Raw genomic sequence first — 72,089 nt, forward strand, 5'->3', positions numbered from 1 at the left:
TGCTTGTGTCCAACTCTACACCGACGTCATTGGCTTTTTTACCACTCATCATGTGACACATGGCAGGTGCACCATGTGGCTTGCCATGTCAGCCACCCGCCACGTGGCGTCCACACGGCACTGCCATGTGGCCTCTTTTTTGTGGTGACTGCCACATGGTCATCAATTTTTTTGCAGTGAACTGCTGACATCATCATGACATCAACATGATGTCATTAGCCTTGCTTGCACGTCTCCTCTAGGGTCATTTTGGACCTACCTTTTTTTTTTGGCCATAACTTAAGCATTCAGAGGTATTTTTTCGATCCGAAAGAAGCACTAGAAAGCTGGTTCTAAGACGGAGACATTAGTGTAGGTATTTTTAAGTTTTGATACATTTTTTTGCCCTTTTTTTTAGTTAAAGTCTAAAGTTGTATTTTTGATTTTGACAAGTATATCTTCTGCGTCCGATGCCCTTTTTTTGAAAACTTTATATTTTTGGAAAGCTGGTTTTATCACCTTTTCAGAAATGTAGTCCTTTTTCTTTGTTTTTGGCCCATGCTCTTTCTATCATAGTTTTGGCATTTTTTTCTATATGGTGGATATTTTGAGTGTTTTAGGCCTGAGGATCATTTTCCTAGCATGGATTCTCTTGTTTTCGACTGTACTTTCCTTTGTTGCAGCTCTTTTTTAGTTTTGATCATTGTAGCTATCATTTTGAAGCATTTTTATGTATTGCACTGAGATAAAGTGCCACTTTTGCATTTTGGGAGTCATGAATGTTGTTTTGAGTCAGTTGTACATGCACTATTTTCATAAAACACCATGGGGGGGGATAGTTGTTTGCTGTTTTAGGCATTCTCCCTTTGTCAAGTGAGTGTCCCTTCTACGACATTAGCCCCATGTAGAGTCTGTTTGATCGTGTCTTTATAGGTGTCTGTACCTCTTTTCCTCTCTCGTCATTCTTGGTTCATCTATAGGAGACTTTGGCCCACCTTCTTAGTTGCCTATCATCACACCCCATTTGCATTAAGGGGGGGTTATGCTATTGTTTTTATGCATCTGTGGTTTGATCGTTCGATAGTGTGAACTATGTATTTAGTGGTTGATCCTATATACAAGGCGATTGCAGTGGCTGGCTACCTATGCATTTTGGTGAGATGGATCATCTACCATATAGACATGCTTGGTTCATGCCTTCTTCTTCCATGGAGGTTCTTTAGATCAACAGTTTGGCAAATTTGTGGCTTCTTCATGCTTCAGTGTTGCTCTTCATGATCACTCCTTGTTCCTAATTTAGGGGACTTTTCCCTAGTTGGAGGCTTCTTTAGTTCTTCACTAGGTTCTTACCTCTTTTTGGGGGAGGGTTTTTTCCACATGGTTTTCTCTCTTTCCTCATTTTACAAAGGTTGCATTTTATTGCATTGTACTTGGGTACCTAACATGGCCTTGTTGCCGGAACTCATTATGCATTCATCTTAGTTTTGTGAGCTTAAGGCATTTCCCTAAGTTGCACTTAAGCGGGGGTGTTAGAGTAAATAATTAATTATTAATTATTTATTTTATTACTTAAGCTTACTTAGGTAAATGCATTTATTTAATATTTTTTATTTAATGCATGTAGTGGTTAGTTGTTGACAACACGGGAGTTTGTTCCCTTCTAGCATGTTCCACCTTTTGTGAATATGTGCTGAGTTGTCATCCTTATCTTCTACCACCTTTCAGCTTGTTCTACAAGCTTCCATGAGGTCTTTATAAGTGACCTCTCTCTCATTGTATTATCATATCACATCACTTCTCATTGTAAATACATTTTCTTCTTGTGTTTGCACATATTGTCTCTCATGTCCGTTTAGGGTTTTTCCCTTGCTCCATGCTCTTCTTCTCTTTGGCTTCTCTTTGACAAGTTTTCGCATGTAGGTGATCTTGGGCGTCTTTGGAGTTGGCTTTCCTCAACTCCAACATGAACAGAGTAGCTAAACCCAAAAAAAGAGAAAAAATGAGGTGAGCCAAAATAATCGCAAAAGTTAACAAGGATTTCATTAATCTTCCTTTGTACTACACCTAGATAATAATAGCAATGAAGTACATTCTAGGGATTGTAACACACCCCTTCATAGACCATCTTTCAAATTATCATTAAATTATTGATCTTCGAGGATCTTCCCTCCATCACATATGTACCATCATACTTAATGAGCAATTTTAAATCCACATTTTTCCTAAGGTCATTATGCTACCTCAGTGTTTTATCTCCTTGCACATCCCTACTAGCAAGCTAGGTAGCAATGGCATCACCTTCTCGATAAGAATGGGAAAAGGTGACTTTTTCAAAATTAGTTGTTAGGGATTTAATTTCCATTATACTATCCTCTATAGTCCATGTACTTGAGGTTTTTTCATTTAAAATATTTATAATGTTTAGGGAATCACCTTCCATCCAAAGGTACCTATTTCTAGTTTCCACAGTCAGTCTCATGGTATAAAGGGTAGTAGTGGCTTCAATTCTATGGATAGTTGATATGCCAATAGGAATTGCAATAGCATCAATAGTGTTACCTGTATGATCCCTTATAATTCCTCCACACCCTTCTTTTCCAAGGTTTCTCTTAGCAGCCCCCATCAAAATTTCATTTTATCCATCCCCTTGGAGGAGCCTTCCATTTTAGACTTAATCTTTGATCCTCCACCTTTTTGGGTCCTATATTATGCATAGGATTTTCAATCAAGAAATCATTAGGAACCATTTTCTAAGATTTGAAAGTTTCCTTTATTTCTTTGATGATGTTATGACCTACAACCCATTCAGGCATTTCTTTCTCTCTAAAAACTCTATTATTTCTTTTTTTCTAGATTCCCCACCACAAGTGAGGAAGGGTGATTTTCCACAAATATTCCACATTACTATCCCTATTCAGGTAGGTCCAACTCTAAAAATAGTGCTCAATTTTAATATGATGAACCCAAGCAATATTCTAGAAGATGAAGATATAGCTCCACACATTTTGGCTATAATTATAGTTTGAAAACAAGTGATCCCTATTCTCCAAGTCTTTCTTGCGTAGACAACAATGGTTGACCACATTTATCCCTCTTTTTTGCAAGTTTTCCTTGGTTAGAATTTTATTCTACAATAGAGTCCAATAAAGGATATTGATTTTGGGAATTAAACCTTTAATCCAAGCTTTAGACCATAATGGACTAGGTCCTTTTTCTTTAGATCTAAATATAGAAGAGTCTTTGAAACTCCCATTAGCATCATTGCTCCATAGTATTCTATCCTCCTTATAGGTATATAAGTAGTAAGCACTCAACATTATCTAGATATTATTGAAGTCTTGGCTAATGTTAGTAAGACTAACTCAAAAATTATTGGCCCAATAATTTTCCACATGAATACCATATAATTGCTTACATTTTCCAATGTAGGTCCTGTCCTCAAAATCTTCTATCAACAAATGGTCCAAAATCCAGGAATCTTCCCAAAACCAAATCTTCTACCCATTTCTAGCTTTCCATGAGCACCCTTCACTTTATATATTCCTTGCACCTTGCATAGCCCTCCAAATAGTAGAAAAGGAAATAACATTGGGATACAAGAAGAAATCAGAAAGAGAAGGGGCATTATATAAATATTTATGTTTCCATATATAACTCCACTCCTTATCATCATGGCATCATGGTACACTCTCCATTCTTTCTTAGCAAGAAGAGCCTTGTTCATACTTCGGGTAGTCCTTAATCCCAAGCCTCCATCTCTAATTAGTTTACAAATATGGTCCCAAGTAATTAGAACCATTCTCTTCTTCTCCTTAGTACCAAACCAAATAAAGTTACTTTGGATTTTGTCAAGGGAATCAACATATTTAGAGGGAATTTTGAAAAGGCTCAAAGCATAAATAGGTATACTTTGAAGGCAAGCTTTTAGAAGAGTGACTTTACTATCTTGGCTCAACAAGTTTCCCTTCCATCCAAAAAGTTTCTTAGAAATTTTTTTGATAATATCTTCCTAGAAGGAATCTAGGGCATTAAGCCCCAAGGGGAGGCCCAGGTAAGTACAAGGAAAGGATCCTATGGAGCATCCTAGGAATTTAGCAATTTTGGTTTGTCTAGAAACTAGGGTATTCACAAAGAACAAAGGAATTTTATTCTAGTTAATCAGCTAACTTGAGGCCGAGGAGTAGAGGCTTAGAGCTTTTTTTCATATTTCTAGCTTCCCTAGCATTAGCTTTTCCCATAAAAATAGTGTCATCAAAAAATTGACCATGGGAGTAGATAAGGGGCTGAGAAGAGGGTTGCAAGCCTTTAATTTCACCATCCTAAACCAATTTCCCAATATGCCTACCCAAGAAATCAGCCATAATGGTGAAATGAATAGGAGATAAAGGGTCTCCCTATCTTAGACCTCTAGAGGGATTAAAGAAAGTAGATGAATGCCCATTAACCAAAACAACAATCAAAGATGTAGAGATGAGTTAAAGAACAATCCTCACAATATTATTATTAAAACCAAAAGCCAATAACACCTTTCCAAGGAAAGTCCACTCCACTCTATCACATGCTTTAGCAATATCAATTTCCATAAGGAATCCTTGATTGTTAGAACAAGATAAAGAGTGGATATTCTCATGTACAACTATGACATAGTTCAAAATTTGTCTACCTAGAACGAAGCCATTCTGTTGTTCAAAAATAATATCTAGAAGCACCAAGAGTACCCTAGAAGTGAGGACCTTAAAATGATCTTATAAAAAGAATTGCATAAACTTATAGGCCTGAATTGGTCTAGGGAATCACCACCCACCTTTTTTGGAATTAGGTAGAGAAAGATAGAATTAATCTCTTTCAACATTCTTTTAGTGCCAAAGAATTCTTTGATAGCACACCAAACATCTTTCCAACTAGATTCCACTCTTTCTAAAAAAAGAACATAGGAAATCCATCTGAGCCAAAAGATTTATCTCCACCTAAGGAGCAAATAGCTTGATAAATTTCCTTATCATTAGGAATGGATCTTAGCATCTTGTTTTGATCTTTAGTAACCAAAGGGAGAATGATGCTAAGGATTTCCTCTTGATTAAGAAGATCAATATTAGGATCAACTATCATAAGGGAAGCAAAGAAAGAAACTAGTTCTTTCAAAATATCCTTTTCCTCAATAATATCCATATCACCTATCATAAGATTAGAGATGTGAGTTTTGGCCCTATGCTTCATTGTAGAAAGGTGAAAAAACGTAGTGTTTTTATCCCCTTCCTTCTACCAAGCATGTCTTGACCTTTGCTTCCAATAGATTTCCTCCTTATTGACAATAGCATGATACTCAGTCAGTTTACCATTTTCTTCTCTAACCAGATCAGGAGTATACCCTTTCTTTCATATCCTATCCTGGATAATTTTCAACTCTTCCTTAATTTTAGGTTTTATCTCAAAAATGTTCCCAAAACATCTTTTATTCTAGATTTTAGCCTCTTTTTTAACATTTCTGAGTTTAGTAGCCACTTTATAAAGAGTAGTCCCTTCAACTTCAATGTTCTACCATTCCTCTAATTTACTTTTAAACTATGGGTGCTGCATCCACATTTCTTCAAATTTGAATGGATAGCTTTTCTTAGAATATGCCTTTAGTAACAATAAAAATCAAAGGAAAATGATTCCAACCCACTTTCTGAAAAGCTTCTAGTTTACAAACGAAGTCATTGGTCTAGTCTAGTGATATCAAGGCCCTATCCAGATGAGCTTGAATACATTCATTGCCAATCCTTTTATTAGTCCAAATAAGATCTATACCATGGAGATCCATATCCATAAACCCTTCATTATTAATAAATTCCATTAAATCCAACCTCCCATCAAGCTGACTAACATTTCCTCCTTTTTGCTCTTGAACATAAAGGGGAACATTAAAATCACCCATAAAGATCCATCTACCATTTTGTTCTTTACTCTTTATATTAAATAGAGTTTTCCAAACTTTTTTCCTAGAATTCCTAGTATTAGGGGCATACATGTTGACTAAGAAACATTCAGAGTTTTGGTATAAGCTAGTTATTTTGACCAGCATAAAGTGCTTACTTTCATTTATAAATAGACCAAGAAATAGGGATTTTTTCCAAAGTATTAGAGTTCCTCCTGAAGCCCCTTCTATACTACTTGTCTTTAAACAACATTCCTTGAAAGAATTGATCTTTTCAGGTATTTCCTTTGCCATCTTCATTTCTTGAAGAAGAAAGATATCTGGTTTATGCTCCCTAATAAAGTAACAAATAATATCCAATTTATGATTACTTTTCATCCCCCTAATATTCCAAGTAATGATTTTCATGATTATTTTTTAGGGGTAAAATTCAGAATAGTTGCCTATCTTCCATCAGAATTATTTTGTAAGCTTTTGATTTGTCTTGTTTTCCTTGAAGATTTTATTCTTGATTTTTTTGGTTTCCCCACATTTGGTTTACCCTTAATCTGTTGCTCCACCTTAGAGTTCTACTCCATTTTAATGCTTTGGGTCTCAATTCTCTTAGGAATTGAGGAGTTTTTCTTCCCAATCTTTTTCTTTTGGCTTTGTTTCTATTTTAGGTCCAGCTCTTCCAGGCTTTTTTGCTTTGGTACTAATTCATTCCAAAGAGGAATTGAGTCATTACACAAAGATATTTCAAGAGACTAGGATTTGACATTCTAAATCTCAGTAGCATGGACTTCCCCATTTTGTTGAATCTCAGAAGTATGATCCTCCCCATTTTGCACTTCCCCCAACAACAAATAATGGTATTCCCCATTTTGCATTTCCTCCAAAATCAAATATCTACTTCTCACCTCCATAATTTCTCCTTCCTCTATTTCCTCCTATTTAGCAAAATCCTCCCATTTAATATCATTCTTTTGGTATATAACAATTTGTTTCATAGAATAAGGAAAGTGGGCTTCTTGCCTAGACAAAACAAGACCGTCATCTTTCTTTTTAGAATTCAAAGAATTCTTTTTTTAATTCTCAAAACTAGTTCTAGGATTAAAATTATTTTCTTTTTAATTCCAACCATTATATTTTGGTCTACATACTTTCTTCTGAGTCTTTTCCTCCTTCTTCTTGTCCTCTTTAACAACCTTAGTTTGATTTCTGTTTTTGGTAGGATAGTTCTTAACCTAATGACCCTATTTTTTACAAGAAAAACAAGTATTTGAGAGATCCTCATAAGTTACTTTTTGAGCCCTTTTCCCTAGTTTTGAAAACAATTCCACCTTATCGAGGAGGTTGTTTAGGTTAGCCACTTTCACATATAACCTAGCACTATTCAGTTTTGATTTCACTACCATAGCCTAATCAACAACAATAAGTTCCCCAAAAGATCCTACTATTCCCTTGAAAATATCTTCATGCTAGTATTCTAAAGGGAGGCCCAACAATCTCACTCAAATTAGAGTAGTTAAGAAAAAAAATTAGATAAATTCATATTAGGCTCCCATTTCTTAACCATGAGGGTTCTTTTTCCAAACATCCATGGTCCTCCACATAGAACCATATACATATCCTCTTTACAATTGAAAAAAAAATATAGGAATCCATTTTCCATAGGGGCTATATCAACTTGACTGCAAATTACCCACTTCCATTTCAACATATTTTTCAAGGTATCAATATTTGGTCTAGCTCCCAAGAATTTTTGAACTAGATTATAATCCATAGAAGTAACAGAAAAATCAATAATCTAATTGGGAATATAGATTTGAAAATGCACCTCTTTCCCAATAGGATTTTGACATTACTGGAGGGAAAGGAGATTTTCCTCTAGGTTTCCTTCCAAATAATGAGACCCACTCCCTTTGATCTTCCACTCCATTCTACCAATTTTTTGCTTTACTATCTTGAGAAGTCTCTGCATATAAAAAATTAGCTTGACCAAGAGCCTGGCAAGCTACGTGAAGTCTAGGTGAAAGACTCGAAAGGGAGTTTCGGACCCCACAAGTCCCCAAATCATCCATCTCTACATACTTTTCCTAGGAATCTACCATGCAATTACTTGTCCCACTTGGGTCCATTCCCCCTACAAGATTCTCCCCTTCTAGATTCTCACCCATCCACATGCCAGCCAATTAAAAAATGCTAAGCTTCATCACCAAGTTTCTCCACCAAGTTTTAGCATGAGAGGTTTGTTGCTTTGAAAGCAATTATGCATGAAGCCACAAATGCAACTAGTTACTAAGTATGTTATATGTTATTAGCAATTTAAGTTAATTAATTAATTTTTTAATAGGATATTATAGGGTGATCATTTTATGAAATTTATTTTATCTTTTAATATTGTTAAATAATTACTTGTTAATTATTTATTAACTATTATTTTAAATTAATGATCCTTATAGAGATGTCAGTTTTGTGAGTTAATGGTAATGATATGTTCATATTTAAATGTGGAGAATAGGTTAAGTTGTAAGGGGAAAATAGTAAACTCTATCAAACCAAAAATGTACAATGAAATGGAAACTTAAACCTTATTGTAAACTCAAATTGCATGTTTTTAAAATCAAACACAACTATGGAACTACATTGTTTGTTGAAAGCTTTCTTGTAAGCCAAGTTTGGGGTTGACTTAGAGTGTTGACTGATTCTTGGATGTTTACCAAAGGTCAGGAATTACTATTTTGATGATTACATATGATGTTATGATTTGGTTTATGTGTACTTTCTTGGATTAGTCTTATTAGGATGATCATTTTAGTGATCCTTTTACTTTGACAAAGTGATTTTGGTAATTGTCAGTTACTTGTTTAGAGAACTAATGTATGGTATTTGGTCTTTTGAGATATTTTTCTTTGCTGAGCTTAGGGTAGGTTATCTATATGTTATTTTGGGAAGTGGTCTATAATGGAGGTTGAGGCCCTGAAGAGGCTATTGGGTAACCCATTGTAGGTTATTTTAATAAGTGAAAACACTATAGTAAATGAGAGTAAAATAAACTAATAAAAGTCTTTCTCTTTCCTTACCCATGCCTCGAGTGCTAGTACAAGCTAGGATGGGAGTAGAGAGGATGCTTGGGTGCAACCATGCATCATTAGTATACCTTGTCAATACAAAAGGATAGTAGTGTTACGTAGAGTCATTAGGGGGCCGAAGGATTAAAAGACTAGCTAGGTAATCTTAGAGTTGGCTCGTGTGATGAAACTTGTACACTAGCATTATAGATTCCCTAAGCATAGTTGTATCCTTCCGGTTTAGATCTCATTTTATCTTGGTACCATTGAGTTATATTGCTTTTAAGTTTTTCTTGACTTAAATGTTGGATTTGAATTTTGAGTTTCTTATCCTATTTGGGACTTGAGACTATCTCCTCAGTGTGGTGGGAGTGGACCTTTTTGGCTTACCATAAGGTTGGGTGGTAGTGCTTTTTACTTTTACCATTGAGATCCATCAATTGATGTCATGGCCAATGTTCCTTGTTTTGTAATTCCTTTCATTCTATCTTTGTGTACTATGATGGATGGTTAATTTTATTGTATTGTATTTTAATTTTATGGATCTTGAAGAGATGATGTAATCTATTTTATGATGTATATTCTTTTAGCCTTTCATACCCTGTGACATGTATAGTGGACGATTGTGTATTTTGATTATTGCCAAGTGACATTCAAGAAAGTTGTATATTATTTAAATGGATTTGAACTTGTAGTTAATCTTTAATGTGGATGTGTTATATATTGGATTTAGCATTAATTAAATTTAACTATGATTCAACATCATGAGATCCTTAAGGAATGTAATCTATTTATGTGTTTCTTATGTATGAATGTATGTTATTGCTTCCACTATTTTATAATTGTTGTTATATGATATCTTTAAAAAAATGTTTGGAATACTTAGTGAAACTTTAGGTTAGTTCTTTTGGATCCCTTGGTGGGGCATTACATCTAGTATCAGAGCCAGAGTTTCTACATTGGGAGCTCCAGGTATATTGGAATGCCACTAGTTATTAACTAGTTGAAGTGAAATAAAACTTAAATTATTATATGTATCTATTATAAATTTGAAAACTTGATCTAGTTGAACTAAAACTTAAACTACAATTTGTGTTGGTGTAAATAAGTATTTACTTATTACACTTACTTAAGTTTACTTAGGTTAATGCATTATTATATTATTTTGCATTATTTTATTATTTTTATTTGTGAGACACTTAGGAGTTTACACACCTTTTTGAGTTGCCATGTTGACAACATAGGAGTATGAAACTCTATTTAAGCACATGATGTCTACAACACTATTTTTCTGTTGAAAAATGAAGATGGGGTAACTGAGAGGGGAGGGGTGAATCAGTTACCACAAAAACAAATTCAACAGTCCCAAAGATGCCTTAAACTTAGTTGCTGCTGCTACTCGGTAAACACATAAATTACTGCTTAAAACTTGATAGATGTTTAGTTAATTTATTAAGCATTTACTGAAATAAGCGACCATGCAAAAGAAAGTAATCATGAACACAGTAGACACCAGATTTACGTGGAAACCCAATATGGGAAAAACCACCAGCAACTAGTCACCAATTTTCACTCTTCTGAAGTGAGCCCTGTTAGGAGCCAACCCTGTTAAAGGTTACAAAACACACTGTTAGGTGTGACCCTATTAGAGGATTTAATCACCCTGTTAGGAGTGGCCTTGTAAGAGGTCTTTAGAACAATTCAACTAAATTGCCACCCTGTTAAAGGATTTATGGAATGGCTGTTAAACCAACTCTGTTAGGAGATTTTGGAATCACTGTTACAATGGTTAGAAAGCAACAATGAATGATCTGAAAATATATGCAACTTATCTTGCTGAATACAGATCTCAGTTTAGCTCCACAAGATCCTTACTGATTAAATATATCTTTGCAGCTCCAAGATTTCCCTCTGCTCAACTTTGCTTAGGCACACACAAGTCTCTTCCTTGCACTTCCTTGCACTATCCGTATACACTCTCTATTCCACACTTTTCCGCATCTTGAGCACCTCTTTATATACTATACATAATACCAGGTCAGCCCAACCAACTTGACAAAACATATTCCAAAGTCGGCTTGAACTAACAATCAAAACAAAATTCTTCACTGGCCGACGCTGCTCGGTCAATACAAAACAAAAAAAAATTGCTTCCTGTGTTAACCGGCAGAACTCGATAAAAACTACAATTACCGAGGAATTCGGTAAACTTGCCACTTCCTTTGGAAACCGACTAGACTCGGTAAAAGCTGTCTTTGACTACCGAATGAGCTCGATGAAAACTAAGCTTTCCTTAGCTTACCGTGCGAACTTGGTTAACACTAACCGTCTGCTACAAAATCCTTTGATACCCGAGTGATCTCGGTAAGAACTAAACTTTCCTTAGCTTACCGTGCGAACTCGGTTAACACTAACTCACCGTGTGACATACAGGAATGCTCGGTATACACTGCAAAAGGCTTTACTGACCGACTGAGCTCGGTAGACTCTGTAAACTATTTTCCTGACTGACAGAACTCGGTAGACTCTATCTGATAACTGATATGGCATTTGTGTAACATCAAAGACAATACACAATTACTTAATTGTATACAACATTTTCGTGTCACACCCTTGTAGGCTTATCCTCTCATCACCACACTTACTTTCGTGCTTAATGGAGGACAACCCATATCTGGTGGACATGTGCTTGGTTGTATGACACATCATGGTGTTGATTATGAGGCATTCTAGATGTATCTCAGAGGCCTTTATATACAGGCACTCCTAGTGTACTTTTACATTGCATTAATGATGGCATATTGAATACATTGTCATTCTGATCATACTCTCTCTCTCTTTGGTCTACTGTGTGCTTGTGTTTGAGTTCTTAGTTCTTGAGTGAATTTTTCCCTTAGGAAAATTCTTACATGGTATTAGAGTAACTTGGAGATTTTCTCATCACATAGCCGTTCGAGACCACACTTGCTTCATCACCTCAGCCCGAATTTGGAGTACTGCAAAAATTAGGAGTGTCTAGAACCAAATCTGACCTCCCATTATGTCCAAAATTCTGAACTAGTGAAAATCAACTATAAACTCGGCTACCTTGGCCTAAAGTCAACCATGAGGAAATTTTTTTTTGCAAATCAGAACCCAAAGGCCTCGATTTGCAATATGGGTATGGTCTTTTTTCGCAGATTCAATTGATTTATTTTGGATCTAAATTTCTCTATTATTTTTAGAATTATTTTCTTTCCAGTTGTAGAAGTAGAGAAATTTTTTTGGCTGAACTGAGCAGTGACACCTCGGCTTGGCTCTGTATTGGTGTGACAGAATTTTGGTATTATTGTAGGGTTTAATTTATTAATCAAACAGATCATTATAAGCGACGACTGTACTAAAGAGCCAACCCCATCAAATCTAGATATCAAACAATGGTAAAGTGCACACCTTATCCATTTCTTGGCGGCCCTAACCACTACACTGGTGGCCTCTTTGTTTACATATCCATGAAAACTTCAATTTAAAAAGTGCTTCAAGCGCACACCCACTCAATGTGGGACTATATCCACCAAATGTTGGGCATTTAAAAGTTTTTCTAGCCACGCGAAAGGAGCTTCCCGGCTTGTAACCCCATGCGCATATCAGTTTCTACCAGGTCTTTAAATCTCTATCACATGTCCATTTCTTTCAAGCATCGGCAGTAGACTTACTAGCCATACTTCTCGCCTGTGTGTCCGAAGTCTCCTCTAGTAGCGAACTGTTAGCATTTTCACGTAGATCATCCTTTCCCAGCAATGACGAATGTTTAAACTTTCTTGGACACTATTGTTTCAAAACTCCTACCCATGATTGTTAAGCCACCATGTGGCCCAGTGGGAAGGCACCATTTGGTTGACTGTCTAGTTGCACTAATCTTTGATTCAGTGACACGTGGAGTACTTATCATCTTCTACGTAGGACCTTGCCACCTGTCTTTTGACATGTGTACAAAAAACTTGCCAACTTGGATAACCATGTTAGCTGCCACCTATCCTTTTTCCATGTCTAATTCTATACCAAACACATGTTTTGACCTAACCATACAGACAGACAACTCAGCTTTCCATGTCACCACCGGGCGCAGATTTTTTGCTGACATCATGTTTTCTTGAGTTTAAACTTGACAGCCATTTGATCGTCATTCTCAGGTGTTTTAAAAATATAGTGATGGCCATTTGACCATCAAATTTAAACTATCATTTTTTGATCTAGACCCCTCTCCAGATTGCTTTTCAATTTGGCAGCCTAATTTTGTGAGCCCATAATTTGGACATCCGGACTTCGATTCAGGTGCAATTTTTTTTGAAATTGGGTAAAATTTCTTGAATTTTCTAGTGATGGTGTTTTTTTTTGGTTTTGGTGCACAAATTTTGCAAAAATTGCATTTTTTGGTGATTGCACCTATATAATCCTGCATTTTGCAACTTTAGAAGCTCCATACGAGCACATTTGTTCACCTTTTTAGGTTCTATTTTTTTTGAAAGTGTGTATTTTTTTGTCTACTTTCCAGATCTGAAGTCGAATTCTCAGGTTGTGTGGACCAATTTCTCACTTTCAGAATTAGGCCTTCTTTGGCATTGTAAAGCTTTGGTTTTTTTTTAGAATTATTGTAAATCTAAGCTATAGTGCTTAAGTGACAGATTTTAGCCTCATAAGGCAGTTGTAAAACCAAAATTAGAAAGTCTAGTTTGTTCATTTTGACAAGTGGCACATTGTAAACACACTACTTATAAAGTGCCAAAGCATCTTTTTTGGGGGGGCCTTTTGATTGAGTGAAAAGGAAGGGGTGTGTACTATGTTTCTTGTGTCTCTCTATTGTGTTCTTTTCATTTTCTGCATCATAGGTTTTAAATGTCCTCCTCTAACTTCATGCAACTATTCTACATGAAAAGATATTGCATGGAGTAGATTAATGGAAAAAGGATATAGTCTTTATGTTGATGGTACAATTACCAAATACTAATGCTAAAGAACTCATTGATTGGAAAAAATAAGACTGACATGCCTTAGGTGTTATCAGGAGTTGTGTACATGGGGATCTTCTCTTTCACATTAAAAATTGTTCAAACTCTAAAGAAGCTTGGGATAAACTTGAACAGTTGCATGGTAAAGTGGATGAAGAAAAGGGATTTCAAATTGAAGATGATCTACTTCTCTTGGATCCTAAGAATTATGACACAATTCAAGATTACATCATTAAAGTCAATGAGTATAGGTTACTTCTTAAGGATTGTGGAAATCCCATGAAGGATGACAGGTTAATTCATCACATCCTGAAGAGGCTACCTTCTGAGTATGCTAACTTTGTTTCAAGTTTTAATACTCATAGGTTGACCATGGGATTTGCTTACCAGAAGCCTTTCTTTGATGGATTTGTAGACATGTTGATTGTTAAACAAACTAACTTCGTGGATTTTGGACTTCTCAAGTCATTTAAGACCAAAGCCTTGGTTGCTAGTGGTAATCACAAATCAAGTCAAGGGGGGAAAAGAAACAACAACAAGAAGCAGTTGAAGTAGAAAACACAATCCGAGACACAAAAATCCTCCTCTCAACAAGGTGATTCTTCTTCAAACAAAAAGGGAAGTAATGAAAAGAAGGACAAGCTCTTTTGTGCATATTGTAAAAAGCCAAATCATGATGAGCATCATTGCAAGACAAAAAGAATCAATGAGTTAGAAAATCTACTCAAGAAGAACAAGATTCAAGTGCCAGGTACTTCCAAGGATTCAACTCCAACCTCTTCAAAAGGTAAAGGTCAAGCACTTATGGCAAACACAATTTCTTCAAAATGGATACTTGACTCAGGTGCCTCCTACCACATGGGTTCTTCAAAGGAAGACTTTTCTTCATTGAAGTAGTCAAAGATACCACACATCTTCATGGGAGATGATACTAAAATGGAAGTTGAAGGGAAAGGACATGTAGAAATGGAAAATGGGGAATTCAAAGATGTTCTCTACATTCCAAATCTAAGCTCCAATCTCCTATCAATTTACCAAATCACTCACCTTGGAGATAGTTATAAGGTTGAGTTCCTTCCAGATTCAGTGATGGTGTGAAGTCTTAAAGATAATTCATTGGTAGTAGTGGGGAAAGTCAATGATGACAAGAGGCTTTAATCCTTCTCCCACTTTGTGCCTAAGAGTCCTTCCCAAGCCTTGTTGACTCACTCACATTCAAACATCAACTTATGGCATGAGCGGTTTGGTCACCTTGACTTCTACTCTCTTCAACAACTTTTCTCAAAACACATGGTCAAATGTCTACCTAATATCAGCTTTTCTAAGGGAGAATGTTCATCTTGTTTAGTGGATATGAATCTCAAGGAGAAGTATGATAAAGGGAAGTCTTCTCAAGGTCTAGTTGTTCTTTAGCTAGTTCACGTGGTATTAGTAGGACCCTTTGTCGTGACTTCAGTCAGCCAAGGCTACTACATACTCGTATTTGTTGATGAATTTTCAAGATTCACTTAGGTCTTCTTCCTTCATCATAAGAATGAATTGGTTCATAAGCTTCAAGACTTCAAGACTCATGTTGAACACAAGTCAAGGAAATCCATCAAAGTACTAAGGGTGGACAATGAGAATAGATATGTAGACAAAATACTTAAGAACTTTTGCAGAATTGAGGGAATTGACCCTTAGAACTCAACAGCATTCAGTTTGCACAAGACAGATGTTGCAATTATGAGGATTAGGACTCTCAATACCATGGCAAGTTGCATGATAAAGGCCAAGTCTCTCAATCCTACATTAGAAGTTGAAGCCATTAGCAGTGCTACTCATGTACTTAACAGGTCTCCTCATCTAGCCTTAGATGGAAAGACTCCTTTTGAGGCATGGTGCGACAAAAAACTAGTTGTGAGTCACCTTAGAGTCTTCAATTGTCCAGCATGGGCAAACCTTTCTTCCAGGAGTTGCAAGGCACCGACACCTAGGCCTTGTACCTTTATCAGTTATGAAGACAATGTGAAGGCTTATAGACTTATGGATCCAGAGACTCATGAGATTTTTTTGGAGAAGGATGTTCACTTTGAGGAAACTTCTCCTAGCTTATCCTCTACTCCTCTCCACACATCATACATAGTGGAAAATGATAGTGACACCAGTGATAGTACTTCAACAGGTTCAGATACATGGGGTTCTATCAACACTTACAGTGAGAGGTCGCATCAGTTCAATCCACATGCTTATATTGCCACAGTGAAAGGTCCATCACAACATGGTACATCTCATCTTCCACCTACAGCTTCAATTGACTTGGCAGATAGACTTGAGGACTTACATCTTCTCATTGATGAAGGTGATCCTTCTACAGTTGTTGCGAGGGCTCACTCTAACCCTCATGTCCATTCTCTACATGATCAATCTTCACAGGTTGGCATGATTGTGGATCCATATGAACAAAAATTAGTGGAGGTCTCTTTGTTAGTTGAGGAAACAAATGGTTTAGTGGAATAGGTTCAATAGACATCCTTTCCAGATCTGCATTCATTCTTTTTAGGACAGTTGGAAGGGGTGAACTTTAGCATCAGTATAGGGATACTTGAGCAGGTTTCAGGGCCACCATACATCTTTAGGAGTGTACCTTTTCCATTGTTTCTTCCTAAGGGGAGGAACACCATTCTACATTCATGGACCAGCTTCTTCATTGGAGCAGCTTTGAGTTGTCGACATTCTTCTTTTGGGGGGGAGCCTATTCTATCTCTCTTCCTTCTCTCATTCTCTCATGTATATACTAGATGTATGTTATAATGGGGGGGTCTTGATTACTCCATCCATCGATGCATCCTTATTTATCTCTCTTTTTGGGGGAGGGTTTTTCCCATGAGGCTTTCCCTCTTTCCCCGATTTATGAGAGATTTGCATTTTCATTATGTACATGGGTACCTAACATGGTCTAGTAGCCAGGACCCATTCTGCATCTTCATCCTAGTCTCATAAGCTATAGGGCATTCCCCTAAGTTGCACTTAAGGGGGGGTGTTGGTGTAAATAAGTATTTATTTATTACACTTACTTAAGTTTACTTAGGTTAATGCATTATTATATTATTTTGCATTATTTTATTATTTTTATTTGTGAGACACTTAGGAGTTTGCACACCTTTTTGAGTTGTCATGTTGACAACACAGTAGTATGCAACTCTATTTAAGCACATGGTGTCTACAACACTATTTTGTGTGTCACACCCTTGTAGGCTTATCCTCTCATCACCGTACTTACTTTCATGCTTAATGGAGGATAACCCATATCTAGTGGACATGTGCTTGGTTGTATGACACATCATGGTGTTGATTACAAGGCATTCTAGATGTATCTCATAGGCCTTTATATATAGGCACTCCTAGTGTACTTTTACATTGCATTAATTATGGCATATTGAATACATTGTCATTTTGATCATACTCTCTCTCTCTTTGGTCTACTATGTACTTGTGTTTGAGTTCTTAGTTCTTGGGTGAATTTTTCTCTTAAGCAAATTCTTACAATTTGTATATTCTCAAACTTGAACACTTAAATGTCAAAACTAAAATATACTTATACCTAATATAAGCAAAACTAAAAATTGAACTTTTAATATTTTCAAAACATGTTTCTTATGTGTATGCTTTGCAATAGTATGTTTTATGGTTATTATAGAATCTTTTTATCTTGGATATTATTGTAGGATGTTATCTAGAATGAGATCTTTAGTTAGAGGTCATAGCTTAAGCCAATGTAGAGCCTGTAGATGAGGTGAAGACATCAATGTACATGAGTTTGTCCATGAAGGTCCTATTCAGGAAGAGCATAGGGAAGATCATATCAATGAGCATCAGGAAGAGAACCATAGAGAGCAGCAGACCGACTTAGAGGAGGTTGACCTAAGGCAAATGATGATGACCATTATGGATCATCTACCTCCTCTTCTAGGTATTGGTTAGGAAGGAGCACACCAGGTAGGGAATGAGACGAGACCTAGGTCTAGGTGCCTTTGGAGGGATTGACAAAGATTAGTTTTGCTACTTAGATGAATGACCTTTAGAGGTCCAAGTTCAAACCCTTTAATAGGTTGGGCTTAGGTTATGTGGCCAAGTAGTGGCTTGTTTCTCTAGACATGGTTTTTTTCCATACATCAAAGTGAGGTTTGCTATTACCAACCTAGAACTCTTTGGAGCCACATGGTGGGCTATCGAAGAGAAGAAATTGGGTATAAACTTGAACAATGTCACATGGGAGTTATTTTTGGAGAACTTCCATGACTAATTCCTCCCATAGGAATAAAATCAGCAAAGAACAAATGAATTCCACAACTTGAAATAGTTCACTATGATCATAGTAGAGTATGAGTGTAAATTCTATGAGCCCATGCCATATGTGGGAACTAGAGATAACCCAATGACTTTGACTCTAACATAAAAGTGAGGTTTTCTATCACAAACCTAGAACTCTTTGGAGCTACATGGTGGGCTATCAAAGAGAAGAAACTGGGTATAAACTTGAACAATGTCACAAGGGAGTTATTTTTGGAGAACTTCCATGACTGATTCCTACGAGAGGAATGGAATCATAAAAGAGAAGATGAATTCCACAACCTGAGATAGTTCACTATGATCATGGTAGAGTATGAGCATAAATTCTATGAGCTCATGCCCTATGTAGGAATTAGTGATAACCTACCACAATTGGCACAACATTTTATCAGAGGTTTAAACAATTGTCTAGTTTAAGGTGTTAAGGTATTTGAACCTAAAACCCTCAAAGATGAAATACATTGAGCCATACTTGTAGAGAAGAGTGTTAATCTAGGACATGGTGGCTTTGTGGGAGCACCCACAATATTATGATCCAAGGGTAACCAAAACTTAGGTGGGAATAAGAAATGTCTTTTTCCTGAGGGAAATCAGAATCAATAGCAACCTTAGCAACAATAGAAATAGCAGAGATCATTGCCTCTAGCATAGAGTGGTGGTGATAGTTCTAATGCTAAGAACTACCATAAATCTTAGCACAACAAGAAAAATTAGAATGCTTGGCCTATGTAGAGAAACTAATATTTTTCTAGTAAGGGTAGTCACTGGTAGTTGAGTGCACCTCTAACAAGGAGGGGATTTGGCATAGGCACAAGATATTATTATTGTGGATAGTTTGGACACATTACAACCAACTTCCCACATCATGCATCTCACTATTTAGGTTCTAGGATAGCAACATCTGAGCCTAAAGTTGTTGATTTAAGTAGAGCTCATAGAGTATTTGCAGTGGTGGACCACTATTAGATAGATCATTAGGGGACCATGGTTGAGAATATGTGATCTATTTGAGGTACGCCTTTCTCTATCTTGTTTGATTCAAGTGCTACAAGATCTTTTATTTCATAATCTATAGTTGCTAAATGTAAGTTGGAGGTAGTAAAGTAGGAATTTATTTAGCAAGTGGAACCAACCTCAGGTGCTAGGGTTTCCATAGATTTCATAGTGCAATAGTATGAGCTGATCCTAGGAGGGTTTGTTATATCAGTTGAACTTTGAGTGGCTATTATGATGTGGTCTTAGGTATGGAATGGCTTGGCTCTCATAGAGCTAGTATAAATTGCAGGAAGAAGACCATTTTGTGTAAAGATGATTAAGGGAAGGACTCGGAGTTTATGGGTATCTAGAGAACTATATCTCTACAAATGATATCAATTATGAAATTAAAGTAGAGCTTTCATAAGGGATGTTAGGTGTTTTCCATTACAATGAGCAAACTAGAAGAAGAAGATCCTATTCTACAAAAATATGTAGATGACTTCCCTAGTGATATTTTGAGTATGCCTCCAAAGAGTGATATTGATTTCAACACTGATCTTATTCTAGGAGTAGAGCCTATTTCTAGAGCTCCTTATCATATGGCCACTGAAGAATTGTGTGAGTTGCACCTAGAGCTTGACAAGTTTTTGGTCAATGGTAGTATTTGACAAAGTGTATCTCCATGGGGAGCACATATGCTCTTTGTAAAGAAAAAGGATGGTTCATTGCACTTGTGTATTAACTATAGACAATTGAACAAGGTGATGATAAAGAATAGGTATCCTTTACCAAGGATTGATGATTTATTTGATTAGATCAAGGGAGCTATAGTATTCTCCAAGATTGATCTAAAGTCAGGATACCATCAACTTCACATTCAGGATGCTAACATTCATAAAACGACCTTCCAAACTTGCTATGTGCACTACAAGGTCATAGTAGTTCCTTTTGGGCTGATGAATGCTCCATCAATTTTCATGTGTCTAATGATGTAATTTCGTGATTATAACCCTTTTGTTTGATTTAGTATGTGTTTTTCTATGATATGTTTTCGTATGTTGCTTTATGAGTCCTTGATGTACTTTCTATTAATTAAGTCTAATTAAAAAGATTAATTAATGATTTAAATTAATGGAGAATTAATATGATAATCTTTAATATTTAATTAATTGAGAAATTAATTAAATAAGAAGAATTAAATTGGAGATTAAAATTGTAAGGATAAATTTAGAACATGATAATATTTATTTAATTTAATAATAATATATTTAGAGTTATTTTTTAAATAAATGCTAAATAATATTTTTATTTAACTTAATTAAATATTTTATCAATTAAGTTTCTAAAATAAATTAAAAGTTGAAAGATATTAAATTATTAAAGTTTCTAGATCGCATGATGTGAGCTTGAGTTGAAAATAAAAGAAACAAATTAAAAGATAAAATAAGTGGAAATAATAATGTTGTTTTAATTTCATAAAGTGCGCATGGGATTAAGAGTAATAAAGATTAAAATAGAAGTCAAGTGGAATATTAAATAAAGTTATTTAATAATTCATTGAAGGTGCATTAAAAGATAAAGCAAAGATTAATACAAGATAATTTTAGAGTTAACTCAGTTGAGCAAAGAGTCCTCTCGGGTGAACGCACAATTAGTGCCCTGATTTGAGGAGAAAACTCCTTATCACAACTTTGGGGTTCATTTTTGGGGGACACGAATTTGGACAGGAATTTTTGGAGACAACTTTTGGAAGCAAATTTCAGAAGGCGAATTCTAAGAAAGATTTTTAGAAGAAGGTTATTGAAGAGGAGCGAAATTCTCTTACAGTTTTTGGGGATCGCATAATCGCATCAAGCTCAGGTAGAGTCTTGTGTTTTGATCATCGATTAATTACGCAATTATCCTTTCTTGTCTTCTTTGTGCCTGTTGATTGTATATCTAAATTCTCTGTGATGAAAGCTTAAGTATTTCAATATTGTAAATTATTAAATGCTTGCCAATATATTCGGCATACGTAAAAATTAGAAGAGTGATCAGGAATTCTTATTTGATAGATTAAAGAAATCTGGATTTAATCGAGGAAGGGTTAAATTTTAAACTTAAAAAAAGAAAATTGTAGATTGAAAGTCGAATGGTTAATATTACTTTCTCTATCAGACTATATTTGTGAATGTTTTTAAATTTATTTTTTTTTTTTAAAAATTTATAAAATAATTATAAATAATTATTTATAAAATATATATTTAATAATAATAAACATATATTATTAAATTTTAATATTAATTGAGGAAGTGATTTTAATTAAATTGAAAAGTTGCATATAATATATATATATATATATATATATATATATATATATATATATATATATATATATATATATATATATATATATATATATATATATATATATATATATATATATATATATATATATATATATATATATATATATATATATATATATATATATATATATATATATATATATGTACAATATTATGTATGGGGAGGGGTCTTACCTTTTTGGCCCCCCCCCCACCCAACGATTCGAAATCGCCGGCAGTGACCTGCGTCAGCAGGGGACCGCATGGCCTTTAAATCCTGTGGTACCGTGTGACGAGGGCCGCACGGCTCTTCTTAAAGAGAGGCATCTATTATTAAAGTTAACTTTTTCTTTTTTTTTTGTTTATTTTATCAATGTTTTAAAATTATAAATTTGTTCATAGATAACAATAATGTTAAAGTTTGTTTTAATAAATTTTTAATTTATTAAAAATTGTTAATAATTTTATTATAATAAATGTTTTATATTTAAAATATTAATTTATTTAATTAAATATGGTTAGAGTAATATCTGTTAATAGTAAAGGAGTTATTATTAAATGAAGATTAAATAATTGATTTTAATAAAATCATAGTGATTTTATTTAAAATCATTATTGATTATTTTTATAACTTAATAAAATAAAGATTATTCTAGATTGAATTATTTTAGGGGATTTGACTTTAAATTTGAGAATACTTGTATATTCATGAATAAATAATTGGGTTAAATTATAAGGATAATAGTGAGAAACCTTTACATTAAAAACGTTTATTAAAAACTCAAACTAAAAATTTCAACTTAAACCTTAGTGTGTTTTATGGAAACAACCCCAAACTATGAACTGTACTGTACTGTTCTATTTTCTTTATGCTATTATGGTTGGGGTTTTGGGGTTGATTAGGTTGACCAGTTTAGGTTGTTACCAGAGGCTCGAGGATTATGCGATTGTGGTATTATGATGATTTGTTCTTGATCTTTTAAACCCAACCATGATGATGTGATTAGAGTTCTCTATGATGGATGTTTTTACTGTTTGTTATTGCTTTCCAATTTCCTTGTGTGAAGCTAAGGTGTTTTAAAGTGATTTGTTCTTGATGATGTCATGTTGTGACATGTTTTGACTTGACCATTTTGGAGTCTTCAATTAGTATTGTGGTCTATTATTGGGATACTTGTTGGTTGCTCATTGGAGTACCATTGGATATTGTGACTTATCATTAATGCCTTCAGTTGCTGATAGAGAATTTTTGTGATCATTATGATTATTATTTGATGCTTTCTAGTTTCTTGTGGAGAACTGATGTGACTATTGTGGTTTATCTTTTGATGCTTTCCAGTCGCTTGTATAGGACTGAGGTGATTTTGTGTTTTGTGATTTCATGAGCCTAGGGTAGATTATCTATGTGTAGTGTCAGGAAGTGGCTTACAATGAGGGACGGGAGACTCGAAGTGGCTCTGGGGATGACTCATTGTAAGTTTTTTGTTTTAATAAGTGAAAAAATCTCACCTAAATACTGACTTAAATGAAACTAATAAGATAACTGTATGTTCTCCCATGCCTTGAGTGCTAGTATAGACTAGGATGGGGTAGAGAGAACGCTTGGTTGTGACCTTGCATTCCATAGTATGCCTCGTCAGTATGAGAGGATACTAATGGTTGCAAGATTCCTAAGGGATTGTTCGGGTAACTTCCAATGTGATTCATGTGATAACACTTTCCCGCTTGCATGGTAGATTTTCTACATGTCTTGTGTGCCTCTAGGTCTAGATGTCTATCTATGTTGGAACATTTGAGTTAGTATACTTTTAGGTTTTCTCAAACTTAGAGAGTACTCTTGTTTTGTGTTTTGATATCCTGTTTGGGACTTGAGACTGTCTCCTCAGCGTGGTGGGAGTGGACCATTTAGGTTCCACGCAGTCGGGTGGTAGTGCTTTTTACTATTACAATTGAGATCCGTCTGTGGTCACTGTGGCTGGAGCTTTCTTGGTTGGCATTTACCATCATTCTATTCATGGATTATTATGATGGATGGTTAGATTTTATGATGGATGTTTTATCATTATGGATGTATGGATGTATCATGTATGGTGAATGATTTCATTTATTTTACTATACCTTGTATATATGGATTTGAGGATGATGTATATCTATTTTTACATATGTATATTCTTTTAAGCCTTTCATACCCTATGACATGTACAATGGATGATTGAGCATTCCGAATTAATTTTCCAAGAGGCATTTGGAACAAATGTATATTATATGGACATTGGACTTTCTTATTATTCTTTCATGCACATGTGGTAGTTGTTAGACTTGGAATTAATTAAATTTAAAAGTGACTGAATGTCTTGGGATCCTTAAGGAATGTAACCTATTATGTATGTTTGTTGATGATTACATGTTATTGCTTTTGCTACTATGTGTTTGATGTGTATGTTATACATTCTTACTTTAAAAAAAAAAAGTTTAGAAAACCTAGTAAAACTTTAGGTTAATTTTTTTGGATCCCTTGGCGGGGTGTTACATATGGTATCAGAGCTCGAGTTTCTACATTGGGAGCTCTGGGTATATTGGAATGCCACTAGTGTTAACTAGTTGAACAAGAACGAAAACTTTAAACATTTATGTGTATCTCTTTCAAACTGAAACTTGAAACTAGTTGAACTGAAACATGATGTAAAATATTAGTTGCATATTTTTCATACTTCAACACTTAGACTTCAAAACTGAAATTATACTTAAACTGAAATTATAGGCAAACTAAAAATTGAAAACTATCTTGTTTGCAAAACATGTGTCTTTTATCTATGTTTTTTAGTAGTATGTTTCATGGTTATTATAGCATCTTGTGTCTTGGATATTATTGTAGGATGGTATCTGGGATGAGGTCTTCCATTAGAGTTCATGGTAGGGGCCGTGGACAAGGTAGAGCTATCAGTGTCCATGAGTCTGCCCTCGAAGACCTTAATCAGGAAGAGAATAGGGAAGAGCATGTCAGTGAACATCAAGAAGAGAACCATAGAGAGGAGCATGCTGACTCAGAGGAGATTGGTCTGAGGAAAATGATGTGAACCATCATTGATCACCTACCTCCTATTCATGATCAGGATAGAGCACATCGGGCAAGACATGAGCATAGGCCTAGGTCTAGGAGCCCTCTGAGGGATCAACATAGATCCATTGTATCTTTACAGATGAAGGACCTTCAGAGATCCAAGGTCAAGCTCCTTAATGGGAAGGGTTCTAGATATGTAGCTAAGCAGTGGCTTATTGCCCTTGACAGGATTTTTGCTATGCAGGACTTTGACATCAATGTCAAAGCAAGGTTTGCTATCACTGACCTAGAGTTCTTTGGGGCCACTTGGTGGACAATCGAGGAAAAGAAGTTGGGCTTAACCATGAATAGTGTCACATGGAAGTTATTCTTAGAGAGCTTTCGTGAGTGATTCCTAAAAGAGGAATGGAAGTAGCATAGAGTAGATGAGTTCCATAACCTAAGACAATACACTATGACCGTTATAGAGTATGAGCGCAAGTTCTTTGAGCTCATGCCCTTTTCAAGATTTAGTGACAACCCAAAACAGTTGGCACAACATTTCATTAGAGGCTTGAACAACCATCTAATTGGGGGTGTTAAGGTGTTTGAACCTAAAACCGTCAAGGATGCAGTACATCGAGCCATCCTTGTAGAGCAGAGTGTGAACTTAGGACATGGCAGTTTTGTAGGAGCACCTTCAGCATTAGGATCGAAGGGTGGTTAGGGAGCAGGTGGCAATAGGAAACCTCCTTCTGGGGGTAATTAGTGGTAGGAAGGTACTTATCCTCCAACACAAAATGGTGGTGATGGTTCCAATGCTAGGAACTATCACAAGGCTCATCGCAACAAGCCCAACCAGTATGATCGGCCATCTCAGAGTGTTCAATCTTATCCTAGTGGGGGTAGTTTTCAGCAGTCTAGTGCACCTAGAGTTCAGAGGAGTTTCAAAGGAGAGTGTTTCACATGTGGACAACATGGACACAAATAATCTCATTGCGCTCAAAGGAAACCACAGTTCTCAGGCTAGGGACCCGCAGCTTCAGAACCTATAGTTGGTGACATGGGTAGAGCCCAGAGAGTGTACTCAATGGAGTCTTATCCTCCTACAGGGGGAAAGGGTCCAATGGAACCCACACAGTGAGTCCTTAGCTTTTTGTTCTTGTAGGCTTCCAAGAGTAAGCCTAAGTCTAGTGGGGGTGGATGTAGTGCCTGCCCCTAAGTTGCATTTCAATCATCCTTGCCAAACTCTTTTAGGCCAATTTTATGTTTGATGATTAGTATTATTATTTTAGAGATTATCTAATGTTGTTTTACACTCAGTTTATTATATGATGAGATTACTTGGTACTCTATATTTCATGCATGTATCATGATTATTCAGTGTTTTCAGTTATCGATGATGATTAGTTAGATGGTTTAGTATCACATGTGCTTTCTTATGCATACTTACCCCATACTGCATGTGTATGGTGTGCATGTTTATTTTCTTTATGTATGGTGTTTCTGATGTGGTTAAGGAAGGGAGTCGTAGTCACCTGCTAGTCGGGATCTACACGATGCACCACTTTCTGCCATTGTCTATTTAGCTTAGAATATTGTGTTTGTACATGCGTGGATTTTCTGTAGGTTGTAGGTACTAGGTATTGACTTCCCTGAATTGCCAGGATGAGTGTACCCTATCGCATTATCTCAATAGTAAGAGAGGGGAGATAAACTCTTAAGTCCAAATCCTAAATCCTTTAGCCAATTGTCCTAATTGATAATTAAGACAAGTATCAGAGTTAAGTACCCTCTGACTACATCAAATGATGTAATTTCGTGATTATAACCCTTTTGTTTGATTTAGTATGTGTTTTTCTATGATGTGTTTTCGTATGTTGCTTTATGAGTCCTTGATGTACTTTCTATTAATTAAGTCTAATTAAAAAGATTAATTAATGATTTAAATTAATGGAGAATTAATATGATAATCTTTAATATTTAATTAATTGAGAAATTAATTAAATAAGAAGAATTAAATTGGAGATTAAAATTGTAAGGATAAATTTAGAACGTGATAATATTAATTTAATTTAATAATAATATATTTAGAGTTCTTTTTTAAATAAATGCTAAATAGTATTGTTATTTAACTTAACTAAATATTTTATCAATTAAGTTTCTAAAATAAATTAAAAGTTGAAAGATATTAAATTATTAAAGTTTCTAGATCGCATGATGTGAGCTTGAGTTGAAAATAAAAGAAACAAATTAAAAGATAAAATAAGTGGAAATAATAATGTTGTTTTAATTTCATAAAGTGCGCATGGGATTAAGAGTAATAAAGATTAAAATAGAATTCAAGTGGAATATTAAATAAAGTTATTTAATAATTCATTGAAGGTGCATTAAAAGATAAAGCAAAGATTAATACAAGATAATTTTAGAGTTAACTCAGCTGAGCAAAAAGTCCTCTCGGGTGAACACACAATTAGTGCCCTGATTTGAGGAGAAAAGTCCTTATCACAACTTTGGGGTTCATTTTTGGGGGACACGAATTTGGGTAGGAATTTTTGGAGACAGAAATTTTGGGAGACAACTTTTGGAAGCGAATTTCAGAAGGCAAATTCTAAGAAAGATTTTTAGAAGAAGGTTATTGAAGAGGAGCGAAATTCTCTTACAGTTTTTGGAGATCGCATAATAGCATTAGGCTCAGGTAGAGTCTTGTGTTTTGATCATCGATTAATTACGCAATTATCCTTTCCTATCTTCTTTGTGCCTGTTGATTGTATATCTAAATTCTCTGTGATGAAAGCTTAAGTATTTCAATATTGTAAATTATTAAATGCTTGTCAATATATTCAGCATTCGTAAAAATTAGAAGAGTGATCAGGAATTCTTATTTGATAGATTAAAGAAATATGGCTTTAATCGGGGAAGGGTTAAATTTTAAACTTAAAAAAAGAAAATTGTAGATTGAAAGTCGAATAGTTAATATTACTTTCTCTATCAGACTATATTTGTGAATGTTTTTAAAAAATTAAAAAAAAAAATTTAAAAGTTATAAAATAATTATAAATAATTATTTATAAAATATATATTTAGTAATAATAAACATATATTATTAAATTTTAATATTAATTGAGGAGGCTATTTTAATTAAATTGAAAAGTTGCATATATATATATATATATATATATATATATATATATATATAATATTATGTATGGGGAGGGGTCTTACCTTTTTTGCCCCCCAGCGATTTGAAATCGTTGGCTGTGACCTGCGTCAGCAGGGGACTGCACAGCCTTTAAACCTTGTGGTACCCTGTGACAAGGGCCGCACGACTCTTCTTAAAGAGAGGCGTTAGTTATGAAAGTTAACTTTTTTTTTTTTTGTTTATTTTATCAATGTTTTAAAATTATAAATTTGTTCATAGATAACAATAATGTTAAAGTTTGTTTTAATAAATTTTTAATTTATTAAAAATTGTTAATAATTTTATTATAATAAATTTTTTATATTTAAAATATTAATTAATTTAATTAAATATGGTTAGAGTAATATTTTTTAATAGTAAAGGAGTTATTATTAAATGAAGATTAAATAATTGATTTTAATAAAATCATAGTGATTTTATTTAAAATCATTATTGATTATTTTTATAACTTAATAAAATAAAGATTATTCTAGATTGAATTATTTTAGGGGATTTGACTTTAAATTTGAGAATACTTGTATATTCATGAATAAATGATTGGGTTAAATTATAAGGATAATAGTGAGAAACCTTTACATTAAAAATGTTCATTGAAACTCAAATTGAAAATTTCAACTTAAACCTTAGTGTGTTTTATGGAAACAAACCCAAACTATGAACTGTACTGTACTGTTCTATTTTCTTTATGCTATTATGGTTGGGGTTTTGGGGTTGATTAGGTTGACCAGTTTAGGTTGTTACCAGAGGCTCGGGGATTATGCGATTGTGGTATTATGATGATTTGTTCTTGATCTTTTAAACCCAACCATGATGATGTGATTAGAGTGCTCTATGATGGATGTTTTTACTATTTGTTATTGCTTTCCAGTTTCCTGGTGTGAAGCTGGGGTGTTTTAAAGTGATTTGTTCTTGATGATGTCATGTTGTGACATGTTTGGACTTGACCATTTTGGAGTCTTCGATCAGTATTTTGGTCTATTATTGGGATACTTTTTGGTTGCTCATTGGAGAACCACTGGATATTGTGACTTATCATTGATGCCTTTAGTTGCTGATAGAGAACTGTTGTGATCATTATGATTATTATTTGATGCTTTCCAGTTTCTCGTGGAGAACTGATGTGACTATTGTGGTTTATCTTTTGATGCTTTCTAGTCACTTGTATAGGACTGAGGTGATTTTTTGTTTTGTGATTTCATGAGCCTAGGGTAGGTTATCTATGTGTAGTGTCGAAAAGTGGCTTGCAATGAGGGGCGGGAGACCCAAAGTGGCTCTGGGAATGACTCATTGTAAGTTGTTTGTTTTAATAAGTGAAAACATCTCACCTAAATACTGATTTAAATGAACCTAATAAGATAACTGTATGTTCTCTCCCATGCCTTGAGTGCTAGTATAGACTAGGATGGGGTAGAGAGAACGCTTGGTTGCGACCTTGCATTCCATAGTATGCCTCATCAGTATGAGAGGATACTAATTGCCACAGGATTACTGGGGACCCAAGATTCCTCATGGATTGCTTGGGTAACTTCCAATGGGATTCATGTCATGAAACTTTCCTGCTTGCATGGTAGGTTTCCTATGTGTCTTGTGTGCCTCTGGGTCTAGATGTCTATCTATGTTGGAACCTTTGAGTTAGTATACTTTTAGATTTTCTCAAACTTAGAGAGTACTTGTGTTTTGTGTTTTGATATCCTATTTGGGACTTGAGACTATCTCCTCAGTGCGGTGGGAGTGGACCATTTAGGTTCCATGCAGTCGGGTGGTAGTGCTTTTTACTCTTACCATTGAGATCCGTTCGTGGTCACCGTGGCTGGAGCTTTCTTGGTTGGCATTTACCTTCATTCTATTCACAGATTATTATGATGGATGGTTAGATTTTATGATGAATGTTTTATCATTATGGATGTATGGATGTATCATGTATGGTGAATGATTTCATTTATTTTATTGTACCTTGTATATATGGATTTGAGGATGATGTATATCTATTTTTACATATTTATATTCTTTTAAGCCTTTCATACCCTATGACATGTACAGTGGATGATTGAGCATTCCTAATTAATTTTCCAAGAGGCATTCGGAACAAATGTATATTATATGGACATTGGACTTTCTTATTATTCTTTCATGTGGATGTGGTAGTTGTTAGACTTAGAATTAATTAAATTTAAAAGTGACTCAACGTCTTGAGATCCTTAAGGAATGTAACCTATTATGTATGTTTGTTGATGATTACATGTTATTGCTTCTGCTACTATGTGTTTGATGTGTATGTTATACATTCTTACTTTAAAAAAAAAAAATGTTTAGCAAACCTAGTAAAACTTTAGGTTAATTCTTTTGGATCCCTTGCCAGGGCATTACATTGGATAGGGATGAAGCATGATATCGCTAATTTTTTGGCTAGGTGTCTTAAGTGCTAAAGAGTCAAGGAAGAGCACCAACATCCAATAGTGCTTTTATAGCCTAATCTCATTCCTTCATGGAAATAGGATATCACCTCTATGGGTTTCATTGTAGAATTTCCTATGACTGCTCATCAATATGACCCTATCATGGTCACCATTGATTGGTTGACTAAGGTGGCACACTTTTCACTAATGAGGTCATCCTACACAACTTTTGTAGCTAATGTCTTCATTCCTGATATCATGAGATTACATGGTATTCCTTGGAAGATCATTTTGGATAGAGAGTTTCTATTGACCTCCACATTTTGGATATTGCTGTAGAATGATCTTGGAGTGCAGTTGAACTTCAACTCAACTTATCACCTAGAGATAGATGGTTCGATTGAGAGAGTGAATTAGGTTCTAGAGGATATGTTGAGGATGCATGTGATGGATAGATAGACTTTGTGGGAGGACTATCTTTACCCAGTGGATTTTTCTTATAATAATGGGTATCACAGTTCTATTGGGATGACACCTTTTCAGGCTTTGTTTGGTCATCCTTGCCATACACCTTTGAGTTGGGATAGTTTAGAGGATTGCATCCTATTGGGTCCTAAGATGTTTTTAGTGGGTGAGAGATTTTTCTTGAGAGTGCATTTGTAGAAGATTTTGATCCATTATGGAAAAGGTTCGAAGCTAGCACCTCGCTTCATGGGACCATTTGAGATTTTTGAGAGGATAGGTCTAGTTACCTACTCTCTTGCTTTGTTGCCCATCTAGCTTTTTTTCATTATGATTTCCATGTTTCTATACTTAGAAAATATATTCCTTGTGATACATGTTCTTGATTCGAATGTGTTACAAGTAGAGGATAGGAAGCTAGCTTTGGAGCTGGTTTGCATTATGTAATAGTAGAATTTGACCCTCAGGGGTTCAACCATAGAGTAGGTAAGGGTCCAATGGGACCCTATTGATGAGTCATTAGTTACATGGGAGGATGCATCTAGTTTATGAGATATATACTCCTTCTTGTTTATAGGCTTCCAGGAGTAAGCCTAAGTCTAGGGAGTGGATAGTAGTGCCTACCCCTAGTTTACTTTTCAGTTGTTATTGTCAAACTCTTTTAGGCCAACTTAAGTTATGTTTGATGGTTAGTGGTGTTCGATTTTGAGATTATTGGATATTGTTTCATACTTAGTTAACTATATGATGAGATTACTTTGGTACTAGTTATTTCATGTATGCATGTTTATATTTTGATGATGATTGTTTATATTGATTCTCGTTATTTCATGATGATAGTTAGATGGATTATTTATATGTGTGTTCTATGGATACTTACCCCATACTTGGATGTGTATTGTGTATGTGTATGTTTTCTTTATGTTTGACATATCTGATATGGTTGAGGAAGGGAGTTGTAGTCATTTACTAGTTAGGATCTTAAAAAATGCACCACTTCTTGCTATTACCTATTTAGTTTAGAATATATGTGTTTTTATATGCATGGATTTTATATAGATTGTACATACTGAGTATTGACTTCCCTAAATTGCCAAGATGAGCATACCCTATTACAATATCTCAATGGTAAAAGAGGGGAGATAACCCTCGAGTCCAAATCTTATCCTTAAACCATTTGTCCTAAAGAATAGGGAAAGTGTCTAAGATGTTTACCCTTCCAAATTTGTCATATGACGTAAATCTATGATTATAATCCTTGAGTTTGATCTTGTATGTTGTATTTTATGATGGGTTTTCATAGTTTGCCTTGTGGGTCTATGGTGATTTTTTTGTTAATTAAATCAAATTAAAAGAATAATTAATGATTTAATTTAATAGAAAATGATTAAGATAATTTCAATATTTAATTAAGTGAGAAATTAATTAAATAAAAGAATTAAATTTAATGATATTATTATAGTTCTAATTTTAAAGCGTAAGAATATTTATTTAATTTAATAAAATATATTTAGGAGATCATTTTTAAATAAATGCTAAATATTATTATTACTTAATAAATATTTCCATAAAAAATGCTTCAAAAATTAATTAAAGAGAAAAAGATAAATTAATTTAATAAAGATATTTTAAATTACAAGAAGTGTGCATGAATATTTTAAAAGTTAGTAAAATATTTAAAAGAATTTGATCAATGAGTTCCCTCATGTGGTTACCCAATTAGAGCCCCAAATTTAGGGGAGAACTCCTTATTAGAGATCTAGAGCTCATTTTGCAGGCACCGAGATTTTAGAGAAGGGATTTTTGGAAAGAAGGGTTTCAGAAGAAAAAGTATTTCTCATGTCCTTTGTGGGGTTGCATATTAACATCAAATTTATGTAGAATCTTGTGGATTATTTGCACAATGATTTCTCTTCTACAAATTTCCTATATTCTTTGTGTTCAATAAATCTATTTTCAAAGTTTTATTTAAGATAAATCTTTCATTGTAAATTTTATTGTTATTCATATCAAATTTATCTATATTTGAGAAATTGAATTTTGTAACCCTCATTCTATGAATTTTAATTAGTTGTGTGTTTTAATCAGAAATGGTTTTGAAAAGAAATTGAATTATTGATTGAAAAAATTGATTGGTTTATTAGATTTTCCTATCAGAGTATTATTCATAGTTTTCTTTATATATATATATATATATATAATTCAAATTATTTGTGGGTGGGGGGTGGGGGGGCTTTTTTGTTTTATTAAACAAAATGTATATATAAAAATAATTATTATTATAAATAAATTTGGCTGGGGCAACGGCCACCAAACCCCCCACCCCTAGCACTATCCTTGCCAATGGAAAAGGGACTACCATAGATTTCTTATTGTGACAATAAAAGGTATTACTTACATAGGAACTACTGTAGCAATAGCAGGGTTTGCTATAGCATGACATAGCCATTGTATAGAGCAAGTCGATAGGTTTTTAAAAGCACTAGTTTTTGTAAAAAAAAATTATTAAAAATTTTATATTATTAATTTTTTAAATTTATTTAAATTTTACTTAATTAAAGTTTGATTATTATATATATTTTATAAATATTTTTTTTAAATTATCAAAATATTATTATTTTTTAGGTATGTTATATGTTATTAGCAATTTAAGTTAATTAATTAATTAATTTGTTAATAGGATATTAAAGGGTAATCATTTTATGAGATTTATTTTATCTTTTAATAGTGTTAAATAATTACTAGCTAATTATTTATTAACTATTATTTTAAATTAATTATCCTTATAGAGATTTCAATTTTGTGAGTTAATGGTAATGGTGCATTCATACTTAAATGTGGAAAATGGGTTAGGTTGTAAGGGAAAAATAGTAAACTTTATCAAACCAAAAACATACAATGAAACGGAAACTTACCTTACCGTAAACTCAAACAACATGTTTTCAAAATCAAAAAAGAATATGAAACTCCACTATTTGTTGGATGTTTTCTTGTTTGTCAGGTTTCGGGTTGAGTTAGAGTGTTGACCGGTTCTAGGATGTTTACTAGAGGTTGGGAATTATTGGTTTGATTATCACATATGATGTTATGATTTGGTTTATGTGTACTTTTTTGGATCAATCCTATTAGGATGATCATATTAGTGATGCTTATACTTTGACCAAGTAATTTTAGAACTTGTTAGTTGCTTTCTTAGAGAACTGATGTATGGTATTTGGTCTTTTGAAATATTTGTCTTTACTAAGCTTAGGGTAGGTTATCTATATGTTATGTTGGGAAGTGGCTTGGAATGGAGGTTGAGGCCCTAAAGAGGTTGACAAGTAACCCATTGTAGGTTATTTTAATTAGTGAAAACATTACATTAAATATGAGTAAAATGAACTAATATGAGTCTTTGTCTTTCCTCACCCATGCCTCGAGTGCTAGTATAGGCTAGGATTGGAGTAGATAGGATTCTTTGTTGTGACCATGCATCATTAGTATGTCATGTCAATACAAAAGGACACTAGTGCCACATAGAGTTACTAGGGGGCCAAAGGATTAAAAGACTAGCCAAGTAACCTTAGAGTTGGCTTGTACAATGACACTTTCCCTCTAGCATTATAGATTCTGTACATGTATTTGTAGCCTTTGGGTTTAGATGTCATTTTATCTCAAAAAATTTTAGTTAGATTTCTTTTAGGTTTTCCTTGACTTAAATGTTAGATTTAACTTTTGAGTTTGTTATCTTGTTTGACACTTGAAATTATCTCTTCAACGTGGTGGGAATGGGCCTTTTTGGCTTACCATGAGGTCGGGTGATAATTCTTTTTAGTTTTACCATTGAGATCTGTAATTAATGTCATGGTTGGAGTTCCTTGTTCTACATTTCCTTTCATTCTATCTTTGTGTAGTATGATGGATGGTTACATTTATTGTGTTGTATTTTAATTTTACAGATCTTAAAGAGATGATGTAATCTATTTTATGATTTATATTCTTTCAGCCTTTCATACCCTTTGACATGTACAATGGACTATTGTGCATTTTGATTACAGCCAAGTGCCATTTGGGACAATTGTATATTATTTAAATGGATTTGAACTTGTAGTTAATCTTTAATGTAGATATGTTATATATTGGATTTAGTATTAATTGAATTTAAATGTGATTCAACATCATGGGATCCTTAAGGACTGTAATTTATTTATGTGTTGCTTGTGTATGAATGTATGTTATTGCTTCCATTATTTTATAATTTTTGTTATACGTTATCGTAAGAAAATGTTTGGCAAACTTAGTGAAAATTTAGGTTAGTTCTTTTGGATCCCTTGGTGGGATGTTACATAGAGGGTAGTGATATAACACATACATTGACCCATTTGTTGGTGACATCCTTTTGTTTCTTCAAACATTGGGCATTAAAAAGAGTTGGGTTATAAACCCTAACAAGAGGACAAACTATTAACCAACAATTATTTTGATGTAATTAATTAATTGTTATTTAGCAATTTCATTCATTGTTGCTCTGGCTATATTATTATTGTGCTACTACACTTGATTGTGTTGTTACTGTACATGAATTATATCTTTGGTAGTGGCTTGCAAAGATAGTGGGTCGATCATTCATACCTTGTCAATGTCATCCTTATATGGGCGGTGTATCTTGTTTAATTAAAATAATAAACCCTCTAGTTAATTGGTAAATCTTGATGCATTATGCATTTGTCATTAGACCTATGAGTGTGTCTATGCATTTAGGAATCTGTAGTGGTCATAGAAGCTATTAGAATATTGTGATTTAATTATTTAAAGTGAATTTTATATTTGGTTTAGAATTATTTTTACCAAAAAAATTGTCATAGTTGAATTCTATTTAACTATAATTACTTGTTTTATCTCCATTAAAAAGGGATTTGTTTTATTTATCTTATTCCTTTTTCCTTTTATATGTCACATTATTTAAATGTGCATATATGTCCCATTAGTGAATTGATTCAAACTTCTCACATTTTGAATTAAGAATTTTGGACTAAATCCTCCAAACCCTTTTGTGAGAAAGTTAGAGATTTCTTCATTGTGAGAGCTCTACTTGTGGGATCAATACAAGAGTAGGCTCATTGGATTTAGAGAAAAAAAACTCCTCCTTTTCCTAGTGTTTCATCACTATTGGCATCTCTGTTTTTTTGCTGTGCCTTTTCTCATTTTAGTGCATTTGGCTATAAGGTAGGGCCTTTCTATTTTAATAGTTTTAGCTCATTTTTGTTTCCATTTTTAGTGCTTTATAGTTGGAGGATGAGAACTAGCTTTTCCCTCCATTTTCATAAGTTAATTTGGCCTAGTTGGGAAAGAACTAATAATTAGATATTTTCATGTACTTTTGTTTGGAAATTCTTGTTGGAAGTCTTATTGGGAAGTGAGATACAAAGGGTGGGGGGGTGAATTAGGATCTATAAAACTTTAAATTATTCAAACAAATTAAAACCTATTCACCATTTACCCATCTCATATATAAATCACTAAACATATAACTCTTATCTTGTAATCGATCTAAGTATGCCTTACATCCATAAACATAAAAGTAAATGTACACACATAACACAAGAAATTTGGTTACCTAGAAACCCTCCAAGGTGAAGGTAAAACTTGGGTGAGGATGAGACCTAGAAATATTCACTACAACTACAATAAAGTGTGCCTATTAAGGCTACAATATTTGATCACTTTTGATGATCTAACCTATAAGGGATCTGCCCTACTAGAAGCTTACAAAACTTATTCAGTCTAATTTAATTAAAGGATTTTAACTTAAAACTAAGTAAGCAACATATTAGGAGAATCAACTAGGCCTATTAGGACCACTCTATTAATATATTTTCCTTGACATGCTGGTTATAATTTTTCAGTATATGATCCTTCACTTAGCACCATTTTTCTAGATTATGGACCTTCTCTTTTTAATCTTGATTTGATCTCCTTATTTGATATACTCTCTTCTTCCCTTCACTTCTCTATTCAGATGCTCTATCTGATCTATTTTCTTTGCACAAACATATCCTCCTTCACTATCACTTCATCTCTTCTCACATCCTTCTCCCATCCTTGTGGTTTAGGGTATGCATTCTTATTTAAATAAATAACTAATGAACCTTCTATATCAAGATCAACAATCTAGGTTCATCCCTTTTTCCACTCAGTCCTTCCATTTTTATGATTGGTTGATGACCTCAGATAGGGATCAATGATCTCTAAAAAAACATTTAATCACCTTCTTTTCTATCTCTATAATTTGTAAATTAATTCTAGAAGTCACCCAAAATGGTTTACATAAGTGTGTGTTCCATCGCAAACACATATGTCAAAACTAGTTTATTTGACACTTGAATATCCTGACACTTGATCCATGCTAATATTCATGTTGTCCCTCAGATTTTGAATGCTCAATAGTAACATTGATGTTGCTCACCATAAAATATCTCTTCTTTTCTCGATGTTAACTAACTATTGACATGCTTGACATACACTATCACTCAGTTAAAAGTGAAGTACTCAGTAACCAAAGACTTGCTCAGCTCAAACTAAAATTTGAACAACTCTATCATAGATTTCTCAACTCATATTGGATGGCTTAGTCATAGTGATGACCAAAGAACACTACTTAGGAAATGACTAAGTATTTAACAATAATAGGCAACATGGCTTAGATCAACTATCTCCCCCTTTGACATTAGTTGAAAAAATACTTTGTCATGACTTATCATTACATCCAAAATTATAAAATAAGTACTCCCCATATGATTCTAACTAGGTCTATATACAACATATATACATATCTCTAAAAAATTTATTTCCCCATATTTTTGATCTATGATCTATATCTTATTTCCTTTTCAATTTTCTCCTTTTTTAAATTTCAATCTTTCAATTTCCCCCTTTTTTTTGATACTTATGGCTATTGGGGTGTTGGGGTCAAATTATGTTTTTCAAAAAATGTTTTATGAACCTGCAAAATAATGGCAAATGCATGATCTCAACTAGATTAGGCTAATTCCAAAACTTGAATCTTTACTTCTAGCTGAGTAGCTAGATCAACCAAATGGTATGTTGTAGAGAGATGATGATCCCTCTTGACCAATATTTATGCAATTGAAAGGTCATTTTGCATCACCTCCACATGAGGTAGTAACATGTATTTTATGGAGAGAAATTTGGCTCTCAAGTCATAATCTTTAGCTTGTAACTTGGCTAAACTTCCTTGTGCAAAAGTTAGTATATTGAAAGGAATAGAGCTAGAACTTGTATCCATGCTCAAATAATTTTTTCATGACTTCAAGTCTTCTTGAATTTTATTAATAAATCGTTTATTCTCCAATGTGAAGAACTCAACATCATAAAATTTTCTATACAAAGGTTAAATACTTTGCAAAATGCTTTCTATAGTACGTACAAGATTTGAAAGTTCAACCTATTTTATTGATTTTTCTATATAAACATTCTCCATAGCTTTGTGCTCAAATTTATTTTCATACAATCCCATCAATTTATCATTAGCCTCAATGCCCTCATTATTTACTTTCTTAAAAATATGAACTAAATGATTTATTATTGGGTGATTCTCATTCATGTCATGAATTTCGAATGCATATACAAAAATGTCTTTTATTTCATACAATACCTATCACTGTTTATGTTCTCTTCTAATTATGTCTAGGTCATAGTTTGGAATAACAATGACCTCATCTAGCTTCACTAGCTTCCAAGGTGACTTAACCTTTTTCTTCATATCTTTTGACCTTGTTGTGCTAACATTCAACAATGTAATTAGCAATGGTGTAACTTCAACACTCGGTCCTTGTATCTATTATCCTATATTAGCAATCAATGTTTTAGTAGATATAGGCACAACACATGACAATTTTACTAGAGCTTGTATTTCTTTTTTCCACTTCTAATACTCTTCAATCTGTTGCTACTCAACCTCCTTTATTCTCTCAAATGACATCCTGCGGTATCATTTGTAGATCTATTTTCTCTCTCTTTCTCGTCTTATTCTTCCTTGTTAATAACAAGAGTGGCCATAGTGGTTGGATATTGAATCATAATGAGAGATTTTCCATGTTCCTCAATACTTACATCTTGTTGACCTTTATTCTTAATTGCGACTGATGTAATTTAAAAACCATAAGTTGTAGAGGTCACAATTGGCACACTCTCAATCCTTGGGTAATCCTTGATTTGTATCAATATAGGATTGGTGCATGACAAAGGAGTATATGAGGTTTCACTTATAAATGCTGCATTTTTATTTTCTTCCTCAATCAAGACATTTGGATTTTGTTATGTTTAATCATGAATGTCTTCAATGGTGAAAACATCTTGTTGTCCACTCTCCTCTTCCATTCTTCATATCTTCTCTTTTAGATCAATTAACTCCACTATTTCTATTTCTTTTTTACCTTCTCCTATTGTGGGTAAAGTCAACAACCCAAATTCTCTTTTCCATACTAATGTGCTTTCTTTCATAGCTCTTCTACTTGGTTTTTCAAAATCTTATAGGATCTTGTTTTGGGCAAAAATTTCTTTGCAAAATATTTTAGGGTAATAGATATGTGAGTTTTCCCTAAATAGGGCATTTATTGGGCTAGAGTTGTTTCCCTTATTTTTATTTTTGTAGACAATTTCCATTTCCATTTTGCATCTAATTTATTATATAGTTCTTCTAGTATACTTTTACCTATCTCAAAAGGCATGCATTTGAACTTTTCTATCATATCTATCAATGATTGTTCAATATTTTATTTATTTTCTTTATCTAAAGAATCATAATCAATATCTTTACAATCAAAATTTATTGGTGAATTTATTATACTTTAGATACTTGGTCACACTCTTTGGAGGTAGTCTAGGAACAATTTGTAGTTTTGTCAAATCATCAGAACTAGTTTCCTCTCCTTCATCTTCTCGATTATCAGGCAAGACAACTAACTTCCTCAGTTTCTTTTGTTGGCCTTGCTCAGTGTCTTTCTTTCTCTTTCATGTATATTTCCCTTAATTTTCTTGGACATCTTTGGTATTCCTTTCTTTGGTGCAACTTCATGGGATGGTAGTTTAGATCCTTGTCTTGTTATCCTTCTTTGAGTTGCAAAGGTAGGAGGTATACCATTTTTCTTCAAATACCTTTTCACCTTAGGATCCATCACTACAATTTTTGTTTGTTTTGTTTTGTTAGGCTTAGAAACCACTAATTATTTTCCTTATTATTTTTCTTCTTTTTATTCTTTAGATTATTCATCTTTCCCTTTGAATTTAATAATTTGTAAGGGTTCTTTGCCAAATTTTCTCTCAATATTAGCAATCAGATTCTTCTACTTCCTATCCATATTTGGAACTTTGATTTGCATCATCATTTTTAGTTGTCTTATATGTGCCAATTGTCTCAACATTTGTGTCAATATCTTTAGATAGAGAGGCTATCACAACGACACTTATTGCATCTATATTTACCTTACATTACATAGGCCTTAGCCATGTAACCCTTGGTATTACAAGCTATGCATATGTATAGTTAGTGTCCATAAGGAAAATAATATCTTCACCATAGTGATCAATGAGTGATTGGGGAATTCTCAATCCATTCCTTGATTTTCCTTTGAACTCCTCAAAGTACTCATCCATAATTGTCTCAAAAGTCTCTCCCAATTGTTGAATGCAATAATTATTTTTCTTAGTCATTGGTCTTGTCTTGTGCCACAATAAAATATCTACTATTGGAAATCAATTTTGCACATAGAAAAATATGCACATCTGTAGTGACCCAAACTTACATGAAGTATTTTTCACTTTCCTGATAGCCCCAAGATTCTTAGATAACTATTGTAGTTGTAGCTTAACAAGATTATAACTATGATCTTTCTTAATAATTTTTTGGTCTAAGTCAATTACAATCCAAGGCACACTATTCAAATAGCTTAACTAGTAGAATTTGTGTGCAATCACATGTAAAAAAATACAATGAGATGATCATTAATTCCATATAAAGGCATGCCTCATCCATTCCATTTGGCCTTTGTTTGCTCTTCAATAACGTTCCTTGCTAAGAAACAAAATGTCTTCACTCAATTTAGGATAGGTAGGATACCTTGTCACATGATGAATTATTGTCTTATTAATTTTTACTGGCCCACTTTTCAACTATAATTTCATATCATGAACCCTAATTAAAATGGTTTTTATCCACTCAACTTTAAAAGCTTTGAGAAAAGCTAGGGCACGAGTAAGCTTGTTTTTGACAACAACCTTATTCTCATCCTTCAACACTCCATTTTCACACAATCTTTCATATGCATTCCTAAGCTCAAAATCTCCAATCCCCCCTATCTTGCACATGCATCATAAGAGAATGTTATGCACCATAATGACTCTAGAAGGAATCGATCATAAAATGCTTGATGCATGTATAGTCAACATAACATCAAGATATGCCCTAAATTTTAGTGAAGGCATTGATCATTCCTTTTAATCTGTACATTACTATCTTTCAAAATTTTCTTTTGAGTACTAGATGTAGATGATGCCATTTTAAAACTAGGGTTTTAAAAAAAATCAATATTTTTTAGTAAAAAAACTCAACTTTTTTCACAAGCTTTACTTCACTTTTACAATTTTTCAATGGAATACTATAGAATCACACAATATTTTGCACAAATCACCCCTTGATTGGTTTTGAATTGCTATGTGAGTTTGAAATGTAAATGAAAATGAACTTCAAAATTCAATATGTACCTTCAATTGGTTGAAATATGTTCATAATAAATGCTTCATACATGGGTAGGTGCATTACAACTATCCTTTGGTCTCAACATAATATCTTTCTTCATTGCTTGGTTAAGACCATCACTTGGTAGCCATTATCATTTTCATGCTCAACATACTAGCTCATTTTATATAGAATCTCAATAGATATAGTGATACTTGGTCACTATAAACATTAACATTGATACTCAACATTAATTATGCATATAATTTATTTTTCTCAATTCTTACCTCAAGCCTATCCTAGTGCATCTTGATTTTTGTAGATATGGACTTTTACATATCTTATGTTCAAAACTGATGTAAAATGTAACATTCAAATATGCAATGCCTTACATATCTTCTTTTCTTAGTTTGAGGTGGTGTGATCATCTAATCCATTAGATTGGGTGACCTCAACTTCACTAGATCCACTAGTGCATTCTATTTCCTTGATTATCTAGGTCTTGTTCATCTCCTTGCTTTTTTATTTTGCATCAACTTTGTCTTTTACCTTATTATTTTCATTTCTTGGTGTTGGTGCTTGTGTTCTGTAGTTCTTGCTTACATGTCTAGTCTTGTGAGAACTAAAGAAAACTAAGCTTCCATTTAATAGACTCTTGTATTTGTGTCTAAAATGTGTCTTGACATAGTTTTCTAGAATATGACCATATTCACCACATCAATGACAACTATACCATGTGTTATAATTCTAGCTATAGAAATTTCCTTTCTTAGATGCATTCCCTTGCTTCTTGGTTGTCTAGTTGGATTTTTCTTTGGATCTACATACTTGAGCTCTATGTCCACATTTTTTTATAGTTATAGAAATGACCTTAAAATATAGGTGCAATTTATGTATTGATAGCCTTTGAATTTTATTCATGTGCTTGGCATCCTTATTTCTTGTAGTTAAGACAATGCCCATTAAATTTGCACTTAGGATTTTGCTTACCATTCTTGCTTTTGTAGATAATGCTTATGTCTCTAAGCTTCCCATAGTGATGAAATGAAGGTTTGATGTGCTTTTTCTTTCATTCTTCTTTTCTCCATATTTTGATGACCCTTCTTCTTCTTTGGATGAAAGGTTCTTGGAAGATCCTAGTCCATAGGTTTCACTAGGTGTTCTTGGTGATATCATTAGTTTTTCAAAGTGTCTTGTGGCTTCATTAGGTTTGTTCATCATTTCCATCATGTCATTCTTAGATCTTAACTCATTCCTCATTTGATCATTTTGTGATCTTAGATTTGCAATCTCCACATCCTTTCTATTTAATTCTTGATTTGCAACTAGTAGTTGATTCATCATGTCAAGTTGAATGTTTGTGAGCTTCTACACATCAAATATTCTTTCATTAGGTAGTAGCCATTTGTCTCTTGTATTTTTTTTGTCATGAATTTGGCTTTCTCAATTTTCTTTTTATGTTCACTTCACATAACCTCACTAATTGGATTCATGTTCTCTCTTTAATCCTCTAACTTCTTCATTTAAAATGTTCTTCTCCAATAGGGTTGTTGTAGCTACATCATTTTCACTGGAGTTCCCATTGTCAAATAGTCCCTCAGTGTCCTCTTCTTGATAAAGTGTATCATTTTTTCCAGATTGAAAACTCTTTTCTTTTCTTTAAGGATCTTTTAAACTCATTTCTTGCTGCTGCAATATGATCTAGATCTCAAGTTTCTGATTCTCAATGATCTGTCCCAATTTGTAATCCTCCATCTCTAACATCTTAACTCTCAAGATATTATACTTCTTCTAAGAGAATAAATCTATAATACCAATTATTTGAAGTATTATTATGAAGTGAGATATTGAGAGAGAGAGGGGGTGGGGGGTTAATTAGGATCAATACAAATTTTAACTTCTACAAACAAATCAAACATATTCACCATTTAACCATCTCATATCTAAATCACTAAACATATAACTATTATGTTTTAATAGATATAAGTATGCATTATATCCATAAAAATGAAAATAAATGTATACACATAACACGAGAAATTTGGTTTTCCAGAAACCCTCCAAGGTGAAGGTAAAATTGGGGTAGGGATGAGACCCACAAATCTTCACTATATCTGCTATATAGTGTGTTTGTTAAGGATACAATGTTTGATCATTTTTGGAAATCTATCTTGTTAGGGGTTTTCCCTGTTAGGAGCTTAGAAGACTTATTCAATCTACCTTGATTAAGTGATTTTAACTTACAACTAAATAAGCACTCTATTAGGATATTTGAATAGGCTTGTTAGGACTACTTTGTTAAGAGATTTTCCCTAATATACTGGCTAAAGTTTTTTAGTACCCAATCCTTTAGTTAGCTCTCTTTTTCTAGATTATGGACATTCTATTTCTAATATTTATTTGAAATCCTTATTTGAGATACCATATTTTCCCCTTTACTACTCTATTTGACTACTATGTCTCTTTGCTTCACACAAACATATCCTCCTTCGCTATCACTTCATCTTTTCTTGTATTCTTGTCCCATCCTTATGATTGAGGGTTTGTATCCCTCTTTAAATAAATAGCCAATGAACCTTCTAGATCAAGATCAATGATCTAGATTCATCCCTTTTTCCATTTAGTCCTTCCATTTTTCTGATTGGTTGATCACCTCACATAGGGATAAATGATGTTTGATAAAATCTGTAATTACCTTTTAAGCTATTTCTATAATTTGTAAATTAAGTGTAGAGGTTGGCCAAAATAGTTTACATAAGTTTTTGTGCCATCACAAACACATATGTCAAAACTAGTTTACTTGACACTTGAATATCTTGATGCTTGGTCCATGCTAATATACATTTTGTTCCTCAGCTTTTGAATTCTTGATAGGAATTATGCCACTCATCATTAACTATGTCTTCTTCACTTGGCATTAATTGACTTTTGATATACTTGACATACACTGTCACTTGGTCAAAACTAAAGTGCTCAGCAACTAAAGACCTGCTTGGATCAAATAGAAATGTAAACAAGTCTATCATACATTTCTCAACCCATATTGGATGGTTCAATGATAGTGATGACTGATCAACACTACCTAGGAAATGACTAAGTGTGTAACATTAATAGGAAACATGGCTTAGAGATCAACAGTTCTTACTGTTATGTTGGACATTTTTGCTTATGAAATTGAATTTGATTTTATTAGATTTTGGATGTTTGACACCCATTTGGGAAAAGGCTTTTAATGTTGCCAATTTTAAATTACCTTCATTTTTGAGAAATTTTTACATTGCCTCATTTTCCATGTTGCCAAACTATTTCAGATATTCCTTGGCACTAACCATCTTCGTGGATTTGGAATGAATTTTGGGTTTTTGATTTCACTGTGGTTTTACTTTATTTTCTTCAAGATTCATGTTATATCTATACTCCTCATAATATGCTCAATTGAGTGTGCTTTAACACTTGGTGTTTCTTGTTTCTCACGTAATACTTTTTCATCTTTGATTTTTGTGTGGATGGTTGTGCACACACATAAACACATGCATGTGTTTAGGATGATGGTTTGTGAGACTTGAACTCCTACACATAGGCTAGTTGAGTGATTGTTCATTTGGAGGTTGGGTTGGAAACTTATGTTATCTATAAGCACTCATCATGTGATGTGTATGGGTATGTAGGGTAGATCTATGAAGTGGCTTCTCTTATATACCATGGGGTAACTAGTACTCTAACAAGGTAACATAAAGAGGTTCTAACAAGTGATAACATAAATAAATAATGGGGTAATAAAACTAAATGATAAGACAAGAAAACACCTAAAAGGTTAAGCCTAAGATGTGTGCTTGAATGATTAAGACAAGGGTGTGTACCTAAGTAGTTAAGCTAATGGCATGGTGTGTAGCCTCCTAATTGGAATTGATATTATTGCACAACCATAGCTTGGGATTTTTGATATCAAGCAGCTACACTCCACTAGAGTCCCTACATAGTTATCCCATTGAATGTCTGACCCAAACCTATTGTGTTGCATTTTTTTATGCTCTTAGTTTCAGTCCCTTTTTTTGTTTGACATTTGTGTTAGCCTTGGATGATTGTACTTTTTTTTTGGGGTAAGATCACTATCTTCATCAACATGATGGGATTGGGCCTATAGGTTCTACCTATTTTTGAGGTTTAGCTACCTAGACCACTACTCGATATTGACATATAAAGCTAACCTTTTAGGTCTAGAGCTTGGTGCTTCACTTAGATTCTCCATGGTTTTTAGAGTATGTTTCCTAGTGATTTATGTTCTTTTGATATCATACTTTGAGATAGTGTCTTCCTTTTCACTGTGATGCTTATTTTTCTCATGTTGTAATTAAGACTCTTGAGTTAGATGGATAGATGTTATTATTTGACATTCTAGTATGTTAGGTGCATTTGATCTTGTTTATGCACTCGAGTGGTTATTCCTCAACTTTTTTGGTTCTAGTACTCCTTGGTGTAGAGGTTCTATCCATACGTTACCTCTAAGTAAGGTGATTGACCTTGTGTGTATTTTGGGGCTAATCTATTCTAGTCTTGTATGATGTTTTCCTTCTATAGTAGTGCTTCTTTGCATATTATCATGTGATACTCAACAAGTATCATAATAATTCTTGAGTATTATCATATAATACCAAAAAAGTATCACACAAGTAATTTGTATATTACTATATGATACTAGATGGGTATCATACCATAGTTATGAAGTCTACCACACTGTAGTTATAAAAAAATATTGTACTAGGCCTATTGGAAAACCTTCTCAGTTAAGTAGTGGGTACTTATTGAATTGTTCAATATGTTTTGAGAGGTGATTAGGATATCCTTTTGTGGTTTATTTCTCCCTATGTCTTGACCATTTAACTATGGGATGGCGTAGGGTTTGAGTATCATTCTTGACCTTCCTTGCATTGTTATAAAATGGTAAATTGATTTGCATGGTTTAAACACCCAGGAATTCTAAAAGTAAAATTTAAAATGATTACTATGATTCAATGTAATTATAATATATATCAGAATTATTGGCCATCTTTCCCCCCCATTTAGCCCATCATTGATAACTGATCAGAGAGATCTTTAATGGGTTATTTTCTTTACAATGGATTAACACACTGAAAATTGGTGGCTAACATTTTGTGTTATCTAGTTCCTTCTTCCACTAAATTGTCTTAGGTTCTACATTGATTGAGTTAGCATGGTTTACTCTTCACCCGAATGGTGCAATTGCTAGCTTAGTTTTTTCCTTGACCGAGTGAATTAAATTTCCTCTTTTGCTAAGTTGTAGGTTAACATGCACATTTTTAGGGATTAACATTTCATGTTAGCCATTTTCACTATTTCGAAGAGGCACTTTCATGCCCTTTCTGAAATAGAAATTTTTTCTATTTCGAAAAACTTACCTTTTTGCCTTTCTAAAATAGTGAAAGTTGCTATTTTGGAAAGTGACTTTTCTTGCTTCCATGAAATGGCAAAATTGAGTTGTGTCCAATGGATTTGTGCCATGTGGAAGTGGAAAAACTTGTGTGTTATCCCATTTAATTATTTTAGAAAGTCTCACTTTTGGCTTTTGCAAAATCGTGAAATCACTATTGTCTCTTCCAATGTGCATTAGGGAATGTGTTGACCATCAAATTTGTGCCACATGGAGGTTTCTTCCTTGGCTGGGTTGTTTTTGATCCAACGGTGCTCATATTTTGACCTTATTGCTTGGGCCTTTTGCAAAGATGCGATGGCGATTAGATTTGGATGCATCTTTAGGAGTTTCCTTGCTTCATCTGAGCCAAACATTTGGTATGAAGGAAATCTTGATCGATGGTTGTGCTTTAATCATGCATTGGGGATTTCCTCCCAACATCTAAGCCATCTATTTCAAATGAAGATATCTACATCGATGGTCATCATTTTGGGGGCAGATTTGATTCTTTTTCACATGGGTCAACTCTACATTTTCATGGTGGGTTAACACTATGTGTTATCCTAACCCACATTTTTTGACAGTGACATGAATTCATTTGTTTTAGCCTTGTTACATTGCAAGGACTATTCATTTAATACAGAACATCTTCTTGAGCCTTGTAATACCAATGTTGATCCCCCTTCATGCTTATTTAATGATTTTTGCAAGGAATGATGGTCCTTTTAGTCACCAAATGATTTCATTGGCCCTTCTTATCACTTCCATGAATCAAGTGGTAATGGAAATCAAATCTCTTTCTAATTCTTCATTTATTATGTACTCTAAAATGTCAACTCCATTTTTGTTGGAGTTTGAACTCAAGGTTGTATCTAGGTTGTGCCTATACCCCATAAAGGAAAGTTTTGTTGTTATTCTTAGGATCTCTTTTCTTTGATCTTTTGCATATTTCTTCTCTATAAATGGTTTTGCCTCTTATTTAATAGAAATTACTATTGTTTCACCCATTCTTAGCTAGTTAAATTTGTACAATCTCTTATGCCTCATCATCAAAGATGTATTTTGACAATTGTAACACCTTATGAATATGTTCATTTTAATTAACTAATCTATTAAGTGAATCTGTTGTGTTCCTTGCATGGTTATGTTATTTCATTGCTTGTCTAGGGTGTTAAGGTTGAAAGGATATAGATAATGGTACATTTGGTAAAATCTATGGGGTTCTAGTGCAATTATTAGAATAAGTAGATCAACAATCTATTTGGTGCATCACCGCATTTCTTTAGAATTTTAAATTTATGTTTCCTTCTCCCTTTTCCTTCCAATTCTTAGTTAGGTTCACCTTGATTGTGAGGAAGTCAGCCTTCTCCAAAGATTTAATTTTTGATTGCAAAGTCCAATACTTTTGAAATTATTTTCATTTTACATAGGGTCACTAAGGGATAACATGTCGAGTAGGGGTGCAGACTCATGTTTCAATAGGAATGAACATTAAATGCTTAAATCATGTAGTATCTTAGTGAACATGTTGTAAGTAGTGACACTTGGGGATCTTTGGGTAGTTATTTTGTGTTAGTATTCTATTGCATTTTTTTGTCATTGTTATTATAACACACACACACACACACACACGGATATATATATATAGATGATCCATTTAGGACATAGGTGCTCCAAGGGATGTTCCTTCTATGGCATTGATAAGGTGAAATAGTCTCCACTTGAGATATGTTGAATCTTTGAAACCTTTGATTCGGGTCCAAAAGTGAATCCTAGTTAGTGTAAAGTTGGATTTGTTCTTAGAAATAGAGCTACTAACACTTTATAAATAGGGAGAAAGAGACTTTGACATGATTTAATTGATAAGGAAGAAGCTACATATAGATTCCTTCTATGCTCTTAAAAACATGAGACAACTTCATTCAAAGGGTGACTCACAACTTAAACTCATGGAAATTGTTAATGGAATACACTAGGCATAACATCTAAATAAACATATCAAGATCATTTGTAATTTTCTTCCATAAAATTCAAGAATAATAGGTTATTCACCTTAGAGGAGAAGGAAATGCAAAGGTAAAATTGTAATTTTAATGGTTGGAAATTGGGTACCTCATCAGGCCTTATTGTTGGGACCCAAGTTTTCTTTCAACATTAAAGTTTCCTTGCATTGTTTGTAGCTACATTGTTGCTCATCTTAAGGGGGGTGTTAGAGTAAATGGTAAATTTAATTTCATTTATTAAATTACCTTTACTCTCTTCTTAAGATTTCACTTTATGAACCTTGCATTTCTATTTACTAATTAATTACTAAATAATAAATGTCATTTACCTCTTAGGGATTTACTTTTAGGGTTTTGATCTCCTTCATAAGGATTGATTGGTTATAAATTCAAAAACCCTTCTCTCTCTACCTTTTTTACTTCCTTGTAGTGGGCTATTTTCATGCAAGATATCCAAAGATATATGAATTTGTTCATCATCAAATTCTACAAGGATAAGACTAGTGGAAGGAGAAGAGGAATAAGTGGATGATTTTACAGAAAATGATGTCAGTGGTTAGTATGAATTCTTGGTAGTATTTCTTTGTGCTAATTTTATAAAGAAATTGGATACTTTCTATTTGTATATGTCTATGAAATAAAATTGAATCCTTAAGTGGATGCTTTCCTTGTGATCAATGTCATATCTAAATAATATCCTAGAGGTGTAATTAGTTGATTAGATACTGTGTTCTAGGAAAGGGTCATGCCAAAATGATTTCTTCATGCATGTCAAAGTACTAAGGCCTTAATGACTCACATACAAAGTGTGAAAGGATTTGGAAGGAATTGTTATATTTATTAGGTAACATTATTGGTGCATTTATTAGTACACATTTTATTTGTTATGATTTGGTAGTTTTATAATGAAAGAGTTTGATTTTACACTGAGGAATTTTCATACTCAATGTCCATTTCATGGTGAGATTTCACAGAAATGGACGATGGGCATGTTTCATTTTAGAGATGCTAGGCTCTTATAACTTGTGGAAGCTTTATTTGGTGATAAATATATGCAAACTAATTATGAATATAGATTTAATGTTGATATGTAATCCATGTTTATGATATTTCCAATTCAATTGGGTTAAGATAATCTATATTATGAGGGTGGCGATGAAGGAAAAGAGGAGAGCTAGGATGGTCCCCATCCTAGCTTATGCATAATAAGTGCAAAATTTTTTATGGCTAAAGAAGGTTGGAGGTTCTTAGTTGACTAGGGAGGACATGCAACCATTCCTAATTTGGAGTAGCTCTCATATAAAAGTGTAAAGAATGGTTACAAATTGTGATGCCTAGAATGAGCTTAAAGCCCATGTTTAAGAAAAAGATGTTGAGGATCTTGAGAGTGTGTGGAAGAAGATGTTGAAGAAGTTAGCTACAAGAAAGATATCTAGGAATCATCTCATTTCATAGAGGGGTGATAAGCATAAGGAAAAGGATGGAGTGTTGGTCCCATAAGGCTTTAAGTTTGGTAATAAAGATCTATAACCAAACAAAGTGAAAAATTAGAGCATTGAAGATGGCTTTTTAGCACAAGGTTGAGTTTTCTACTATTTTATTTGCATTCCTTTGTCAATATATGGAATAACTATGAGTAGTATGTTGGAAGGGTAGTAGCTTTTTTGCCCAAATCTTGAGCCTTGGACTATTATAATGGTTTTTAATAGCTTGTTTGCCTATGTAAGAGGCTTCTAATATGATAGGTTTGATGAATGTATAGGAGCAACATTATATATTCAATTGTGTCTAGTTTAGGTTTTGCAAAAGGTCCAATGAATGTAATCTAAAAATTTAATATAGTAAGTTATAACTATTATCAACAAAAAAATCAAAAGTTTGGGAAAATTTGGAAAGTTGTTTTGGAAATGGTTTAAAGGGAGGCTAGGGTGGTTTTGAAATGTGAGATCAATATTAGATAATTGTGGACATTGAACTTCATAATATAAAAATTATAGGCCAATTGATATGAAATATTTATAGTGTAAGGTATGTCAGGACACTAGGATGAGTTTATGTGATCAAGGGACAAAGGGCCTCAATTTCATGACAATGGGCAAGATAATGGTGGAGCTCATGGGAAAAAGGGAAAGGAGGTATTGTATACTATATGTATATAAGTTGAAATGATAGTTATGAAATGATGTTTCAATATAACATACAAAATTGTGATACTTGAACATAGAAAAATTGCAACATGAACTACAACCATTGAATATTCAACATAGTAGTATAGTAAATTTCTAATAATAAAATTCACAAATTAAAATTCAAATAGAAATTCAAGTACCCTTCGTGGTAATAATACGGTTGTAGAATGTAGATGTGGGGGTTCTTGGGTACTTCAAGTACCTAGTGTGGGGACGTCTTGGGGATGGGAACTTCAAGGCTTTTTTCCCCTTGCCATGGGGGGTTGCGAATACCCAAATTTCATTCAACTTTTCATTTTTAAATTGTGTAATTTGAAAATTAATTTTTCCAATACTATATTTCTAAAGATACAATACTTTATATTCTATTATTTTAATTTTATTTTAAAGAATATAATAGTTTTTTAAACACTGTGTACTAGTTTTTGTTTAAACTTTTTTTTTTTTTTTAATACTAAAATTGAAATGATGATTTATTTATTTCTATGACTATATCATTAATCAAAACAACATCGAGTTGAATTTACATTTATAAATATTCAAATGTTCAAACACTCTTTAATTGAAATAAGATCAAGTATTCATTTCATAACCATAAATTTCAAATATTAATAGAAAATAAACCACTACTTTATGAAATTTTAGGTGCAATTAATTAAGCTAGTAGGCTTATATGTGGGAGCTTTGCTCACAATTATTTTAAATTTTAACAGAAAAATTGTCAGCCTTGCCCCACTATTTTTAGCTTCTTTCATTATTTTATTATTTTTTAATATTATTTATTTCTATTCTATTTATTTCTTTTAGTTTTCTTTGCTACTTTGACTAGTTTCCTTCATTTGTTTCAATTCATATTCCTATTTACTCAAAAAACACATTTTTCAATTTATAATAGGTCTACAAACTAATAAAAACTAATTTAAATAAAATTAAACAAATTATTAAAAATCTCAAAATTTTAAAAGATTTATAATAGAATTATTTTTTGAAAATAAAATATAATGAAAAGGAACAATTTCTAAAGATTTGTATAAAATTTTAAGTTGATTTTTAAATATGAAAAAACAAGCATCATTTTTTAAAATTATATATTACAATTTTTTTTGGTGAAATGTTATATTTATATTAATAACAATTGGTTCAAAAAAGCTCCTATAGAAAAGAACCAAAAAGGAAAAACTTTGGTAATTTCCTGATACAAAAAGGGATGCAAAAGAAGAAATGCTACATCAAGAGAGAATATCTATCAACACTAATGAATCTTGTCCTAGAGATTCCTAGATAGAGAATATAGTAATTACAAGTAGCCTAAAAGTCATATGAATACAATTCATTGATTGGTGCTAGAGACAAGACCCAGAGCCTAGCCAAAAACTGTCACAGAGATTACCATCACTAATCTACATCCAAAACTGTAGTTATGACCACAATATTAGAAAGCCATCTGATGAAGTGTAATCCAAGACCCTAACTAACATATAATATCTCAAAAGAACAAGTGAGATCCATAAAATAAAAAATATGTGAAATCATAGAGAAGTCATGATTTACTATCAAATAAAATATGAGGACAACTCAACCTTATTCTAAACATATTCTTTTGTCATAATATTTACCAAGTTGGGGAGATCAAGGAGGTTAAGTGGGCAGAGTAAAGATTAATATAAACCCCATGAATACCCAAATTAGCTAGATAATCAGTTAAAAGATTGCCTTCCCTATAAGTATGCATGATGTAACATTCATAGATTCAATCAAGAAGAGACCATACTTGATGTAATATGTATTGTATGGACCAATTATGTACATGAGATTTAATATATGAATTAATAATAATGGAAGAATCCCCTTCAACATGTAACTTAGATATAGAAAGTGATTTTTCAAGTTCTAGACGAAAAAGAAAGGCCAAGGCCTTAGCTTTGTTATTAGTACACTTAGGGAGAGAAGATGATTGTGTTGTAATCACATGACCTTTAAAATCTCTAATGACTATGCCATAGCTAGAGTTGCTTGGATTTCCTCTAGAGGCCCCATCAAAATTGAGTTTGAAAAAACACTCGGAGGAATCCACTTGGATTATGCTTGCATAAGAGGAATCTTGGATGGACACAATGGAGCAGGAAGATGAGGAGAAAGTAAACCCTTCCACCACTAAATAACATAGCCATCCCAAGGAGAAAAAACATGTTTACCCTTATATTTACTTATTGAAGCATTAACAAGCTCAACTATTAATCTGTCTAATAGGAGATGATGTCTATCTAGAATTTCTCTTGTTTCTTTCCCACCAAATTGCCCATACTATAGATGCAGGGATGCACTTCCAAAGACATGAAAATATTGATTTAGAGTATAAGATTGGCCATGCTTGGAATAAATCCCATAGAGAATTAGGTAATGGCATATGGAAATTAAGCTTATCAAGGAAAAAATGCCAATAATTTTGGGCAAAAGGACAGTTTAAGAGGAGGTGATATGTTATTTATATAACTTGCAGATAAAGCACATAGTTAAAGGGATAAAAAATGTTCAATTTGTGAAGACGATCACTAGTTAAAATTTAGTTCTTTAGTGCAAGCCATGCAAAGCATCCTACTTTTGGCAAAACTAAGCTACTCTAGTAGAATCCAAAAGCATTATATGTGGCTTGATTATACTAGTGTTGGAGAGCCAAGCATCCTAGTTTAATAGAGTATTTACCATCTTTAGCTAGAACCCAAAAGAGGCAATTTGGATGATTAGACATCTAGACATTCCTTTCCACTAGTACTTGTTTGAAAGAACTAGCTTGATTGTGGAATATAGAAATAGATGAGGGGTCTTGCCAAATGACTAGCCTTGTGAACCTATGAATAGCTGAGACATAAGTAGAAAAGTATGTCCCCCAAGCTTGAATCACTATGTTTAAAAAATCCTTTAGAGAATCAATAGTGGCAAGGTTGGGGGGGGCGGGGGGGGGGGGGCTATTTCATGAATCAAACCAAAAATTGACACTATCCCCATTATTCACTTGCCATGATATAAATGAAGTAATAACTTCTCAAGAAGCCATCATGAAATCCCAAATGATAGACCCCTTTGGCAGGTGCATAGTAAGAACTCTAGAACATTCTAAGCTATCTAAATATTTCTCTTGCAAAAGGTGACACCATTTGGTAGAGGATTTTTCATACATTTGCCAAATAAGTTCAGCACCAAAAGCTCTATTCCTATCGGTAATGTTGGGAAGCTTGACACCTCCTCTTCTATAAGAGGTTGACATGGCATGAATAGAAATTAGCAATATTTTCTTTTGACCATTCATATTATCTAACCAAAGAAAGGTGTGGATTAAAGTTTCAATTTTACAGATGATACCTTTGGGGGCTTGTAGAATGGAGAAGTAATAGTTAGGAATGGCAGAAAGAATAGTTTTGATAAGCAAGATTCTACCCAAGAGGGATAACCAATGAACCTTCCAAGCACTAATTCTACTATTGATACGATCAATCATAGATTTCCAATAAGAGGGTTTGTTTAATCCCATAAAAAAAGGGAACACTAAGATAAGTAGAAGGTAATGATCATGGGAAAAACCAAGAAGATGAATTATTCTTTGAGAAACCAATTGGGATGTACTAAAAACATAAAATTTAGGTTTAGTTGCATTGATACATTGACCTAAAACTTGTGTATATAGGTTAATGGCATTTTTCATACTCTGTGCTTCTTGATATGTGGATGATCCAAAAAGTAATGTATCGTTAGCAAAAAGAGAATGGCTTATGGACAAATATGTACCTATAATATTAATCCCTTTCCACAACCCTTTTTGGTTAAAAGAGTTAATAAGTCTACTGAGGGCCTCAACCATAATAATAAACAAAAATAGAGAAAGAAGGTCACCTTGAAAAACTCCTTGGGAAGAGGCAAAAAAACCTATTAGTGCACCATTAATGAGAAGGAAAAATGTGCACCTAAAATGAAAACTTTAATTCATTTACACCACCTAGAAGAAAAACCAAACTGAAATATTATTTTCTTTGATGGAATGAAGGGTCTCATGGGCTATTATAGCTCCCTCAATTGTTTCTTGACCATAAACAAAACCCCCTTGTTTCATTGATATAATTTTTGGAATAATGGGCTTAAGTTGAAAATAAATAGCCTTTGTGATAATCTTATAGATAGTGTTACATAAAGAAATAGGATGGAAATCAACAAAAGAATAGGGATCATTAATCTTTGGGATGAGAGCAATATTTGTGGTATTAAAGTTCTTCAAAATGGAAACATTTTTCCTGGATTCCTCAAGAGCCTCAAGCAACTCAAAAAAAATTACATCCCAACATTTTTGGAAAAATAATGCAATGGAATCATCAGGGCCTGGCACCTTATCAACAGGTATAGAAAATACTACACAATGAATCTCAAAAAGAGTAAAAGGGTCCATAAGAATCACATTCTCTTGTTGCATAGTCAAAGAAGGAATGGAATCCAAGATCTCATTCACAAGGTGGAAAGAGAGGGGATCTTTCAGTGGAGGGGACAGAAGATTAGAGAAAAATATTACACACTCAGTTTGAATGCCCTTAGCATCATAAATCAAGTTTCCTAGATGGTCATGAATTGTAAAGATTGTGTTTTTAGCCTTCTTTTATTTGGTAGATGCATGAAACAACTTAGTATTTTGGTCCCATTGTTGAAGCCACAATTCTCTAGACTTTTGTCTCCAATACTTTTCTTCTTGCTTACATAATTTAGACCACTCCTCTTGCAAATTCTTCTGTCTTGAATTCACATCAGCATTTAAACCATGAAGTAATATGTGTTCATTAATCTCAACTAGTTTTTCTTCTACCACCTTTTTCTCCTCAAAAAGATTTTTAAAACATGTTTATTACAAATCTTGATAAGCCCTTTGATATACTTCATTTTAGCAATTATATTAGCATGGAATGTTTGAACAAAGAAAATAATTCAAAAATAGCATAAATTTTTTGATGGAATTATAGATGGAGTAATTGAGAAGGGCGGGGGGGGGGGGGGGGGGGGGGGGAATCAGTTACCACAAAAAAATCCATAGATCCCTTGGATGTCTTAAATGACTAGTTACTACTATCATTCGGTAGCCACACAAAAAAATGTTGTAACTTGGTAGATGAACTGTGTATTAAGTTATTATTGATCTTTAAGCAATCATAATTGTTAACATGCATTCAAAAGTAAATAACATGAACATAAGAGACACCATATTTAATGTGGAAATCCAATATGGGAAAAACCACCCAGTAACTAGCTACCAATTTTCACTCTTTTGAAGTGAGCCCTATTAAGAGCCAACCCTGTTAAAGGTTACAAAACACACTATTAGGTGTGACCCTATTAGAGGATTTAATCACCCTACTAGGAGTGGCCTTGTTAGAGGAATTTAGAAAAAATCAATAGGACTATCCACCTTGTTAGAGGATTTACAAAATGGATACTAAACCAATACTGTTAAGAAATTTAGAATTCACTACTACAATTGAGAGAAAGTAATAGTGAGTGACTTGAATGAGATGCAACTGAACTTTGTTGATACAGATCTCTATTCTGCTTCAATAGATCCTCACTGATCAAATACAACTCTACTGCTCCTCAAGGATATGTGATCCTTCTTCAAAATTTTCTCACACTTTCTCTTCACAATCAACTCACTTGCATGCTCACTCATTAAAATTAGAATCCACAACTTGACCTTTTATTTATACATTACCAATTATCAAGTCGGCTCATTTATAGTTACATTTGCCAATAAACAATGCATCAGTCAACTACAAACATTACATGAAACAAATAAACTATATTTCCCAAAATAATGAAATCCTTCATTGGTTGACCCTGTTTGGTAAAAATTGCTCCAAAAATGATTTCCATTGATAACCAAGTGAAGCTCGATAAACATTGTGAACTCTACAAAAATCCTTTGGAGACTGAGTGAACTTAGTAAGAACTGATTTTCCTTTGCTGACCTTATGAGGTTGGTAGAACCTAACTTTCCTTTGATAACCTTGGGAGCTCAGTTAACACTCACCTCTATCTCAGTATCCTTTAACACCCAAGTGATCTCGATAGAAACTGCCTTCATCGTGTAGAATTCGAGAATGCTTGGTAAACTTTGTAATTCTCTTTGCTAACCAACTGAGCTTGGTAGACTTTGTCTAATAACTAATATGAAATTTGTGTAACATCAAAGACAACACACAATTAAACAATTGTATCCAACAATCTCCCTCTTTGGAATTGATGGCAACACAACATGTCATAGCATAATGAAATTTGAAAACAAGTTTTTTCAAATCATTTCTCCCTCTTAAATTATTTGCCACAAACTTTTTAAATAAAGTGATCTCCCTTTGTGAAGGAATTACATAATCAACAAACTCTTCACAAACAAATGCAAATTTCAGAAAGCTTATGATAGTATACTCTCCCTCTTTGACAACACATGCCAAAGACAACACAAAACAAATGAATAGCAATGTACCTTATGTACTGATTCTTATGAAATGTTCTCATGATTATGCTACATCAACTGATAGATATTCAACTTTTTATCTATTGATGCATCACTAAAACTTCATTTTAGTGACCTTCAGATAGGGGAATGACCCCTAATTTACCTCTTAGATACAAGAATGCATCCTTAGGTAAAGGCTTAGTGAATATGTTAGAAATTTGTTCTTTTGTATGGACATATTCTAATCTAATCTCCTTATCCTACACCAATTCTTTAACAAAGTGATACTTTATTGCAATGTGCTTGGTTTTTGAATGCATCACTAGATTTTTAGATATGTTGATTACACTTGTATTGTCACAAAACATAACAACTAGTTCTTTGATTCCCACCTTCATGCCTTCCAATAATTTCTTGAACTAGACAATATTAGAATAGTTTACTACTATTGCAACATACTCTTCTTGTGTTGTAGATTGGGATGTGCAATTTTGCTTTTTACTTATCGAAGAAACCAACCTCTTTCCAAGGAAGAAAGCACCCCCACTTGTACTCTTTCTGTCATCAATGTTTCTTGCTCAATCTGCATCAGTAAACACTTTCAAAATCTAGATTACCTCCAAATTTGTACCATAATCCATAATCTTCAGTGCCTTTCAAATATCTCATGATCCTTTTGATTGCCATCATGTGATTTTCTCTTGGTTTTGTTGAAAATCTTGCTACAATACCAACTGCGAGAGCAATATCTAGCCTTGTATGAACCACATACTACAACTTTCCAATAATAGATCTATACAATGCCTGGCATACCTCCTTTGATTCATCATCCTTGGTAAGTTTCAGTCCAGTACACATAGGAGTCCCAACTGGTTTATAGTCTTCCATACCAAACTTTTTAAATATCTCCTTGATGTATTTTGACTGAGTAATGTAGATGAGATTCTTACTTTGCTAAATTTGAAGACCAACAAAGAATTTGATCTCACCAAATATTGATATCTCAAATTCCTTGTTCATTTGTTCTAATAATTCTTTACAAAGATCATCATTTCCTGTGAACAAAGTATCATCCACAAATATTTCTACCAAAACAATTTTGTTATCTGGTCCTTCCTTGATATACAAGCTACTATTATCATTAGTTCTCTAAAAACCAATCTGAATAAGATATTTATGAAATCTTTCATACCATGCTCTACGGGCTTGTTTTAGACCATACAATGCTTTGTGTAGTTTGTAGACCATGTCTTTCTTGTTTGGATAAAAAAAACCTTCAAGTTGCTTAATGTAGACTTCTTCTTCCAATATACCATTGAGAAATGTAGATTTAACATCCATCTAGTAAACCTTAAATCCTTTATATGCAACATGTGCAAGTAGGATCTTGACCCCTAATCTTGCAATAGGAGCACAAGTCTCTCCATAGTCTATTCCTTCTTCTTGAGAGTATCCTTTACATATCAATCTAGTTTTGTTCCTTGACACCTTACCATCTTCATTCAACTTATTTCTAAATACCCACTTGGCTCTAGTCACATTTTTATCTTTAGGCCTAGGTACAAGAGTCCATGTTTTGTTTTTCTCTATCTATGCTATCTCTTCATTCATAGTCTCAATCCAAATTTCATTTTCTAATGCATCTTTGACACTTCTAGGTTCAAAATCAATAAGTAAACAAGAACCTTTCAACTTACTTCTTGTTATAGTACCTCTAGATTTGTCTCCAGTGATTTGATTTGGTGTATCATGTCTTCTGACATACTTTGCTAATATAGGTTCCTTGCCTTCTGAATGCATTGCACTATCATCCTCTTGCACTTCAACTTCAAGTTCTGGCTATTCTATTTGCTGCTCACATCCTTTAGACTTGATAGGCATTGGCTCAATAGCATCAAAATGTGACTCTATTTCTTTCAACTTGGTTTGAACTTCCTATAGCTTGGTTACTGAAGACTTGGGAGTAGAAGATTCTTGATTGATAGGTGTATCTAGCACTATATCAGGTTCAATGAAAAAAAAATCTCCTGTAATCTTCTAGTTCTCTTTTGCTTTCTTCTTCAGTTCTTTCTACAAACCCATCAACTTTCACATGTGCACTTTCTATTACTTTGTGAGTAGACAAATTCAAACATCTATATGCTTTACTCTTGAGAGAATATCCCAAAAATATTCTTTCATCACCCTTCACATCAAATTTACCTTTTCTAGATTCTTTCAAGATGTAAAATTTGCTTCCAAATACTTTTAGGTTACTTATATTAGGTTTATAGCCATACCATAACTCATAAGGGGTTTTGAATGAGTACTTCTTTATCTTTACTTGGTTCAAGGTATGAACTACAGTGTTGATAGCTTCCTTCTAGTATGTAACACTACCACTTAACAAAATCCAAAAGATAATAAACCAAGAACAAGAACAAAGAATGCAATAAAATTTTTTATTAAATCAACTTATTACAAGTACAAATACAAAGATTGAACCACTCTCAATCTAGAAACTTCAAAATGAAAGATGATATCATCCAAATATGTTTCCATTAATATGCTTATACATAAAGAGTTAAGTACAATCATGAAGTACAACATCATTCTTAAACAACTATGTCCAACATAGGGACCCTAAATGCTGTTTCAAAAAGTAACTTCAACAGTCATCCTTAGCTACTTGCTAAACAACTTGAAGCACCTAAAAAACACACAGAAATGCAACACAAAATAAAAGGGGGCTCAGTACACACTGAGTTGAAAAGAGTAATCTACCTGCACACATGTTAGAATAAACATATATATAGCCATAATGAAAATATCTAAATCACTTAACATAGTGCAATTCTAAAATTAATATGCAAGAAGTAAACATTTACTTAACAATGCAAAATTAAACTTGCACTAAGAATAACCCGTAAATGAATCATATATATACTGAGGTGTCATCGTTATGGCTCTAAGATTCTACATCCATGTATGAAATGCTCATAGTCAACACATAACGGTATTCTCTATTATACTTGTCAATGACAGAATAGAGATATGCCTTGTTCTCCGTCCTTAACCATATAGGTTTAAGTCATAGGTAAGGCCAATTATCTTTTTAAACGTAATTAACCCACCCAATTTATTTTAAAGTTATCACTGAATTAATTAATTGAATAGGATAAACCAAATTCAGCCACCTCAATATATGTTCATCACAACTATTCTTAAAATACACATCAAACAGATTTACAAAAGAATGTACATGCAACAGATATAAAATCAGTATACAACATGATACTACATCCTTTAATCCATTCGTAATACATCTTATTCTGTCAATTTCAAAAGTAACCTAGATGATTATAACAACAGGAACAAGACTATAATATTAAGATCTCATAAATATAATTAACTGACATATCACCTTAACGATATTCACCAAATCTTAATACTACACAATTGAACCCTGCTATCGTAATAAACTAGATTAATCTTCAAAATGACTAAGATAATAGAATTAGAGTAAATATGATATTCCTATTTTAAATGACATTCATCAAACAAATATCATAAATCTAATGTTTTTTTAAAAACAATTTCCAATTTAATAATGAACAGAATAACATAGTTAGAAATATAATTCCAATTCTCATACATATGATTTTCATATAGTAGATATCTCAATCCCATTCCATTCCAGAATACAATGGTTATTAAATTCAATTCCCTACTAACTATAATCACTAATTAAATTATCACGTACTACCATAAAATAGTTTTCTACAACATCCAAGTAAACAACAGTTCAATCATTACCAATATTTTCATACAAATAAACATAATCAATAATGCTAAGTTTTTTTAAAATATATTATTTCAAAATTCCAAATTCCAAATTCTATTTATCATTAGCTTATAAGCTCCAACTTTTTTAAAAAAAATTACTACACAAACATGTTCAACAAAACTACTGCCCAGTTACAACTTACCAAACAGCATAAGACAACTGAAATCTCAATAACATAAGAAACTCTAGAAACATAATCATATCAAAAAGCCCGATTACACAAGGTATCGACTACTCCATTGACAATTTCCCATATGTCGATGACCACAATAACTGTGATATCAAAGTATAAATTCAACTATGGTTTAAAATTGCAAATGAAATCTACAATCATAATGTCTATGAATGATTTCATAGGACAACAACCATCTAAATTTCCAAATATCATATAACACCAAAACAATCGACAAGTAATTCAAACCACAACCTTTGCTCATAAACATCCAATTTAAGTTACCTCTCATTTCCACAAGTTTTCTAAGTCAGAGTAATAGATCCAAACCAATGACTTTTAATGCATATCAAAGAAATAAAACAAAAATCCAAAGTATTTGGTAAAATGTCAATACTTAGTGACAATTCATAAATCCCAAGTGATTTCAACAAGTATCAACTAATTGACAATATTACAATTCTCATCATAACACTTTACCATTTCAAGCTAATTTAACATAATTTAAATTCCATGCTAACTGTTCAATAAAATGTCTCAGTTCTATACTAATTAGATTCAATCACTATTAACTTTACAGGTTAACTGTTTGACAAAATGCCTCGGCTCTCAACTATGATCATGAGCTCAAATTTTAAGTGAATTCTAAACTAAGGCCGAGCCTCACACATCTTTATCATATAAGAGAGCTTTGATTCATGGGTGCTCATAGAGCTCGATAGGTTCTAAAACTTATATGTTATTACAAAATCCGCCAGCATGATAACTGTCATGCACATGTAATTCTCACATAGCTTGACTCTAAGGGATACACAAGTATGTTTATATATGAACATATAAATTGTTTTACCCAAAGACCAAGCTCAAAGAAAACCTATTCTTATTATAACTATTTCCCATGTCGTATGCTATGTATATGACAAAATACCAACAACATACACGAAAAACAAAACACACAAAGAACCATAGACTTTTAAAACTGAAAATGGAAACCCATATATTAAACATTAACTAAACCCAGATGCAAACAACAAAGCATGCAAATATATGTATTACCTATATCCAAATATGAATATATACAGAACTCAGCAATCCAATTTCCCAATCCTGCATACACCCATACTTGGGTATCGATAAACATATTTTAACCACAGATTTCTTATTTTCTTCAACAAACTAACACTACAAGAACAGTAAAGGATTTAAGTTAGAAAATGCCCCCTACCTCAAATCACAGTAGGAAAAAAAACCCCAAATACACTTGATACAAAAGCCCTAAATGTCCAACTAAAAGCAATCTCCACAGAGCTACCACACAAAACTTGCAACCGACCTCCACAATGAAAGATAACAGTGAAAAATCAAACATCAAATAGCAAATAACTCCTCCTGAGTAATCTCCTTGCTAACTTCATAAGCAAGGATTTCTTTCCAACCAAAACCCTTCATGACGCCGATACTCTAGTAACAGAACACAAATGTTATGCGTTCGTAGAGCAATGAGGCCAAATTATCGGCATTGCTTCCTCAGAAATCCAACTTGCAAAGGTATGGTGATCAAAACCATCAGTGCCATAAAACCTCATTAATCTTGCATTTAATTCATAAGTGACACAACGCAGATCGAATACATATGATAGTCCCATTACCACTGCCATATTTTGGCTTTCAAAACAATAAACATATTACCATTAAACATAGCATTCGATACAAATGCAAAAATCCCTTTAATATGATAGCATGCAAAACCCATTGGGTTTTATAAATGTAAACCTTATTTCATATAATCAAAAACATTTGATAAAACATAGGCAATAGGTAAATGGTATTAGCCACGGGTTTAAACCCCTTCCAAAAGAACCCGAAGTCTATAAATACTAATGCCATTAGGATATTTAGCCCTTATCAATACAAAGAATATATGTTAGAATAATCAAACTAATTAAAATTACATAAACATATTTAAGATGAATAACCCCACTAATATCAAAAGTCACAAGTAAATAATCCCATATTCACTTCAAATGATTGAATGCTCTGCCGACAAAACTATATAAGTTGTATAAATACATATTCATTTGAAGCAAGAAAATCTTTTAACACCTATGCATCATGAAATACAAACTGTAACATAACATCACAATTGAATTCATTTCCTTAAGTTTATTAAATCAAATAGAACTATTTTATAAACAATATATCTAGGCAAAGAAAATTCATACAGCATATCATGAATTTAACATTGGTCAATAAATAACTCGCAATGTTTACAAATTAGTTTCACCAAAACAATTGAAGTAAAACTTTCTAATAATAATCCAAAAGTATTGTGCATACACCACAATAACGTAAAATCAGAGATATCAAACATGATAAACTTGAGACAACAATATGTAACTGACATAAACTCATGTTCCTAGGACATTAAAAACCAAGTTCTATAGATAACACGAACATAACATCAGAAAGAAACTTATAACCACAAAGTCATAATATGCAGTAAAACCAAAGTAGTTGTCAGGCATGACACAGTATTTGATAGTAGTGTTCCTTTCAATCATTAAAGTTCTTGCACAGTCTATGATAGATATGTTCCTTCTTTCACCTTTTCCATTTTTCTTGGGTGTTCCAGGGGTTGATACCTATCTTTTGATTCCCCTTTCAATGCAAAAGTTATTGATCTCATGGGAGATAAATTCACCACCTCTGTTTGACCTCAAACATTTTAGTCTTTTGCCTATTTCCTTTTCAACTCTAGCCAAATACCATTTGAAGTTCTCAAATGCTTCTAATTTCTCTCTTAGGTACATGACAGTCATCATTCTAGAGTAATCATCAACAAAAAGAATGAACAACTTTTCTCCAGTATAGCTTTCAATTCCAATAGTTCCACACAAATTAGTATGCACAATTTCTAAAACTTCTTCAAACTTATAGTTCTTACTTTTGAAGCTAGTTTTTCCCATCTTACCAATCTAACAATTCTTGCATAGACCAACCTCTAGTTTTTTTATACTAGGAATGCCTCTTACTTTTTTGAGTTTTCTTATTTTCACAAGGTTATCAAAGTTCACATGACACAACCTTCTATGCCATAACTAACTTTCTTCAAATTGAGAAATAAAGCATAAACATTCACCAAGTTCAAGATAGAACAAGTTACCTTTTGTTTGAATGCCTAATCCAATCAACTTTTCTTTATCATCCAATAGTCTTGCCTTACCATGCATGAATTATACTCTTAATCTATTATTGAGTAGCTGTACCACACTTAACAGATTGTATTTTAGTCCTTCTACCCAATATGCATTATCACATACATGTTCTTTGGTTGGTGAATTCTTCCTCTTCTTTTTATGCAACAAGGTTCATTATTACCAAACCTCACATTACCACCATCATAGTCTTCAAAATGTTAAAACTTAGTTTTATCACTAGTCATATGATGAGAGAAACCACTATCTATATTCCATGTATCATTTTTCCTCACATGAGAGATAAGTGTCATTTCCTCATCATTATTAGAATAATCTTTTATGGAAATATAAACAATTTCATCTTCTTCTTCATCAAAATCATTAGAATCCTTAGCCATGAAACATGTTTTCTTACCTTTGTCCTTGAATGATTTGAAGTCTTTCTTGCCATTGCACTCATGACCTTTCTTCTCATCCTTGTTTTGCTTATTTGGGCACCTAGCAGCAATATGTCATATTTCTTCCCATGAAAAACAAATTAGAAGAATCTTACCTTTGTATTTCCCTCTACCTCTAGAATATTTCCTTGTAAGTAGAGCTTCAACCAAGTCAAGGTTACTATCTAAGCTCTATTTTTATTCTTCTTCACTTTTTTACTGAGAATCCTTTATCTTTTTTCCTTTCTCCTTCAGTGAAAGCTTGGCTTCAAATGCTAATTCAATGTTCTTGGTAGTTGAAAAATAGTCATCATAGTTATCTAGCTCAAATGCAGTCAACCTTCTAACTATGGCCTCTAAATTTATCTTATGATTTTCTTCACATCTTCTTTCTTGAATTGTAGAAACTCTAATTCCATAAATAGGAAGTAATGTTCTAATAACTTTACTTACAATTATTTCCTCCTCAATGTCTCCTCCAAAATCCTTGATTGCACTGACAACTACTTTGACTCTTTCAACATACTTAGCAATGTTTTCATCCTATCTCATCCTCATTTGATCAAATTATCCTCTTAAACTTTCTGCTTTGTCTCTTCTCACATTATCATCACCTCCATAGATATCTTTTAACTTGTTCCACATTTCAAAGGCAGTTGTGTAGTTTTTGACATCATCAAACTCTTCATAGCTTAGAGCAGATGCAATGTCTATCATCATGGTGTTATGAGACTTCTTCTTAGCAATATCATTAGCAAATTGTGTGCTAGAAGGTGTTACATATGCTTGATCAAGATATTTTAGTCTTGAATCTCCAATGGAAGCCAGATGGAGTCTCATGAGACCTTGCCATGCTGAAAAGTTATCATTATTAAGCCTTGGAATTTCCCTCTTATAAGACATCCTGATCTTTAGCTTAGATCCTTGAAATCTTTCCTGCAAGCACCAAAAGCTCTAATACCAATTGTTGGAATTATACATGGAGTAACTGAGAAGGGGGGGGGGGAGAGAGAATTAGTTACCACAAAAAAATCCACAGATCCATTAGATGTCTTAAATAACTAGTTACTATTGTCATTTGGTAGCCACATAGAAAAATTTTGTAACTTGGTAGATGAACTATGTATTAAGTTATTACTAATCTTTAAGAATTCACAATTATTACCATGCATGAAAAAGTAAATAACAAATGAACATAAGAGACACCAAATTTAATGTGGAAACCCAATATGAGAAAAACCACCAAGTAACTAGCTACCAATTTTCACTCTTCTGAAGTGAGCCTTGTTAGGAGCTGACCTTGTTAAAGATTACAAAAAACACTATTAAGTGTGACCTTGTTAGAGGATTTAATCACCGTACTAGGAGTGGCCTTGCTAGAGGACTTTAGAACAATTCGATAGAATTGTCCACCTTGTTAGAGGATTTACAAAATGGTTGCTAAACCAACTCTATTAAGAGATTTAGAATTCACTACTACAATTGAGAGAAAGTAACAATGAGTGACCTAAATGAGATGCAACTAAACTTTGTTGATACAGATCTCTATTCTACTTCAATAGATCCTCACTAATCGAATACGATTCTGCTCCTCCTCAAGGATATCTGATCCTTCTTCAAAATTTTCTCACATTTTCTCTTCATAATAAACTCACTTGCATGCTTGCTCATTACAATTAGAATCCACAACTTGACCTTTTATTTATACATTACCAATTGTCAAGTCGGCTCATTTACATGTTATATTTACCAATAAACAATGCATTAGTCAGCTAGAGACATTACATGAAAGAAATAAACTATATTTCCCAAAACAATGAAATCCTTAATTGGTCGACCCTACTCGATAAACTCTGCTCTAGAAATGATTTCTAGTGTTAACTAAGTGAAGCTCGATAAACACTATGAACTTTGCAAAAATCCTTTGGAGACCAAGTGAACTCAGTAAGAACTAATTTTCCTTCGATGACCTTGTGAGCTTGGTAGAAGCTAACTTTCCTTTGTTAACCTTGGGAGCTTGATTAACACTAACCTCTATCTTAGAATCCTTTGAGCCCTGAGTGAGCTCGGTAGAAACCGTCTTCACAATGTAGAATTCAGGAATGCTTGGTAGACTCTATAATTCTCTTTGCTAACCTTCTAAACTCAGTAGATTCTATCTTTTTCTTTGCTGACCAACTGAGCTCGGTAGACTCTATCTGATAATTGATATGACATCTATGTAACATCAAAGACAACAAACAATTAAACAATTGTATTCAACACTTTTAAGTTAATTTAAAAAATTTATAATAGAAATATTATTCACATTTAGATATATTATTATATTTTTAAGAATTATAATCAAAAGATTTATTTTATAATTATAATAGAAAATGTGGTTATTATAATTTTTTAATTAGAAATAAATTTAGAATTCATAATCAAAGTATTTTTTATAATAAGAAAGTGTGGTTATTAGAAACTTCAATTTTGTATTGAATAGTTCAAGAAAATAAATAAATCAATAAATAATAGTCAATCTAGAATCTCTTTATGAGATATTTTGTTAAATAATTCATGTGCACAAAATAGTAAATAATTTTTAAATTTCTTAATTTATATTCTTTCTATTCGATTTATTTCTTTTAGTCTTATTTCCTACTTTGACAAGTTTCCTTGATTTGTTTCATTTTGTATTCCTATTTATTGGAAGACAATTTCTTTTAAATCTATTATTATTGTCCTTTCTCTATTAGCGCTCCTTTTTCATTTTATTTTTTACAAGAATAGAAATATGTTGGGTGATAAAGAAGGGTTTGAGGCATGTTTGCAACTCAGTTTGTGAGAATGATAGTTAAGGTGAGATTTTATTTGAGCTTTTAATATTTTAATTTTGAAGTCTATTTTTTTTGTGATTCATTTAGTATAACTCAATTTTCTTGATCTGATTTAGGCATAAGAAATTGTGTTATTTAAGAATAGGCATTATTAAAGGTTTCAACTTGACTAATAGTAGAAAAAGAAGCATGTGATGATTGAATAGAAGGGCAAAAAGTTCAAGTTGCATAGAGCATAATATGTTGTAATTTGTTTCATGTAATGCCTCACCAAGGAACCCAAAGAAGTTAACCTAAAGTTTTACTAAGTTTGAAAAACTTTTTTTTATAAAGATAAATATTAAACAACAGTTATAGAATAGCAGAAGTAATTAACATACACTCATACATCAACAACACATAAATAGGTTACAACTCTTAAGGGTCCCATGATGATGAATCGCATTTAATTTTAATTAACACTAAATCCAATATATAATAAATCCAAATCAAATAATAATATACAAGAATGAATCCATTTAAATAATATTCAGTCATCTTGAATGCCACTTGGTAATAATCATAATGCACCATCATCCACTGTATAGATCATAGGGTATGAGGGGTTGAAAGAATATACAACATAAAAAAATTGATTACAACATCATTTCATAATATTCATGAAATCAAATATAATACAAAAGGTATAACCATTGATCATAGTACACAAGAATATAATGAAAGGAATACATAATAGGGAACTCCAGCCACTACATCAAACTATCAGATCTCAATGGTACAAGAAAAAGTATTACTGTCCAACCTTATGGTAACTCAAAAAGTCCACTCCCACCATGCTGTGGAGATAGTCTCAAGTCCCAAATAGGATAACAAATGCAGAAGTCAAATCCAACATCTAAGTCAAAGAAAACCTAAAAGCAATCTAACTCAAAGGTACCAAGACACAAAAAACATCTAAACCCAGATGTAGGGAATTTATTATGCATGTGGGAAAGTGTCATCACACAAGCCAACTCTAAGGTTACCTAGCTAGTCTTTTAATCCTTTGTCCCCCTAATGAATCTATGTGGCACTAGTATCCTTTCGTACTAGAAAGGTATACTAACAAGTTATTTTTAAGGTTACTTGGCTAGTTTTTTAATTCTCTAGTCCCTTAGTAACTTTCTATGGCCATTTAATGAAATGCTATCACTTATTAAAATAACCTACAATGGGTTCCCATTAGCCTCTTTAGGGCCTTGGCCTCCATTGCAAGCCACTTCCCAACATGACATACTAATAACCTACCCTAAGCTCAGTAAAGAAAAAAGATCTCAAAAGACCACATACCATACATCAATTCTTAAACAAGCAATTGATAAGCATTGAAATATCACTTATCAAAATCACACGTTCCACCACTATAGTCATCCTAATAGGACCGATCAAAAATCAAGTACACATAAACTAATTCATGTCATAATATGACATCACTAAGAACAAATCATTCAAATACCTTAGTTCTATATAAATGACTAAAAATCAATCCAAATACAACAGATTGAAAACTCAAAGGTTATATTAGATAGGTCACACCATTCACCTCAATTTCACACAAGAACACTGAAAAATAATAACAACCAATAGATCAAAACTCCTCATAGAGCATACAAGACACATTACCATGGTTGACTATAAAAGATTGAGATCAAAACATCATCATCACAAAATAGAACTCCTAAGCCTCTGGTAAACATCCTAATTTGGTCAAAGCTAACTCAACCCCAAAACCCAATGGTAAAATCACATGTCATAAAAAGAGTACATACAAAAGTCATTTTCTAGTGCCTACCCTCGTTTACATCTTTTCTAGACATTGTTGCTATTATTATCAGACTATGTTAGACTAGTATTATGTTGATGGATTAGTGGTATTGTTTTGAGACTATCAAACATTATGTTATGGATTCAGTTGATATATGATGAGATCATTTAGCCTTTACATTTCATGTATGCATGATGATCATTACATTGCTTTCAGTTATTGATGATGATTAGTTAGATGGTTTATTATCTCATGTGCTTTATTATGGATACTTACCCCATACTTGCATGTGTATGGTGTGCGTGTTTTCTTATTGTATGGCATTTCTGATATGGTTAAGGAAGGGAGTCATAGTCACCTACTTAGTTAGGATCTACACGATGCACCACTTCCTTCCATTATCTGTTTAGCTTAGCATTATGTATATTGTATGTACATGCATGGTTTTTTTGCAGGTTGCAGGTACCAGGTATTGACTTCCCTAAATTGCCAGGATGAGCGTACCCTATTATACTATCTCAATGATAAGAGAAGGGAGATAAATTTTCAAGTCCAAATCCCAAACCCTTAAACGCATTTTTCCTAGTGAAGTAGGACAAGTATCTGGATATTTTACCCATCGAATGTGTCGGATGACATATTTCATGATTTTTAAGCCTTTAGACTGATTTTGTGTGAATTTCTCTATGATGGGTTTTCATATTTTATCTTGGAGGTCTATGGTGAATATTCTATTAATTAAGTCTTAATAAATAGATTTAATTAATAAATTAATTATTTGAGAAAATTAATATAAAATATCATGATATTTGATATTTTGATTATAATTAATTAAATGAGGATCAATCGAGAATTAAATAAAAGAAAATTAGAAATTAAAATTAATAATAATTATAAAATAATAATAAAGTAATAAATAAGTAATAATAATAAAAGTTATAAAATTTAAAATGAAAGTTATAAAAATTTAAATAGAAATTATATAAAAGTAAATTAGAGTTATAAGCTTGCATAGGAGTTAACGCACCTTTCTATTTCTCATATGTCAACAACATGGGGGTTAGTGCATCAATTAAGCATATGGTGTCTACAACCTTATGATTCATCTAGAAGGTTGGAAAAGACACATTCTTAGTTGGTGACACCTTCTAGCTATTTCTAGAGACATTCTAGGTGTTTCCTGAGAGCTCTTTATATTCAGGCATTCCTAGAAGCTTAGACATAGCGTTTGGAGAGCATTTGGAGCATTGGAGGACTCGGGAACTCTAAAGAAGGGAGGAGCTTGCTCTATGGGTTTTCTGAGGGAGAGCGAATTAGCATCAAAATCCAAGTAGATTCTTGTGATTTTACTTATGCTATTTTCGCATCTTGCATTCCCTATCTTCTTCATGTCTTCCATATGTCTTCTGAAGATTTTTCTATTTAATTGTATGCATTCTCAATATGGATAGTTAAATTTATTTGGGAATCTTATATGCATAGATTTGAAAAGAACACGAGGCTAGGGTTTAAATTGTAGCCAAGCCATTAAATAAATTATTGAATAAATCTGAGATTCAAAAGTTTATAGGAAAATTCTAAAAATTAGAATTTCTTATTTATTTTTGAATCTGCTTACACATATACATACATACATACATACATACATACATACATACATACATACATACATACATACATACATATATATATATATATATATATATATATATATATATATACAATTATATATATATGTATACATGTTTATATCGTGTGATATTTTAAAAAAAAACTCTATGTGTGTGTGCATATATATATACACATGTATATATACATATATACCTTTATATATATATATATATATTTGTTAAATTAAAAATCAAATGATATTGTACCATGATTGATTGAATATGTTTTAAAAACGTTATTCAAGAAAATTTTGATAAAAATTGAATTCGCATATATTAAATGGCGAATGAATCGCTTATGCAATTTTTTTTTTTTTAAAATAATATGCAAAAGTGGGGGGGGACGAGACCCGCGCCCCCGTACCCACTGCAGTCATAGTGTACCTGTTGCGATGGCAGGGGTACGTAGTACCCACTAACCTCGTAGGCCTTGCGATCATACGGTCCTGTGTACCATCGGTGGTACATACTCATATATGTGTGTTGGTATAATAGTTGTTTCATATGAAATCGATTTTCATTGTTATTAAATTTTCATATGTTATATTGTATCAATTGAAATTATTGTAATTCAATTTTATAAAATGCAAAATTAATAATTATTTATATATTTATGTATGTATGTATGTAAATATGTTATTAATAAAT

This window comes from Cupressus sempervirens, chromosome 1 (genome assembly GCF_028749045.1).
Source record: "Cupressus sempervirens isolate cs-2001-9-10 chromosome 1, ASM2874904v1, whole genome shotgun sequence".
Classification (NCBI taxonomy): domain Eukaryota; kingdom Viridiplantae; phylum Streptophyta; class Pinopsida; order Cupressales; family Cupressaceae; genus Cupressus; species Cupressus sempervirens.